The sequence below is a fragment of the Polypterus senegalus genome, chromosome 11 (genome assembly GCF_016835505.1).
Source record: "Polypterus senegalus isolate Bchr_013 chromosome 11, ASM1683550v1, whole genome shotgun sequence".
Lineage (NCBI taxonomy): Eukaryota > Metazoa > Chordata > Cladistia > Polypteriformes > Polypteridae > Polypterus > Polypterus senegalus.
Window position 1 is genome coordinate 157,916,960 of NC_053164.1, and position 66,004 is coordinate 157,982,963.

The 66,004-nt window shown below is 41.7% G+C and overlaps 1 protein-coding gene across 3 annotated transcripts; it reads left to right on the forward strand.

The window, feature by feature from the left end:
- The first annotated feature begins 31,177 nt into the window (after positions 1-31,177).
- Positions 31,178-44,895, forward strand: LOC120539649 (MANSC domain-containing protein 4-like). Of its 3 annotated transcripts, XM_039769967.1 has the most exons (4): positions 31,178-31,421; positions 31,535-31,720; positions 35,815-35,949; positions 43,261-44,895. In XM_039769967.1, exons 2-4 carry the CDS (start codon positions 31,555-31,557, stop codon positions 43,998-44,000), a joined length of 1,041 nt encoding a protein of 346 aa, XP_039625901.1. In that variant the 5' UTR covers positions 31,178-31,421; positions 31,535-31,554; the 3' UTR covers positions 44,001-44,895. The 3 variants fall into 3 exon arrangements, with proteins under 3 accessions (XP_039625901.1, XP_039625900.1, XP_039625902.1); XM_039769966.1 differs by lacking the exon at positions 31,178-31,421 and having other exon boundaries at positions 31,431-31,720; XM_039769968.1 differs by lacking the exons at positions 31,178-31,421; positions 35,815-35,949 and having other exon boundaries at positions 31,431-31,720.
- Positions 44,896-66,004: the final 21,109 nt, after the last annotated feature.

The following is a 66,004-nucleotide window of genomic DNA, read 5'->3' on the forward strand; positions in this document are numbered from 1 at the left end:
CTGTGTGGCAAGCAACTGGGGGTGATACCCAGCCTGGACTCCTAGAAGGATTGGAGGAGGGCTTATGTCTCCTCCAGACCACAAGGGGCCCCCACCCTGGTGGCTTTGGGGACCATGGGAACAGAGCTTAGGAGCTCAACCCTATTGGGGCCCGTGGACACCACCAGGGGGCGCCCAGATGCCTGAGGAGCCCTGGCCCTCAGCACTTCCATCACACCCGGAAGTGTTGGGGGGAAGAAGACCAGGGACACCCGGAGTGCTTCCGGGTGCATAGCTGGCACTTCCGTCACACCTGGGAGGGCCGGCAAAAGGTTATCGGGAGGCACCTGGATCTCGTCCGGGTGTGTATAAAAGGGGCCGCCTCCCTCCATTCGATTGCTGGAGTCGGGAGAAAGAAAGACAGAGCTCGGGAGGGGAGGAGTGGAGGCAAACCAGAGAGAAATGTGTATTGGGTGACTTACAATGATGTCTGCCTGTCTGTGTTCGGGCTGTTCCCCACAACTGTTACAGTGAATGGCCTTACACAAGGAGACAAACCCATGGGTCACCAGCCTTACAGGTTTTCACTCGTCCATCGTCTTAGTTCTCTTCATGCCAACACCGATGCTGTTTCTTGTGTTCACAACCTCCAGGTCAGGTATGCCCGACCTGATGGGTTTCGGCTGAGGGTGGGCCTTGTCGTACATGTGCGCATGGGAGGCAGCTAAAGGGTCTAAAGGAGAGTAATTCCACACCAGACCAGAGGGTGGCGGAGTGCACTGACCTTTTTTCTCACTTTCCTGCAGACCATTCACGGGAAATTCCACCTAGGCCCTAATGACGCCACTTCCGGGTTCCGGACCCTTGAATGACGTCACTTCCGGTGAAGAACCCATGACCGAAGAGACTTCCTGTTCTGGCCCTTTTGATGACATCATGTCTGGGTCGGAACCTATGGAAGAGGACCCTTCCACTTCCACCCTCAATGACCTCATTTCCTTTTCTGGCCTTTTTAGCCACCATATTTAACTAACCTAATCAGTTCTGGTTTGGACTCCATTCTGAGCACATCAGTGCTAGCAATTTACCCATTTGCAGCCAGGGAATATTATACAGGTGGCTGGCCCAAACCTTTTTATGAGTCTTGCATCCATTTTTGCGACAACATTTTCAAAAATTTCTAAAGTCTTGGTTTCACTTTATCATTCTGAGTGATTGCATTTTGCTTAATGAGGGGGAAAATTTTTATTTAAATGATTTTGGCATAATGCTACAACATAACAAAATGTGTTAAAAATGAAGGGATCTGAATCTTTCTGAAGGCACTGTATATTATTTGTATATAAATATGTATATATTCAGTAGGCAGCTATAAAGGGCTTGAAGGATGGTAATTCCATGCAGGACCAGGTGGTGGCAGTGTGTACTAACCCTTTCTCTCTCTTTCTCCTGCAAACCACCTGAGGGAAATCCCACCGGGGCCATTAGCATTCCTTCCAGTTCTGGCCCCAGTGACATCACTTCCGGTTCCAGTCCTAAGTGACTTAATTTCTTGCAACCAACAATAAAAACGCTATCTTTCTGCCATTAGGACAGTTCGGTTCTGGGCCCATGTCTGTAAACACAGTTTTTTTGCCTTAATTTTATCAGAATCTTCAAGTAAATGGGGTGGCTACCCCAAACCTTTTTCTGTGTTTGTGTTTTATTTACAGTGATGCAGTCGACATGATTTTTCTCCAAGATAAGCCAGGAACAGGACCTAAGAGCCAGTGTGACAGCCATGGCAATGGAGCTCCAGTCCATAAAGGTCCAGGTGGAAAAGCATGACGCCTAGAGCACTGAATATGAGGTGCATGTTGCTGTCCAAAAAGACAAGGCACAAGCTCCATTCCAGGTATTATCCTCTTGTAAAGATAATAATCATATCAAGTCTTAGTTCCTGGATTTTGAACAGATAGCCACTATGCACCATTGGAAGCATGTGAAATGGGCTAACATAACGGCACTGTTTCTAAGGGGTGGCGCTCAGAGAGATTTATTATGATGTCTCAGAGGAGAATGCTGCTAACTATGACCTCCTAAAGGCAGAGTTCCTATAGAGATATGGTAATTCCCCAGAACAGCGGGCGAAGATGTGTCAAGAGTGGAGGTTTCACTCAGGTGCTTGTTTTTCGGGGCAGTACAGGGCGCTGGCTAAAGCCTGATATAAACGATGCCTGACAGGTAGTAGAACAAGTTGCCTGTGCTTTCTTATTAACCCTAGAATCCCAGAAACCAACAAAAAATTTATAATCCAGGGCCATTTTAACACTAGAATTACCAAAGCCTATGAAAAAACATTGTAATCCTGGCCCACCTTAAATTCATTTGCACCTCTCCATCAGAGTCTTTGTGTTGTAAATGTGTCGACCAACATAAGCAGTCTGCTATTCCATCCCTCCACTGCCTCAGGAAGGGCAAAAAGCTCTCCCAGCTCAAGCCTTGTTTATCTGGGAGTGATGTACCTGGAGCTATATAGGGCAAATATATCATTGTGCGAAACACATGCATTTAATGTGTGTTCAGTGTCTACAAAAATCTAAGTAAGTGTAAGATGAGAGAAATGTTGAATACATACCTAAAAGGCAAACTTTTTTCATGTTTTAGTACTAACGACAAAATTTTGACATGAAGTGTATAATGTGTGAAGACTGAAGACAAAATATTCAATAAGCACTTTCCCAAAAGGTACAAATAACATAACAAGTGTGGTTTTATTCAAGACTATAACTGAAGAAAAATAAATTGGGTTATTGTACTTTGTTGTCACGATCACTTTGGTAGTACAGCGGTAAGAACCGCTGACTCATAATCAATAGGTTGCGGGTTTTAGCCCTGCTGTATCTCAAAATAAACATTTTGAGTAGTGATCTCCTCTTATTGTTACCAATAATACAATAAAAACATACATTATATTTGAGTCTAACAGCCGGTGTAAAGGTATGGTACTTATAAAGGTTAGTGTTTTTTTTCTTTTTTCTCTTAGTCGCGTTCACGCTCACCCTGGTCTGACACTGCTGTTTTCAAATAAAGACGTGCTATAACAGAGGTGAACTCAGATAAGGATGAGGGTTCTACATCAGAGAAAAAGAACAGAAGCCTTCCCTTCAAGAAATGTCGACTCACATATAAGAACAACGCAGCTGCACCAGGCATCGTTTGGATGCAGCAGCAGGTCGGGTGTCATCCTGCCAGTTAGTCTGCCCCGCACCTGTCCTTCAATGAAACAGCACGGCTTACAGAGCTTGTCAAGCTATCGTGCAAAGTCCAGTTTGTTATTATGTTTTGTGATGGTCTTTATACAAAAACATTTAAATGTTACTTATACTGAATAAAAGCCAGATCAAATGTTATGTTATTTACTTCTCTTCCTACAGCGTAAAGTTATAAATAGCCTGCAGAGCTTCCTCTGTTTGAGCGACACAGGCATGCTCACAAAGTACATGTGTACTGAAGTGATTTTAGCTGCAGGTGGAAGCTCCACTCAACTGTTAGGGTTCTGCCTTTGTCCAGAAACGGTTTCATAAGCTTTATGACCTCAGTCTCTGAAAGTCTTTCTTCCGTGGTGCGAAAGGGCTCTTTTCCTGAATGTGATCAAACACAGTTGCATAGGGTGCAACAGGAGCTTCCACATGTAGCTAAAGTCACTTCATTACACATGTACTTTTGGAGCATGTCCTTGTCGATCAAATCATATACAATGCCACTCCTTATTATGACTTTTTTCGTAAGCTTCAGGAATTGTTGCTTTCCGAGTTGTGTTGCCGTGACATTGGTTAAAAGGTAAGGCCAGTGTGAACCGTCTTCCATGAGAAACCTACTGGTTACAGGTACACCTCATTTTTCATCAGTTACAAAGGGTTGCTGAAAGAACTTATAGTAGTGGTCCTCCAAAATCCTCCATTTCCAGTGATACTGGGGTGATACTGGTCTAACAGTAAAAGCAATACAACCAAACCCACTCCTAAAAAATTCTAGGCCTAGTAATGAATGGAGAAAGTACATCCTCAGCTGCCTTGTACACAGCCGGCTGAAAGAGAACATGTGGCCACCCAGTGTGACGTGGCAATTCCTGGGATGATGAACCTCTCTCTCTTTTACATTTTAATTTTATACAAAATCCAGCGTCCTTTAAACAGGAGCAATAGAATAATGATTCCCTTAAGTTTGTAAAAAATGCAGTGGTTCTGGTTAATGGCAAGCACAATCATCATGGCCCACACTTTGTCTTGAATAATGACCTTCTGTATTGGATAGAAGAGCAGAGGGGGCAGTTCGGTCATTGTGTTGTTGGTCCCGTAGTCCTTCTGACAATAGGTCTGTGAACTGCCACAAATCCACCTTCTGGGTGTCTGGAAATCCTTTGAGCATATTAAGCTTGAGTTTTATTGGCTGGGGATTAATGAGGAGGTTAGTCGCTTTTGCACACTGTCCAGAGTGTCAACTGCATTAAATTCCTAGGAGGAACTGGGCTCCTCTGGTTCCCATTCCTCTTATTGTTATCCCGTATTGGGGTTGATTTAGTAAGACCCATAGAACCCTCGCTAGAAGGCATAAGTATATATTGGTCGTTGTCAATTATGCCAACCAATATCCCAAAGCTGTCCCCATGGGTATTGGTAGATGGTCTTTGAGTGTCTGCATCCCTAAAGAAGTCCTGACAGACCAGGGGACCCTTTACTTTGGAAAGTTTCAGGGAAATGGCCAAGTTACTCAAGGTAAAGCATTTAAGGACCTTGGTATATCATCCTGAAACTGATGTTCTAGTGGAATGGTTTAACCAGACCCCCAAACACATACTTCATAAGGTGATCAGCGTGGATGGGAGGAACTGGGACCAGCTCCTTTCACTCATTTTATTTGCCTTTTGGGAAGTCCTCCAAGCCTCTATGCATTTTTCACCATTTGAATTGTTATATGGACAACAACCCCACGGCATATTTAAAATTCTAAAAGAATGGGAGGAGGAGGCAATTTCTCCACAACAATACTAGAATATATTGTGCAGTTATGCGACAGATTTTCAAAAATTCAACCTATCCTAAAAACTCACATGCAAAGGCGCAAGCTGCACAGGCCTATTATTATGACCGTGGTACGGCTCTTTGGGAATTCCACCTGGGAGATTGCATCACGGCCCTCATTCCCACCTCTCACTTCAAATTACTAGCCCATTGGCAAGGCTCAAATGAAGTTAAGGAGTGGAAAATTATCGTCAATTATTTGGTGAAACAACTCAGGCATCAGCATAGTGAACAGGTATATCTTGTAAGCCTGCTGAAATGGTGGAAAGATAGAGATTCCGAGCCCTCCTCTGGAGAGCCCAGTTCACTCTTTGATCACAAAACACACTTTAACTTCAAGCACTTTATTGTCATTGTAACACAACGAAATTACTTTGGTCCCAATTTGACTGCACAACAGCGATGGGAGCTGGAAATGGTTATCCTGTCTGTCCTGGAGATGGTGAATGAGAAACTTAGATGGACCTCATTGATTGCACATGACATTGTGAGCCTGGGGTGATCATTGGTGAATGACCATACTGACTTCCTGAGGCAAAAAGAGCTTAGGTGGAACTGGAAATCAACTGCATGCAGGAACTAGGTGTTATAGAGGAAAGTCATAGTCCCTGGTCTAGTCCAATTGTTTTATTTCCTAAGCCTGACAGGATTTGGACGTTTTGCAGTGACTTCTAGCAGCTTAATTAAGTCTCCCAATTCAATGCCTATCTGATGCCATGAGTGGACAATCTCCTTGAGCAGCTAGGACAGGCACAATTCTTGACCACGCTTGACAAGACGAAAGGGTACTGGCAGGATCCTTTAATGGACTCTGCGAAGGCTAGGGCTGCGTTTAACACCCCTAGTGATCACTGGCAATATCACTTTCTTCCATTTGGATTACATGGGTTCTTCCAGGATCTGGTGGATAAAGTGCTACATCCTCATACTCTTATAGCGCTGTCTACCTGTATGACGTTGTCATCTTGGCACATGGCAGAAACACCTACGGAAGGTCTAATTGGTGCTATAATTACCAGGTAAAACTGGTCTTCGAATTAATCTAAAGAAGTGGTTCTTTGAATTGACCAAAGCCAAATATTTGGGCTACATGGTGGGTCAGGGTATTATGAAGCCACAGTGTTCCAAAGTAGATGCCATATGGAAATGGCCTCGTCCAATAACCAATAAGCAAGTCCCAGCCTTTCTTAGACTAGCAGGCTACTACCACTGGTTTGTGCCCAATTTTTCTGAGAGAGCAGCACCCTTAACAGATCTGACAAAGAAGAGGGCCGCAAATACAGTGGTATGGGATGATAAAGCAGAAGGTGCATTTAATGACCTAAAGCAGGCCCTGACGTCAGCACCAGTGTTGAAAGCTCTTAACTTCTCTTTGTCTTTCATTCTCCAGATGGATGCTTCAGACACAGGTCTAGGTGCCATGTTGAGCCAGAGTGTCAGTGGTGCTAAACACCCCATCATGTTCCTCAGCCAGAAACTGCTGGACCGGGAAACCAGGTATGTGGAGGTGGAGCAGGAAGCTTTATCGATCAAATGGGCAATTACACTGCTGAATGACGGACATGCTGAAATAAATAACATTTGATGTTTTGAAGAAATGATTTTATGACATGATTTACCTTTATTTATTTACTTACTTCCTAAAGCCTAAAGTCACAAGTAGTGTGCAGAGGCCATGCTCAAAAATGTGTGTAATGCCACGAAAAGTGCCTGCTGACACTTTAGTATGCAAGCAATGGTATGTGCATTCTTACTCCGATGTAGAAGGGAGCAGAGTTTACCTCTGTTACAGTGCGTCTATGTGAAAACAGCAGTGTCAGATGCGGGAGTGGGGTGTGTTTGGGCTCGTGAACGCGGCTAAGATAATAAAACTGACTAAAAAAAAAAAAGCTAACCTTTACAAGTATCATAAATTACACCGGCTGTTACAGACTGAAATCAAATGTATGTTTTTATTCTAAAATAGTAAGACTAAGAGCAGTTTACTTCTCAAAATGGAGGGGTGCAGGATCAAACTCACAACCTTTTGATTCCCAGTCGTCAGCTGATTCAATTACGCCACGGAGGCAGTCATGATAAATGGGTGTCAATCTCGCATGTTAAGGCGGCTTTTTGCTTCTGGAGTTAAATTTTTGAATAAAAGCGCAATTGTTGTGTAAGATTTGTACCTTTTGTGAAAGTATTTCTTTGATACTTCAGGCTTCATACATTATATACATTTTGTCATCTACTAGTAGAATATAAAAAATGTTTCTGTTTTAACAATGTGTTTACACAGATTACTGTAGAAACGGAACAGACATTAAATGCATGTGTTCCAAACAACAATCTATTATTTCCACTCTAAAACTCCACTTCACTCCCAGAAAATCAATCAAGGCATGAGCTGGAAGAAGTTTGTGCACGTTCTAAGTTGGTGGGGGGATGGAATAGCCGGCTGCTTGCAGACTGATTTTTATCAGCACTTTTAGATGACAAAAGACGCTGGTGGAGAGCTGTGAACGATTTTAAGAAGCGATTTAAGGTGGGACGGATTTACGAGTTTTTTTGTAGGCTCTGGTAATTCTAGTGTTAATTCTAGTGTTAATGTACTCACCAACTAAATCAGACACCCCAGAAATATTATTATCATTGGATGCAGAAAAAGCATTCAACATGATTGAATGGAAATACCTTTTTACTACATTGGAGAAGTTTGGGTTTGGCCCGAACATTTGTGCACGGATTAAATTACTGTATACTGGAGAGCTGTGAATGATTTTAAGAGGCGATTTAAGGTGGGAGGGATTTACGAGTTTTTTCGTAGGCTCTGGTAATTCTAGTGTTAAACAGGCATCGAAAATTTGAAGATAAGTGTCGGCCCCTAATAAATCCAGTTTGGTCTTGTGATATTACTGAGGGGAGCACTTTCTCCATCCTTCTAGCTATGATTTTAGAGAGTATTTTAACGTCGTTATTCAGAAGTGAAATTGGTCCGTATGATACACATTGTAATAAGTCCTTATTTTGTTTTGGAAAAACAGTGATTAGTGCTTGGCGAAAGGTTAGAGGAAGAGATTGGTTATCTCTGGCTTCTGTAAATGTTGCTAATAGGAGGGGAGCAAGCTGAGCGGAGAATTTCTTGTAAAATTCTGCAGGGTAGCCATCAGGGCCTACTGCTTTCCCGCCTTGGAGTGACTTTATAGCATCTAGTAATTCTGATAACGCCAGAGGTTTATCAAGTTCCTCCGCACTAAAATTGTCTATTTGTGGTATCTGTAATGTATCCAGAAATGCATTAGATTGTGTATTGTCTTCTTTAAGCTCAGTAGTATATAGGGATTTATAGTAGTCTCTGAAAGTGTGCATTATATTTTTGTGTTCGACGATTTTATCTCTGTTCGTGTTGGTGATTACCGAGATTGCGTTGCGCACTTCTTGCTTGTGAATTTGTTGAGCTAAAAGCTTATTAGCTTTCCCTCCATGTTCATAGTAATGATGTCTGGATTTATAGATTAGATGTTCCGTTCCTTTAGTTGTCAAGAGGTATAATTCTGAATGTAGAGCCTGCCTTCTCCTATGTAGAGTCTCGCTTGGTAGTCTGGCGTGTTCTTAATCTATTTTAGTAATTTTGCTTTTTATATCTGCTACTTTCTTGGCTTCAGATTTATTTCTGTGGGAAAGATATGAGATAATCTGTCCTCTTAAGAAGGCCTTGAGAGTTTCCCAGAGTATTCCTGCAGTTATCTCGGGGGATGTATTTGTCTCTAGAAAGAATTTGATTTGTTTGGATATAAATTCCGTACAATTCTCGTCAGCTAATAGAAGCGGTTTGAGGCGCCATCTGCGGGGTGAGTGTATGGGGCTTAGTAATTTTAGCTCCAAGATCAAAGGTGCATGGTCAGAAATAGCAATAGCATCGTATTTGCAAGATTTAATCATAGGCAAGAAGTTATTGTCTATAAAGAAGTAATCAGTCCTTGAGTAGCAATGATGTACTGGTGAGTAGAAAGAATATGTTCTTGAATTTGGGTTTAAAAACCTCCAGGGGTCTGATAAGTTGTGATCAGTTATAAACTTTGTAATTATCTTTGCAGTGTTAGATGCCGTTCCCCCTGTGGAAGAGTCCTATCTAAAAGTGGATTTAGAACACAATTAAAGTCCCCAGCCATTATAACTTTATGAGTGTTCAGATTGGGAATGGATGCAAATAAATTTTGTATAAATTCCTTATCATCAACATTAGGTGCATAAACATTTATCAAGATCATTTTACAGTTAGATAAGTCTCCCATGACCATTACATATCTCCCTTCAGGATCCAATACTACATCTGATGCTACAAATGGTACTGTTCTATGTATGAGAATTCCCACACCTCTAGTTTTCTTCGTAGAAACATTAATCATTTTAATTGGTATATGAAGATATTTACAAATAACATAAATCTATAGGGTGGTCCAGATCTAATTATGCAATTTTCATTACGCTGTAACGGAAAAATCCCAGACCATCGAAAAGTGTGCAAACTTACGACATGAAGAATCATCTTTGCGCTGAACTGGAATTGTCTCTGCATAAATCAAAGTCATCCTGATGATCTGGAGCTGCATAATTAGATCTGGACCACCCTGTATTTAAATGCCAACAGCTATCTTTGACTATGACTCAAAGCTCTGTGCTTTACATCACTGATAGATAGATAGATAGATAGATAGATAGATAGATAGATAGATAGATAGATAGATAGATAGATAGATAGATAGATAGATAGATAGATACTTTATTAATCCCAAGGGGAAATTCACAACGTTTGAACGTTGAATTGAATGTTCTCATTCAAAAAATTAGTAAGGAAATTGTTTTAAATTAAAAAAAAAATGTACTAAATAGGATTGAATGTTTTGCACAGTGTAATTTTATAGGGATGTTCCTTGAAAACCTTGTCATACATCTTACAAAATAACACTTGTCTTTCTATTGATGCCATTGTGTTGGAAAAGCTTTAATCCTGGCAGTTTCCCATACCTGCCAAGTTCATCCTTACACTTCCACCTAGTGTCACATGGACAGCAGTCCTCAGATTTTTGCCGGAGGATGTTGCAGTTTGATGCCTTCATTGCCGGTCTTTTCAAATACCACATGTATTGTCTATCTTGGCAATAACCCCTTAGAAGGTACATCGTGTTTTAAAAGCTTGTTGCTGCCATATACTGCTTTTTAATACCTTCTTAACTTTATCATTTGTTCTTTTTTATATTTGAGATATGTTAGCAAATTTCTTCAGGCCAAATTTAATTGTCTGTCTTTCAGTTAGGTCAGTACCAGCCACCTTCACTCTGCCTGAGTAGTTTAAAAAATATCCTCTTTTGTAGACAAAAGGTGCTATATAAATAAAATGTATTTTTATGTTTTTATTAATAATACAATACAGCATTTTCATCAGTGATGATCTAGCCACCTTCAATCCCTGTCATTTACTGCTGTCTTCCTCTTGGTCACCATTTCCACAGTTATCTCCTCGGGCTCTATCAACATTTCACGTGATTATTCATATGTTTCTGCTAATTGCAGCCATTTTCTTATTGACTCCATCAATTCTACAACCATCCAGCCAAACCAGTTCTCTTCTATGCTTCATCTATGTCTTACCTTCTAGCAACTGGCTCTTCTGTTCAATACTCACACTTTAGGACCAACTGAACCAGGCATTTACTCACCAGAAAATTATTTTTGGGCTGTGAGCATTGCTTCTAATTATCTCCCACTGTCTCTCCATTTCTTGCCTCTTCCTATATTGTTACTATCCTTCACTGTCTTGCTGTCCCCTTTTTCAAGTTTCTGGCTAACATCGCTCAGCAATCTAATCCAGTCTGAACCACAGATGGAATATATGTTATACTTATTCACTTTATGTTTCTTATGGCAAATATATGAATAACTGTTTTCACTGGGCTGGTTCTAGCTTTTGTGCTACACTAGGCAAAAGTGAAAATGTTGCGCCCACACCACAGAATCTTCAAGGCAATTGATATACTCATTATTGATATTACTGGATATCGCAGAGGCAGTTTCCCCTTTTCTGTTTCGCAAAAGTCAAGAAAAGCACACAGATTTTAGATCAAACAGTGACAGTTGGGGATGGGTGGCATTGGGATTGTCACCCAGTGAGATTTAAACAAGTCATACAAGGAGTAGGCAAGGTGGTGGTGGCAGAGAAAATCACGGGCTGAGCGCCAAAGATCACCTGCAGTCCCCTCAAATTTAGTTACCAAAATGCTGGGCCCCGAAAAGTTTGCTGCCCTAGGCGACCACCTAGATTGCCTAGTTTGTTTTCTTGTTCTTTGCGCTATCTGCCATTTTTCTTTTACTTCTATCGATTTACAGTACACATTATCAAAATCACTTCATCCAATTCAAAGCCCCAAGGAACCAGAAGATTATCATGGCATCATCATGTGCAAGTCAGCATCCAATCATGGATGAGACACAAGCCTACCGCAGAGCACATATACAGACAATTTTTCCAGTCCACCTAATCTGCATGTTTTTGGGAATGTGGGAGGGAAACCTGTATACCAGGAGAAAAATCCATACTGATAACGGGAGAATTTGAGGACTCCACATTGATGGCAATTAAGCACTAGATTCTGAAATCCAGAGATATGCTACCCTTTTTTCATTGCTTACTAACTTGAATTTGTTTTTTTTTTTCCTATGGTACCAGGATTCCTCATTCTTCTTAGCAATACAACAGATTAATTTATTCCCCAATTTTCCTGGTTATTGTACTTTTAAACCTATGGTACAATGAACATGGATGATTTCAGCCACACCAAATAAACAACTACCTACCACATCCCACAGCTCTTTCATTGTCTATTGCTGTTCCACCTTTAAGTCACAATGATTTGTTTTCTCTTTTATAGCTTTGCCATTCTGTTCTACAAACTGCAGAGATCAATTTGGCTATGTGACTCTCTTATTTCTCTTCAATCTGCCACAGTCCGGCACCAACACTTTTCGTCCACCTTTCTTTTTACTATTCTTGGATGGATTAAAGAAGCTCTCTATTAACAATTTTCTAATTTGGACCATCTCTTCACAACTAACTGTAAAAGAGAAGCTTTCTGATTAATATATTAAATTATCTTCAGAATACTCACACTGTTGTTAACACTGCTGCTTCAAACATTTAGGGTCAATAACTTTCTTGGTGATGTTCATATGTTTCACCCAGTGTCCAAATGGGTTTTCTCTGGGACTCTTCCCAGATCACAAAGACATGTGTTTTGAGTTAATCATCTATACTAATAAAAGGCAAAGCCCTCACTGACTGACTGACTGACTGACTGACTGACTCACTCACTCACTCACTCACTCACTGACTCATCACTAATTCTCCAACTTCCCGTGTAGGTAGAAGGCTGAAATTTGGCAGGCTCATTCCTAACAGCTTACTTACAAACTGGAACTGGAAGCTATTTTTCTACATATACTGTAATGAAGTTGAGCTCAAAAGCCGTGGGGGGCAGGGTTTCGTGTGACATCATCACGCCGCCAACGTAATCACGTGAACTTACTGTCAACGCAGTATGTAGAAAAGCAGGAAGATCACCAAAAAGCGCTGAAGAAAACATGCATTATATAATTCAGAAGGCAGTGAAACAATAAGAAGCGAGCGAGTGACATATACAACCATATTCATGAGTGCTGCTACTTCGGAAACAAAGCACGGTGTAAACCTAAAGTTTAAATTAAGTTCATATACAGGCTGCCGCTGGCGTTTGTCATGCCCACGGGTAATGCGGGATACAAGTTTAATGAGAGGACGCAGGATGTAAACGAGAGTTTTGATCACTTTGTAACTAAGTTAAAATTGCAGGTGAGGGGCTGTGCTTATGCAAATTCCGAGAGACTGTGTTTGTGGGGGATTGACAATTAAGGCGGGTGGGGGAGTCACGTCATCATCTCCCCTCCCATTCACCTCATTTCGCTCTGAGCTGCGCTCCGCAGCTAACGCAGTGTTACGACTTTGTGATGCTGCCACCAAATACTCACAGAAAAATCCACAAGTTAATACACACGCTGTGTCTAGAGTTTCTCCACACTGAATCCTCCAGGCACTACTTACAAAAGGTTAAATTGACAATCGTGTTATTTTTAAAATGTTTCCTTTTCTTAGCACAAGCACAGCTGAGAAGCTTCGATGCATGTGCTCCATAATGCGTTAAAAAATCACGCATTAAATCACAAGCAAAGGGGAACTTCTGTCAATGCATGATTTCCTGGTACACCGATTACATTGATCAGTGCTTCCCGATTCATTTTACCCTCGCACTTTTGGTTTGAGAAGAAGTATGAAAAATATGAGGTTAACACAGAAAAACAGATCACCAATTGAAGCTTTATGAATAATCGATTCGCCATCAATAATTGTTTTGGTAAAGCCATACTCAGTGTAATCCTCCTTCCATTTTATTATTTTTCCGCCACTAGCCATGATTAAATGAACAGTAAAAAAGTAAGAGCGAAGCGAGGGTGATTTATTCAGTCAGGCAGGCGACAGCTCAATAGCTCGAATTTGGATATAAGTAGCTTCTATTTAGTCGCCAGAAATATCTTTGGTAGGAATGAAAGTTGAATTTAGTCTTTAAATTTCTATGGTAAAGAAAAAGTTATGCAATGATGACTACATTTAACTATATAAAGTCAAAACTTGTATATATAAAGTCATTCGCGAATATATAAAGTCAAAATTTGAATATATAAAGTAAGCGCTGCAATATATAAAGTCAAAACTTCAATATATAAAGTCAGCGTCGGAATATACAAAGTCAGCGCTGGAATATCCATCCATTTCCCAACACGTTGAATCCGACCACAGGGTCACGGGGGTCTGCTGGAGACAATCCCAGCCAACACTGGGCGCAAGGCAGGAACCAATCCTGGGCAGGGCACATGCATCATTTTCAAAACATTAACCGAACAGTGTTTTTTTAATTTATTTTTCTGAATACGTTTCTGTTAACTTATATATTCCAGCGATGACTTTATATATTCAACTTTTGACTTTATATATTCCAGCGCTGACTTTATATATTCTGACGCTGACTTTATATATTCAAGTTTTGACTTTATATATTCCAGCGCTGACTTTATATATTCAAGTTTTGACTTTATATATTCAGAAAAAAGTTTTGACTTTATGTATACCGACGCTGACTTTATATATTCAAGTTTTGACTTTATATATTCCGACAGTAACTTTATATATTCACAAAATCAATTTATTTGCCTGTTTGGCACCCCATAGTATATGTGTGTGTGTATATATGTACACATGTATGTATGTGTATAGATAGATAGATAGATAGATAGATAGATAGATAGATAGATAGATAGATAGATAGATAGATAGATAGATAGATAGATAGATAGATACTTTATTAATCCCAAGGGGAAATTCACATAATCCAGCAGCAGTATACTGATACAAAGAAACAATATTAAATTAAATAGTAATAAAAATGAAAAAAAATAAAATAAAATTAATGTTAGCATTTACTCCCCCGGGTGGAATTGAAGAGTCACAGTGTGGGGGAGGAACGATCTCCTCAGTCTGTCAGTGGAGCAGGACAGTGACAAAAGTCTGTCACTGAAGCTACTCCTCTGTCTGGAGATGACACTGTTAAGTGCATGCAGTGGATTATTCATGATTGACAGGAGTTTGCTTAGTGCCCGTTGCTCTGCCACAGATGTTAAACTGTCCAACTTTAATCCTACAATAGAGCCTGCCTTCTTAACAAGTTTGTCCAGGCGTGAGGCGTCTTTCATCTTTATGCTGCCACCCCAGCACACCACGCGTAGAAGAGGGCACTCGCCACAACCGTCTGGTAGAACATCTGCAGCATCTTACTGCAGATGTTGAAGGATGCCAACCTTCTCAGAAAGTATAGTCTGCTCTGACCTTTCTTACATAGAGCATCAGTATTGGCAGTCCAGTCCAATTTGTCATCCAGCTGCAATCCCAGATATTTAAAGGTCTGCACCCTCTGCACACAGTCACCTCTGATGATCACAGGGTCCATGAGGGGCCTAGGCCTCCTAAAATCCACCACCAGCTCCTTTTTCTTGTTGGTGTTAAGGTGTAAGTGGTTTGAGTCACACCATTTAACAAAGTCTTTGATTAACTTTCTGTACTCCTCCTGCTCACTCCTGATCCAGCCCACAATAGCAGTGTCATCAGCGAACTTTTGCACGTGGCAGGACTCCGAGTCATATTGGAAGTCTGATGTATATAGATTGAACAGGACCGGAGAAAGTACAGTCCCCTGCTTGGCGCCCTGTATTGCTGAACACAATGTCAGACCTGAAGTTCCCAAGACGCACATATTGAGGTCTGTCTGTAAGATAGTCCACGATCCATGCAACCAGGTGTGAGTCTACTCCCATCTCAGTCAGCTTGTCTCTAAGGAGCAGAGGTTGGATGGTTGTGAAGGCGCTAGAGAAGTCCAAAAACATAATTCTTACAGCACCACTGCCTCTGTCCAGGTGGGAGAGGGATCGGTGTAGCATATAGATGATGGCATCCTCCGCTCCCACCTTCTCCTGGTATGCGAACTGCAGAGGGTCAAGGGTGTGACGGACCTGTGGCCTCAGGTGGTGAAGCAGCAGCCACTCCATGGTCTTCATCAGATGTGACGTCAGAGCAACAGGCCGGAAGTCATTCAGCTCACTAGGACGTGATACCTTTGGGACAGGGTGATACAAGATGTTTTCCAAAGCCTTGGGACTCTCCCTGTTCCAGGCTCAGGTTGAAGATGCGCTGTAGAGGACTCCCCAGTTCCAACGCACATGCCTTCAGCAGTCGTGGCGATACACCATCTGGACCCAATGCTTTGCTGGCACGAAGTCTTTTCAGCTCTCTGCTCACATGGGCTGCTGTAATTGTGGGTGGGGATGTCTCACCTATGCTGATATCAGCAGAAGGATGATTGGAGGATGCAGTACTCCAAGGTGAGAGTGGGTTACTGTGATCAAACCTATTAAAGAAGTTGTTCATTTGGTTTGCTCTCTCCACGTCTGTCTCGATGGCGGCACCCGCTTCGAGCTGCAGCCAGTGATAATCTTCATCCCATCCCACACTTCCTTCATGCTGTTGTTCTGCAACTTCTGCTCCAGCTTTCTCCTGTACTGCTCTTTTCGCCGCCCTGAGCTGGACTCGGAGTTCCTTCTGCACGCACTTGAGCTCATGCTGATCACCACCTTTAAAAGCCCTTTTCTTCAGGTTCAAAAGGCCCTTGATGTTACTTGTAACCCATGGCTTGCTGTTAGCATAGCAGCATACTGCTCTTACTGGAACTACAATGTCCATACAGAAGTTGATGTAATCAGTTGTGCATTCAACAGCCTCTTCAATGTTCTCATTATGTGACCCAAGCAATATATCCCAGTCTGTAGTTTCAGAGCAGTCTCTCAGAGCCTGCTCTGCCTTAGGGGACCACTTCCTGAATGGGCGTGTAGTTGTAGGTAGCACCCTCACTCTTGGTTTGTATTGAGTCTGAAGCAGAACCAGGTTATGATCTGCTTTCCCAAGCGCAGGCAGCGGGGTGGCGCTGTATGCATCTTTAACGTTTGCATACATATATATATATATATATATATATATATATATATATATATATATATCTATACTAATAAAGGCAAAGCCCTCACTCACTCACTGACTCACTCACTGACTCATCACTAATTCTCCAACTTCCGTGTGGGTGGAAGGCTGAAATTTGGCAGGTTCATTCCTTACAGCTTCCTTACAAAAGTTGGGCAGGTTTTATATCGAAATTCTACGCGTAATGGTCATAACTTGAAGCAGTTTTCTCCATTTACTGTAATGGAGATGAGCTTCAACGCCGTGGGGCGGTGTTTAGTGTGACATCATCACGCCTCCCGTAATCCGCAGCACATAGAAAATCAGGAAGACCTCAAAAAGCGCTGAAGAAAACATGCATTATATAATTGAGAAGGCAGCGAAACAATAAGAAGCGAGCGAGTGACATATACAACCATATTCATGAGTTCTGCTACTTGAAACAAAGCACGATGTAAACCTACACTTTAAATTAAGTTCATAGACAGGCTGCGCTGGCGTTTGTAATTTAGTGCCTGCCCATATAAGGCCGTCCGTCAGCGGCAATCCAATAGCAAACTGCCACGGGTAAATATTCACGGGTGAAGGACTGTGCTTATGGAGAGGAAGATGAGATGGTCAGGGTGGTGTTTGACACAAACTCAGCGAAACTGCGAGAGAAAGTTTTAAGTGCCAGGACTAAGGTAACATTAAATAAAGCTATGGACATAGCACGAGATAGCACCAGCACAGCTGGGAACCTTTCGATGCAAGTACACCGAGTGGCTCCGTGAACTGGCGCAGTGCACGGATAAAAGCAACAGTTCCAAAGGCTGAACAAAACCGAATTACACAATTGAAAAGGCAGCAAAAATATGAAGGCGTCTGATAAGCATATTCATAAATGCAGCTACTGTGGAAACAAAGCACACGGTGGAAAAAGTCAATGTCCGCTAAAGGAAGACAGTGTAAAAAACCGTGCATGCAGTGTGTCAGGTCTCAGATAAAGAAGAAGGCGAGCTGTTTATTGATGCAGTAAGAAGCGAATCGATGAATGAAACCTGTCATCTTTACAACGATTGACAAACCGCGGAATGTAACTTGAACACAACACATCCTACAAATACGAACCTGATTGAAAGAAATAATGATAATCAAATCCTTGATGACAGCAACACTCAGTAACACTCACAAAACAAATACTGTATATTGACAGTCATGTTACGTTATTTTTAAAATGTTCCCTTTTCTTTTTCTACCTTTTTTAACACACTACTTCTCCTGCGATACGCTGGCGGGTATATATATATATATATCCGCTCTACATACTCGAATAATGGATACTTTATTCGCCATCAATGATTGTTTTGGTAAAGCCATACTCAGTGTATTCATTAGATGAATGGTAAAAAAGTAAGAGCGAGGAGAGGATGACTCATTGAGGCATGCAGGCTGTAGTCTTGGCGTCAACTCTATCTGAATTGCGCGATCACATTTGAAAAAATATATCTTTTCAAGTTCTATTTAGTCCATATGTGTCAAACTCAAGGGCCGCGGGCCACATCCGGCCGGAGTGTAATTATATCCGGCCAGCGAGATCATTTTATATACTGTATTATTGTTATTAAAGCCCGGGTATATGAAGCGCTGGTAACACAATAAACTACAGATCCCATAATGCAGCGCTTCAGCTGCCTTGCGGTACTTACCGCTTACTAGAGTTATTGCGCACTGAGTTTGCACGGCGCTTTGGTGACTTTGAAGAACAAAAAAAGTCCATCTACATGCGTCTCGAACCTTGTGCATGTTTGGTAGCACATATCTGTGTGAGAAGCTCTTCTCAGTGATAAAGAATAACAAAACAGCACACAGGAGTCGCCTCACTGATGAGCACCTGCAATCCATCCTGAGAATCTCCACAACACAGAACCTCACACCAAACAGAAACGCGAACTTGTGGCCAAAAAGATGCCAGGCGTCCAGCTCTAAAATGACATATGAGCAAAGACAACTGAATGATTTGATTTTTTATTGCGTAAGAGCGAGTCAACCGTTTTAACAAACAGCGTATTGCACTGATCTGAAATAGCTGTGTGTGTATATATGTAGATATGTATGTGTATGTATATATATGTTTATATATGTGTGTGTGTATGTATGTATATGTGTGTATATATGTGTGTGTATATATGTAGATATATATGTATGTATATATGTGTATATGTATAGATATGTATATATATATATGTTTATGTGTGTGTGTGTAAATATATATATATATATTGTCACACACGTGTGCATGGGAAGCAGCTGAAGGGCTTAGACAATACTGTTTATACATCTGCCCAGGGGGGGTACGCTGACGCTCTTTCTGAGTTCTCTGCAGGTCTTACCGGAAATCCCACCAGGAGCCGCCATTTCCAGGAAGGACACACCACCTCGGTTCCGGCCCCAAGAATGAGGTCACTTCCGGTTCCGGCCCCAAGGGTGATGTCACTTCCAGTTCCGGCCCAGAGGACGACATCATTTCCGCCCTCTGAGCTATAAAGCTCACTGCCTTTGCTTAGGCAGGCAGTTCTGTTTTGGACTCTGTTGTGTAACAACTGTTTAAATATGCCTCAAAGACTTTTGCAGCCGGGAAACCGATTAAGCGGGTGGCTGCCCCAAACCTTTCACGCCTCTGGTCTCCTTTCTTACAGTGGCGTAGTCGGCAGGATGGTGTCCCGATGAACCGGGACACGAACTTCATGGAACCAGGTGGGTGAGTACGGGGCCGAGTTTCAGGGCAGGGAGTGCGCGGAGGGTCAGGAAGGACGGTGCAGGCTCTGCTCCATGAGCATAACCGGGGTACCACCCATCTCGTGGAGAAGGTAGAGGGGACCCACAGGCGTGGGCTGGCTTCTGGGGAACACACGAGTGGCTCAGTATGCTCTCCTGGCAGGAAAGCCGAGCTGCCCATCGGGACCAAGGTCCCTGTTAGCGATGGGTTGTCCCCAGGCTGGCAGGTGAAAGAAATAATAAACTGGGAGTTTAACCCAACAAAGGGCTGTCAGAGCAGGCTATGGCTCTCTGGCAACAGGTGGGTGAGTGGCTACGGCCATTGAGTTGACCCCTTACAAATAGTGCAGCAAGTGGCCTGTTTTTGCTGCTAAAAGCTACCCCAGGAATTTGCCCAGCCGGCCTGGGGAATTCCATTCTATGGACGAGCTGCTACACCTTGCAAACCCAGAGGCCGGCTGTGAAACCTGGGAGGCAGAACAGCCGCTCTGTGGACTACCGGGAGTTATGTCCTACTAAAGCAGTCCCTTCCACGCAATCCAGAGCCTGTTCGAAGTCGCCGGGCCGTCTGGCTTGCGACCTGTCGTGGAACAAGGCGGACCGTAGGGGACAATGGCGGGGTTGTTTGTGTGCCCTTAGCAATCCCTGGCGGATAAACATACGGGGAGCTTCTTATTAATGGACATATAACAGCGCTGTTTGATTCCGGCAGTAACGTGTCTGTCGTTGCTCGCCGCTTTATTCTACCGCAACAATGGATTAAAAAAGACCAGTCTAAAATGTATACACGGAGATATCCGCTCGCATACAATACCGCCCGGTGTTACGTATGTCTCGGAGGAACCCTTGGCGCTTACCGTGCGGTACACCCGGATCCTCCGTTTCCGTAATCCTCGGGCGGACTGGTCTGACAGTAACCGCGGTAGTTTAGAAAGCATTCCCCGAAAAGCTTTTGGCCTCGTTATAGATGATAAAGACTCATCTCAAGCTGCTTCCACACCGTGTAATCAGCCGACAGGGAGTGGGGCGGTAGGCCAAGAGAGTGACGAAGATACTCCCGGACCGTCGCGGGCTACTACGTCATCCACTAGCGCCCGGCAGCGAGGAGGATTCTCCGCCCCTGAGGTCAGACCGGACCCGCTCTCTGAGTTGCACTTTCAGTTTAGAGCGACTCGGCTTCTTTCAAGAGAGAACAGTGGAATGGCGACTCTCTGAAGCACATAAAGAATGCAGTGGTTCTCGTTAACGCCAACGCACGCATTTGCCCATGCCACAGGGACCTCACTTTGTCATGGATAATGAATTATTGTATCGGGTTGCTGAACATGAGGGGAAGGTCCGGAAGTTGTTGCTAGTCCAGCGGACCTACGGCGGCAGGTTTGCGAGTTAGCCCACTCTCACCTTCTTGGAGGCCATCTCGGCTCCGATAAAACATTAGAGCGCATTAAGCTCCGCTTTTTGGCGGGGATTAATGAGGAGGTTCGCGCTTTTGCATTTCCTGCCGGAGTGTCAACTGCGGCAAATTCCTAGGAAGGACCGTGCTCCTCTGATTCCCCTTCCCCTTATTGACGTTCCTTTGACAGGATTGGGGTGGATATAGTAGGACCCCTGGAGCCCTCAGCCCGAGGATATAAATATATACTCGTCCTCGTGGATTATGCAACCCGATTCCCTGAAGCCGTTCCATTGCGCTCGGCTACCACTAAAAATATTGCACGGGAACTAGTAGGAGTCTTTTCACGCGTGGGCATTCCTAGAGAAGTCCTGACGGACCAAGGAACGCCTTTCACCTCGGAAACGTTCAAGGAGACTGCCAAGTTACTGAAAATAAAGCATTTAAAACCTCGTGTATCATCCTCAAACCGATGGGCTAGTGGAGAGATTCAATCAAACTCTCAAGCAAATGCTACGTAAGGTAGTCAGCAAGGATGGGAGGAATTGGGACCAACTCCTCCCCCTTGTCCTCTTTGCCTACCGGAAGTCCTCAAGCCTCTACGGGTTCTCTCCCTTTGAATTACTATACGGAAGACAGCCCGGGGCTTATTAGATATTTTAAAAGAGGGCTGGGAAGGGAGGCACAGCCCTCCACTAACATTTTGGAGTATATCGCCCAGTTGCGATAGATTTGATGTAATAAGACCTATACTAAAAAGTCATATCGAGGAGGCACAATCAGCACAGGCCCGCCTGTATGACCGTGGCACGACTCTCCGGGAGTTCCAACCGGGGATTGCGTCATGGTATTGGTTCCTACTTCACACTCTAAACTGCTCGCACATTGGCTAGGCCCCTACGAAATTAAGGAGAGGAAGGGATTGGTCGACTATTTGGTGAAACAGCCCAATCGCCGACCAGCTGAGCGAATATATCATGTAAACCTGCTGAAACCGTGGAAGGAGAGGGATCCCGATCCCTCCTCCGGACAGCCCTGCTCTCTCTCGCGGAAGTAAGTGCCCTTAATTTCGGCGAACAGCTATCTCCCAGACAGAGACAGGAGCTCGAAGCAGCTATCCGCTCGGTCCCAGAGGTGGTAAGTGAACAACCAGGTCGGACCTCTCTGATTGCGCATACATAGTGACTGACCGGGGTGATCGTCCGTGGCGACCCTACAGACTCCCGGAGGCAAAGAAAGTAGAAGTGGAACTGGAAATCAAGCGAATGCTGGCACTAGGAGTGATCGAGGAAAGTAGTAGTCCCTGGTCCAGCCCCATCGTCTTGATTGCTAAGCCTGACGGCAGTTGGAGGTTTTGCAATGACTTCCGTCGGCTCAACCAAGTTTCCGATTTGATGCTTATCCCATGCCTCGCGGGCGACCTCCTCGAGACTGGGACCAGCCAAATTCTTGACTACACTTGACATGACAAAGGGGTACTGGCAGGTTCCTTTAACGGAGTCCGAAGGAAAAACGCGTTTAGCACTCCTAGCGGACACTGGCAGTATCGTTTCTTTCCATTCGGGTTACACGGGGCCCCTGCGACTTTTCAGCGTCTGGTGGACAAAGTGCTCCGGCCCCATAACTCGTTCTGTGCTGCCTATCTGGATGACGTTGTCATCTATTCCAGCACCTGGAAGGAGCACATACAGCAGGTCACAGCAGTATTACGGACATTGGGAGAGGCCGGGCTCCGCATCAACCCCAAGAAATGTTACTTCGGGTTGAGAGAAGCCAAATATTTGGGCTACCTAGTGGGCCGGGGTACTGTGAGGCCACAGTGTTCCAAGTTGCAAGCCATAATGGCCTGGCCCGTCCAAACCAAGCGGCAAGTCCAATCCTTTCTCGGTTTGGCGGGTACTACCGCCGGTTTGTGCCTCGCTTCTCCGAGAGCGCGCCTTGACCGACTTGACAAAGAAAAGAGCTCCTAATACGGTGGTATGGTCTGATAAAGCGGGGGCTGCATTCAGTGACTTAAAAAGGGCTCTGACTTCAGCACCTATCTTAATCTCCCCTAACTTCTCTCTCCCTTTTGTCCTCCAGACGGACGCCGGACACAGGCTTGGGAGCCGTGTTGAGCCAAAGCGTCGGCGGTGTTGAACACCCGTTATGTACCTGAGCGGAAACTGTTGGACGGAGACCAGGTGGGCGGTGGAGAAGGAGGCTTTGGCGATCAAATGGGCGGTGACGCAGCTGCGGTACTACCTCTTGGGTGCGTGTTCACTCTGGTGACGGATCATGCGCCTTTAAAGTGGATGGCCCTTCACAGGGAGTCGAATCCGCGGGTCACGAGGTGGTTTCTTGACCTGCAGCAGTACAAATATACGCTCGTTCATCGACAGGGGTCCCTTCATGCCAACGCCGATGCCCTCTCCGGGCCCGACCTCTCGGTGCAGGTCGCCCGACCCGGCGGGTCTGGGCTGAGGGGAGTCTTGTCACACACGTGTGCATGGGAAGCAGCTGAAGGGCTTAGACAATACTGTTTATACATCTGCCCAGGGGCGGTACGCTGGCGCTCTTTCTGAGTTCTCTGCAGGTCTTACCGGAAATCCCACCAGGAGCCGCCATTTCCAGGAAGGACACACCACCTCCGGTTCCGGCCCCAAGAATGAGGTCACTTCGGTTCCGGCCCCAAGGGTGATGTCACTTCCAGTCCGGCCCAGAGGACGACATCATTTCCGCCCTCTGAGCTATAAAGCTCACTGCCTTTGCTTAGGCAGGCAGTTCTGTTTTGGACTCTGTTGTGTAACAACTGTTTAAATATGCCTCAAAGACTTTTGCAGCCGGAAACCGATTAAACGGGTGGCTGCCCCAAACCTTTCTACGCCTCTGGTCTCCTCTTCTTACAATATATATATATATATATATATATATATATATATATATATATATATATATATATATACAACAACACTCATCACTCACAACAGTGACAAAACAATTACATTGACAATCAGGTTACGTTATTTTCAAAATGTTTCCTTTTCTTTTCATTGCTTCTTTAACACACTACTTCTCGCTAAGCCTTGGTATTTTGCTAGTATATATATATATATATATATATATATATATATATATATATATATATATATATATATATATATACCAGCAACACTCATGACAATGACAAAACAATTACATTGTCAATCATGTTACGTTATTATTAAAATGTTTCCTTTTCTTTTTACTTCTCCACTGCCAAGCACGGGTATTTTGATATATATATATATATATATATATATATATATATATATATATATATAGATATATAGATATAGATATATATATATATATATAGATATATAGATATGACAACAACACTCATATCAAAGACAAAACAATTACATTAACAATCATGTTACGTTATTTTTAAAATTTTTCCTTTTCTTTTTCATAACTTCTTTAACACACTATTTCTCCGCTGCGAAGCGCGGGTATTCTGCTAGTGAATCTATAATGGCCATATCTGATTGTGTCTGTGAGTGTGCCCTAGATTCTTGGATTCCTGCCTTGTGCACAGTGTATAATTCATGGCAGGTTTTCATAGTATACTGTCATCCAGAAAAAAATACTTCTAAACACTCACTCCACTCACTGCCATGCAATATTTTGTGGCATATCAGGAATGGATATGCATCAAATGAAGGACATACAATGTTTTGTGAAAAAGACAAAATGCATACATAACTCAGGTTAGAAGCATCAGGTAACTGCAAATGTCTCACTGATGATATCATGAAGTTGAATCCATAAATGTGCAAAAGGTTCATTTGGCAAAAACAAAATGTGCAAAATGTTTCTTAGCGTAGTTAACTTCTTATGATTCCTAGTCATAAGTTTGTATTTCGGCATTGGCTTCATTTTGCTTTTGATTACTGATTAACATCTTTTTGGTTCTGATTGCCTGATTCTATTTTTGACTTCCCTATTTTTACCTGTTATCTTGCTTTGACTATGTCTCCAGTACCTTTTTACAAGGTCATTGCTCTGAGGGTGCTGTGGAGTGATGTGAGTCTTGTAGATAAGGAGTTAACAAACCTTGTTCATTAATTTGAATAAAAAGTTCTAAAACTAGTCATCATACAGATCTTCAGTTGCACCAAACCATGTGGACATAGAAAATTCCAGCATCTGTCTTTGGTATGGGGCAGAGAATGTCCTCAGCCTCCTGCGCCATAGTGGCTCCTGCCTGAACGGACTGAAAAGGGGAAAGTGATTGAAGGGAAGCACCCAAAGTGGATGAAGAACTCCATTCACTGGCTGCAATTTGCCCAATAGATACACTGTCTCAGCTGCTGTAGCATTTTAGAAATCCCAATGTGCCCCTCCCCCAGCATTTCATGCACTCTCTGAAGGACTTGTTGGCAGAGACACACAGGCAGCAGTAGTTATACAATTGGCCTTTCTGGAAGCAGGATTTCCCAACTCTGGTAAAGCAGTATTTCCTCTGCATATGGAACTGCTTTGTCAGAAAATCCCATCAAGCTGATAGCAAGACACTAAACTCAAGAAACTGTGGCGCCCCTTTACATTACTATGCTGTTGCCAGTAATATGTGGTGGCAAGCCTTTCAAAGTTAACATATATTCCTATTGTGCTAATCAGAAGCCCCAAAAACTTGGTTTCTCTAGCCAGCAGTTCAACAATTCCAATGGCTACAGACAGTTCCTGAAAGCATGCTCCTTCCAGATTGATGGTGTGGACCAAGCAGATCATACAGGTAGACCACACAGCTGTTGGGTAGAATTCCATCCAGCACTCAATCCATGAGTTGTTTGAAGCTGGCCAGGGTGTTGTACAGACATAAGATCATTACTGTGAATAGCCATAATCTGTACCCAATGCAAAGGACAGCATTTCCTGGTGCCTCTGGGAATAAACAGACTTGCCAGTAACTTTTGTGTAAGTCTAGGTTACCAAATCACCTTGAACCATATGATCCAGGGTGACATTAGTTCTAGGATAAAGCTATTAGTCTGGCTTTGTGACAGTGTTTGGCCATCTGTAGTAAACATAAATGCCAAATACAATCTTATTTCTTGACCAGGACAGCTGGAAGATGATTCAATCAAACCTGAAACTGCCTGGATCTTTTTCTCTGTAGCAGATAGCGTGTGTACAAACAGATTGGAGCAGCACTGTCAATGTTGATGTGGTGCTAGACTAGAGCCAATTGTTGCAGTCCTCATCACACGTAGCTAAGATGCCCAAGTGCTGTTGGCATTAACATTCTACCAAGTCAAATGAGTGTCCAGGTGTCAGTGTCTGTTCATGAGTGGTGCTGTTCTCAGACCTTTCCATACAGGATGGCACTTGATTCTTATAAAGATAGGAATGTGAATGCTGTTTACATAAAAGCTGTAAACAAGGCTTGATACCAGCAACAGGCACTTTCAATGCAGACATACCCTTCCCTTTTCAAAATCCATGACCACTCCTGGTGCTACTGAGAAATTCATTCCCAAGATACAAAGACCTTGCACAGATGACAACCAGAACTCATGTTTAACCTGGAGGGTGTCCAGTGGTGATGTGCAGATATTTCTTCCCCCACATACTCATTTTCTTCTCTATGACTGTTTACAGGGTAGGTCATGTGCTCTATGCTTGTTCCCTGGCAATGTTATGATCTAGTCTTTTTCTATGTTTTGTCTTTTGTTTAGTAAAGGCATCGTTCAAGCAGCAAGCAGCCTGCTGTCCCATCCCCCACCCTGATGGAGCTCAGCTTGCAGGCAAAAAGTTCTCCCACCTCAAGCCAAGGCTCTTTATCTGCATGTGATGTTACTGGAGTTATATAGGGTAAATAATATAGTATATCATTATTCAGGATACACGCATTTCATGCGAGTTCCATGTCTACAAAGATCTAGATAAGTGTAGGATGAAAGGAAATGCAAGAAATGCTGAACACATACCTAAAGCAGAAACATTTTCCATGTTACGCTAATAATGATGAGAACTGTATAATGTGTGAAGACTTTAGTCCAAATATCAAATAAACACGTGCACTTTTATTCAAGAATATAACCAAAGAAAATTAAAACATTTGAGTTACATGTGGCTGTCAATGAGTTAAAAACTCAACCTCATTTGTCAATTAGCATACAGTTTACACATATTCTTGAATGGTGCAGAGGTAAGAACTGTAGCCTTATAACCTGATGGTTATAACCCGGGTTAGAGACTGGGCTCTCCATGTTTTGAATGGTTGGCTGCTATTATTATTATTTCTACAATGTAATAAATACATACATTTGATTCGAGTCTGTAACACTCAGTGTTAATTTTGGCTACTTGTAAAAGTTAGCTCTTCTTTTTTTATTATTCAGTTTTATTCTCTCAGTGATGTTTACGTGATACAACGAACTTGCCTCTCCTTCTCTGAGTTGATGGCATTTATCTCCATTCTTTTCACAAGAGGAGCACTGTGGTGGATGCCTGCTCAGAACTATTGTACTGGCAATCAAAGATACAATGTCCCATGACCACTATCAGACTGGACAAAGGCAGGACAGTAGCAACAGACGGCTTCTTTACAGCGCTTTCGCCGGCTAATAGACTGCTCTGCACCACAACACAACTCTGTTTGGCACCATAAGTAAAATGGGACTTCCACCTGCAGCTAAAGTCACTTCAGTACCTGAGCAATTCATCACACTAGTGTTTAGATTTTACAGCGCTGTACTGATGGTGTATACGCCCAAAAAGAATAAGCCTTTGATTTCATTCTGTAACAGCTTGTGTAAAGTTTTGCAACCAGTAAAAGATATTGCTGAAGGGATAGAACCAGACACACAAATGCAGGTGAATCATGTCTTCTTAGTATCTTCTTGTCACTTGGATTTTTTGTTATTCAGCTTTATTCTTGAAGAAAACCACCCTTGTTTTGTTATACTTTTGAGTGTTGCTGAATAGCTATCCTTCTGACAGATTCTCCCATCTCAACAGAGGACTTTTAAAGCTCTATTAGAGTTCACATGCAATTCTTGGTCACCTCCCTGAACCAGGCCAATCTTGCCCAGTTACTCAGTTTGGCCAGATGGCCAACTATAGGAAGAGTCCTGGGGCCTCATGTATAATGCCGTGCGTAGAACTCGCACTATAACATGGCGTAAGCACAAAAGCCGAAATGTGTTTACGCACAGAAAAATCCAGATGCAGGAATCTGTGCGTCCTCCAACTTCCACATTCTTCCGCTCCATAAATCCCGATCAGCGTGAAAACTACCGCTCGTGCACGCGCATTATTTAACGCCCCAAATCCTCCCAGAATTACGCCTATTTGAATATGCAAATCAATATAAATCGCCCTTAAGCGCAGCCTTCTGTGAAAAGACAATGGGAAAAGCACGGGGAAAATATAAGAATTTCAGCGAATACCAAGTGGAGGCAAAGGAAAAACATACTATTTGTTCAAATAAACCGTGGTATAATCAACAAAATAAAGTTGATCGAGTGACTTAGCGTGTTGCAGAAACTTGAAAGCTCACATTCACTAAATCGCACAGTGCCAGAAATAAAAAAGAAGTCACATATCAAAGTTGCCGTGAAAAGAAGAGTTGTAAGACCACTGTCTGAGTGTCATATGAAAGTTTATTAGGGTACAGAGAAAAAGGCACACGGTGGGGAAAAGCACGAAATGTCAACTTCAATCTCGACATTTCCACTTTAATCACGTAGTTTATTTTGTCATTTAGTAGAACATTATAAACTTCATCTTAAAATCATTTAATTAACCAGTTTCTCAAATCACATCGTAATTAAAGTAGCACGTTAAATGCTTTGTTTTGTATTTGATCTTCTATGTGCTCTGTGTGTGTGAATCACTACTTGCTTCTTAAACTGGCTCTCTTCCTCCAACTGGACACAGAGTCCATTACATTCGTGATATTACAGCTCTCTGAATAACTAAAATACTGAGATGTATACGTGATGTCATTTTCATGATGATAGGAGCTAAATCACATTATTAAACATGTGTTTCATGAGCCTCGTGCTCATGACAAGCATTTACCTTTTGTCGAAATTTGTCGCTGCGTTTTAGCTGTGTTGTTATTTTCTCTTTCTGTTTTATATTCAATATATATTGGCGTGTCCGCCCAAGAGTCCTTGCTTTTCTTTCCCCAAGTAACCGATCGCCATACAATCAGCTCTGTAATAGACGTTAAGCCATCTGTAAGCTTAGCGCCAATTCTTCAAAACGTTTAAAGAACATTGAAATATCTTCGTAGTACATGTTTAATTATTCTATCCTTCACAACACTCCCAGTGAAGAATATAGATTATTTAAATGAAGTTAAAGTTTTATGTGTATAATTTAACAAACATATTTTGCTGCATTTCACCTTAAAAATGACATTGTCATCATATGTAAATATGCGCTTTATAAAGTGACCCAGGTTGTGAGATATTATAACTGTAGTGCAAGTTTACAGTGGGGTGATTGTACTTATAAGTACAAACAGTTCTACAAGGAGCAATTGATTGAGTGCATTTAAAGTTCTTGGGATTAAACTGTTTCTGAACCGCGAGGTCTGTACAGGAAAGGCTTTAAAACGTTTTGCAGTGGCTGAGACAGCGTGTCCTTAAAGCTGTATACCCATAATTCTCTTTCCGATCAGCTGCTGCTGTGATTCACACTCAGATACAGTGATATAAATACTCCGAGTCGTGCAGTGAGAGTAATATGGAAAAAGATGATCCGCTGTGGCAACTCCTAACGGCAGGAGCTGAAAGAAGAAGAAGAAGAAGAAGAAGGAGAAGTGAGAGTAACAACGCTAAAGCAGTTATGGTATTTGGAATACTATGGCTGTTCCCTGGACCATTATATTGTTACGAGTTAATTACAATGATGCATTACACTAATAAACAATATGCGGTTAGTTTCAGTGTATTTATAAAGCCGCGTCAGGAAAATAAGGAGTAACCACACAGGAACAGTACCATTGCTTTGACGCTGGGTGCCGCCAGTCTGCAAAACCGAGCGGAGAACTTGCGTACGACAAGGCATGAGGTACCGTGGAAAAGTGCGTGGCTTTACGCCAAGTGTAGGTTTTACACATCGCGATTTGAACGTGGAAAAGTTCTTACGCAACATTTCTGAGCGTACACACCATTTATACATGAGGCCCCTGGTGGTTCCTGTTCACCTGAGATCAATCAGAGCTTTAGAAATGGTTTGAAAGCCTTGCCCTGATCTGTGCCTCACCTCAATTTTATTGTGAAGGTCTGCATAGAGTTCATTGCTTGGTTTTTATCCTGACATATAGTGTTAATTGTGGGACCTTGTGTGCCTTACAAAACTGTGTTCAATTATTCCAGTTTGTCACAGGTGGACTCCAATCAAGTTCTAGACACATTATGGATGATTAAAGTAAATGGGATGCACCAAACTACAATTTGGGGTGCCACAGGAAGGGTCTGAATACTTATATATCTATGCAAAAGGACGAAGGTCCAAGTCTTTTGAGTCCTGGTGCTTCCTGTCTTGCTATATTGTTGAGAGACATGGACGCCTGCCAGTGACCTGAGACAAAGACTGGACTCCTTTGATACTGTGTCTCTTCATGGAGTGCCAAATGAGGCACATTACCTGCATTGTGGGGGAATGTCAGTTATGGCACTATGGCCATGTGGTGCGATTCCCAGAGGGTGATCCAGCTCACAGGATCCTCATTGCTGAGGATCCAAGTGGCTGGAACGGGCCAAGGGGATGCCCATGTAACACCAGGGTGTGGCAGATAGATGGTCATTTCCAGAGGGTGGGCATGTCTGCTAGGGGGTTGCCAACCTGGATCCTGAGCTATTTCAGTGAGTTTTGGGAATTTGCTGTACCAGTGTATGCTCCCCAACTTGACCTGAACTTATCCAGGGCAGAGTCTATGTTAGTTATAATTGATAACTTATGATATAATATTGAATACCATGATATCCACGAGATCAATGAAATTCAAATATGAACCTTAAGACAATGGTCCACTTGATTCATATTGTTGATTGAATTAACCTGATGTGCACATCAGTGGGAAGAAAACGGCAGCAGTGGGAGTCCATCATAGGAAGACTGAAAATGCTGAGTTAGGTCGGTGAGGCAGCTGCGTTAACTACTGCACCCCCAAGGTGGGAACATGCTAAATTAATTAATTTTTAAAATGCATGTAAAAAGAACATTCCCTTTGTACTGTAAAATGTGTGTAAACATAATAAATTAGTTCAAGCCAAATAAAAATACACAACCCGGTGATAACACTGCGCCTCGGATTACCTAAAAGCAGTTTAAAAGCTTTCCATGAGGTACCAGAGACAAAAAGGAGACCGACAGCCGCCATGCAGCTTCAGGCAAATGAGACCTGGTGAATGACTTCAAAACGCAAAAAACGTCAGAAAAAAATGCGCACGCTTTCCGAAACAAATGTGAGCAGATTACTACCTGTGTGAAAGTGGCGCGCATCGGGTGTGTAAGTGCCATAAGGCGTAACAAAATGCGAGGCATCTGTTTGAAGCTGACGTACTGACATCAAACTTGTTTCCTGCTGCCCAGGCATCGCCCACCGCTAGCAAAGGTGAGTCGCTGAATTCGAAGTGAGAAAATAAAAGACCGAGTGAGGGAGTGGCGCCACTTTACACGCTGTTCTACCGATCATGACTTTACTCTGGCGACTTTTCCTGACCTTAGGATTCTTTTCCCGCACGGAAATGCGATGCTCACCAATGACGTTTTATAAAAGTTGCTGGATACGTCGCTATCCAGGCATATTTGTTGATGTAACAGAGTCATTGGAGAAGGGAGCACAAATCTTGAGGATTTACTACGAAGACACGGCGCAGAAGTGCAGCAGAGCCTGCTGCCTATCGTGGAATGGTAAGACGAGTTATCTCTTTCACTCCGTACGAAATATTGATATTATTACTTCCCGCGAACCTAATCGGGAAAAGTGGAGACATTATGGTGATAGTTTTATTACTATAACAATGGTGTCCTCCTGGCATTAAATGTTGATTAATAGCTTTATAAGATAATTAATAGCAGCAGTAATTATAATGATGGGTGTCACGGTGCAAAGTAACCAACGCTTCTCCATCAGGGTCTCCGTGGCCCCAGCACGCTAAGCTCTAGTTTTGGTCTGGTCATTTTCTGCTACTTTTTCTTTTGAGTCCTCCCAAGTTTTAGTGGTTCGGGTTAGGTTATTTTAAAATATTTGGCGGTTAAATCATGCCTGAATTTGCACTGATACTCCTTTGCGATGCTTCCCTGATTTGCTTTGGCGGTCATAAATCGGATAAAAAAAAGTCAGAAAGTGGATGGATACTTACTCTAGAGTAATGAACACACTCCTTTCAAAAGTTTTGAGGACTTGAAATATATCTAAATTTAGCATCAGAAAATTAATCAATAACATGTATACAATTCGGTTATTAAATTAAACATTTATCGTTGCCCCTTTTTGTCCTGTAAATTGTTATATTAATGAAATTAGATTTTTTTCACGCACATTGTGAAACATTACCAGGTATTAGGTTATTTGGGCTCCAATTTACACTTTATTTAGAAAACGATAATTCCTTTAAATTACTTACTTTTTCATATAATTGTCCAATCCATCCATTTTGTATTCAGTGTAGATATTCATTTCGCATTCCTGCTGAAATAGCCGTGGACAAGGCGTCAGTTCAGGCACTGTAATTGCTTTCTCTTAAATAATAAAAACATACTTTTATTTTAACTATTGTGTTACTTTTCTAAAGAACTGTGACATTTAAATATTTGGTGAGTCACTATTTAGCTTAACCTACAAATCTTTCAACATGTGGTAATGAAACATGAAAGTTCATCAGATCTGACAAAACAGATGTTTACTTTCTTCAGTGTTCCACGTGCATCAATCCCAAAGCCCCACACTTGGTGGAGAGGAAGACAGCTCTTGATAGCTCCAACATCTGAAACAAATAATGTGTAGTCTTATACTGTATTTTCACTTCAGCCATATAATATGAAGTACATTGTGTTAAGCAAATTAATGCTCACAAAAATATTTACAAGCTAGACTGGCTTAAAAAACATACATGACAATAAAAGAAAGTATATGTTTATTAGTTATTGACTGAAATTTTGTGCTATCTTTTAAATTAGGGAACAACTGAACACACTGTGTCACATCTTTTGAAAAGCTGTAGTATACTACTCTATTGACATTTTATTTGGAAGCATTGATAATGTATGTTTATCAGACCAATTTAACCCACATACTGTATATTGTTAGAGCTTATAACACATTCTCAATGAAGCTTCAAAGAAAAACATAAGATGCTTTGAAGTTTGCTTTTTTGTTTTGCTTTTTACTTCGTGTTAACATACCTTTGGCTAATAGTCATTTTCAAGTAGAGCTGTCACAACATTAATTCATGTTTTCATAATTAACGTGCACCTGATGGGAGGGGCCCTGTCAATACGTCAAAAGCCATAATCATTCATAAGTTGTCTCCTTCCTAAACAGTGTAAATTATGATCTTAAAATTGAACTAATAAATTGCTAATTAAAAATGAACATTCTAAATTGATATTATGTGTATGTTGATGTGTACAGGCTGTCCACTGTCTACAGCTGTTTCCTGCCTTGTGACCAGTGTTGCTCAGATAAACTCCATCCACCAGTGACTATGAAACAGATTAAACAGGTTTAGTAATGTTATGTTATATACTGGGGGTCATTTTGAAAGTGAATGCAGACTAGAGGACCTTTATAAAATAAAAAATAATAATCTCATCCATTCCAAAAAAAAAATTAGTAAAACCTATGCATTTCAAAATAGTTTACTATCTAAAGCAATACTAACAATTGTTTATTGGTATGCTTTTATTTGTAATTGAGAGTCTGTAGGTCAAGAAAAATGCAATGGTCAAGAAAAATGCAATAGCATATGCAATTGGGTGTTTAAGTGTTCTTACCAAGGAAAGGATAGTATAGATTGTTTTATTGTAATGATTTAATCAATTGCAATATTTACTGCACACAATAGTTTTTAAGTTTAGAAATGCATGAATGACCCCTGCACTGGGGATTTTGTTTATAAAATTTTCTGTGAATTTGAATGTGAAAAATATGCATCAGGCAAAAAATAAGAAACTCTGATTTATAATATACACATTTATATGCAACTTAATTTTTTAAATCACAATCATTATGTAAACTTGCATGTGTGAAAGTGTCTTAAACCTCACCTGGATTGTCATTTTTAAACAAACATTTGTAGAGCATGCTAATCAACCTCATGCAATCAAGATGGTGTCGACCTTCACTGGCTGGTAGAGCAGCCTCTCACCTGATGTACCACCTGCATTTGAGTTTTGTGGTGTGCTCTGTGTAGTATGGAAGTGCAGTGGGACTAGATGTTATGGCAGTGCAAAATAAGTCATATTGTGTTAAACCATAGAATACAATAAAGAGCATGGTATTTTGAGCTTCTATATTTTGTTGGTTTTGGATTTCTAATTCTGACAAGTGACAACACATAGCAAATATATGTTTTCAGTGCAACTATACAGGATACTGCCTCTTTAAAGGGAACTAAGACATAGTCTACACATTACACCAATCACTTTTTGCTTTAATATGTTGTGTCAATGCACATTATAATAATTTAAGGCTGCATTTCCTAACTTGTTTAAGGTTGTGTTGTCATGTCCCAGTTTTTCTGTGTACTGATGGGTCACAGATACCATAAATATAAGCAAGTTCTCCATCCAGTCTTCTTTTATAAAACCTGATTTTTGTATTGGAAATTTTGTGTACTTTCGAGTCTTTTTTTTTTTTATGTGTATGCAAGTTTTATAAATCTGACGTGAGGGCTGTTTCTTGCCTTATGCTCATGCTGCTAGTATAGACTACAGACTCCTCAGTTTGAATAAGCAGGTTAGAGAATGTTATTCCAGATACTATAGCCTCCTTGTGTGCTTTCATTCCTGATGTCAGCTCTTCCTGTTCTGGTAGTATCACATACTGTATACAGCACCTGCCTAATCATGAATGCAGTAATATAGGTCTAAACCAAGATTCCAAGTAAAATAAGTTGTCTTCTGGTGATTTGACATTAGTAGTTAGCTTCCAGCTCTATAATACAAAAAATATGAAAGCTCTACTTATTCTGTCAGGTAACTCCTGTTGGATTTTATATTAGTGTGACTGGCTGTCAGGAAGGATAGTGTAGAAGTGGCATTAAGAAGCAACCATCAAACAACTGAGTCAGGATAGGTAGCGTTTTTTTTTTTTTAAATTTGTCTTGTGTTTTGTTTAAAAAGTCTAAAAAATCATCCACATTTACTCAGTAAGTACTCTGTTTGGTTACAAAGTGGTAAATAAGATATCATTATTCAGTTCCTTATTCTGTTCTCATATAGCATGTGTAAAAACACAGCAAGTCATCATTAAGTAAAAATTACATACATTATACAGGATTTGCGTGTTTATTACCATAAACTCCCGCATGCCACATAAAAATACTGTTACTTTGTGCCTTTTTAGTATTAGACAACTACCTTTATGTAAATATTTACAATGAATTCAGAAAGTACTCAGACTCCTTCAATTTCAGCATGCTTTATTTTTGTAGATTTAATTTTAATTAGATAAATTTGCCATTTTTGCTAATCGGTGTACACCTGATTTACCCATAATGAAAATGTGAAAACCTAAAACATAAAGGTTTACAAATTTACTAAAAATCAAAAACTGAAATTTTCCTCATTCCAATACATATAATTATATTGGAGTATATTTGTCAGCAAATCCTTTTAAAATACAATTCAAATAGACATACATTTTAACTGTTTACTGAAGTCTTAAGCTCAGTAGCAAATCTCTTAGTGAGGTCATCGTCATATATACATCTATTAGTATATACCTTTTTACTACTAATATACACAATCTAATCTTTGAAATTCATATTTTTTCTTTATAGTTTCCTGTAATGCTGCATTTTATGATTTTGAATCAATTCAAGGCAGAGAAAATTGCTTCCATCTAAATTGTCCTACATTAGAGAGCTGTCTTTTGAGAGGAAAGAACAATGTCATCTTATACAACATCAACAAAGGTAATGATAGTACCTTTTATTATAGAAATAATATAGAAAAATGATGAATGTAACTTAAAATACAAATAAAAATATAAATTAACAGCATTTAGTGATATTGATTTTTGGAGACATTACATTTTCCTATTTTGTGTGTATTGATCTACATATTAAAGTATTTAAATCATAAAGTGAAAAATTAGGGAAAATAGTATTTTCATTTGCCTAATTGCACATAATTGCATTAACAGTAATTGTCAAGATTGCACAAATGCTGCATTATACTGCTTTGCTTTAATTTGTGTTTTTAACATTATTCACTGCCATTTTATTTGGTTTTTGTGGACACTGCATTTTTGGGATGTTGCGGCCCTATGACACTCCATCTTGCTAAGTATGTACAGTATGTGCTGTGTAATATATGCCGCCTTCATGGCCATCCTAAAAGGTGTTAATGGCATTTAAGCTTTGTGTAATACAAATGGAAAACTCTGAAAAAGGTTTGACCTTATTTTGTTTTGACTTGTAGTTTACTGTACTGCTGTCCTGCAAACCTTGGTTACTAATCTTGGTACTCAGTGTATTGACCTCTGCCTCATCTAACAGTGTCTTTAATATGCTTATAAAGGAACATCAAAATAATATCCTTCCATTCCATAATAATATATGTTTTCTTAAAAAATACTGGGTGCAAGTTTCTGGTGCACAGTAAGCAAAGGAAACATACCTGGCCTGACCTGGTTGATTGTATTCTGTATTCTAATAGGGATGCAGTAACCAAGCCACAGGGGATGCACAAACCAGTGTGTTTCTTCATGCCGATCCCAAACCCGGATAAATGCGGAGGGTCACGTCAGTAAGGGCATCCGGTGTAAAATTTTGCCAAATCATTATGCGGACAACAATACAAATTTCCATACCGGATTGGTCCACCCCCGGGTTAACAACGACTGCCACCAGTACTGTTAGCCAACAGGGTGCTGGCGGAAATTGGGCTACTGTTGGCTGAAGGAGAAGAAGAGGGGGGAGATGTGTCCGGAGGCAGGAGGAGAGGAGGAAAGTAAAGAGAGTGGAACTGAGGGTAGGAACTTTGAATGTTGGCAGTATGACAGGTAAGGGGAGAGAGTTAGCAGATATGATGGAGAGAAGGAAGGTTGATATATTGTCCATGCAAGAGACTAAATGGAAGGGGAGTAAGGCCAGGTGTGGATTGGAGGTGGATTCAAATTGTTCTATTATGGTGTGGAAGGGAGGAGAAATGGGGTAGGAGTTATTCTGAAGGAACAGTATGTCAAGAATGTTTTGGAGGTGAAAGTGTCAGGCAGAGTAATGATTATGAAGCTGAAAAATTGGAGGTGTGATGATGAATGTGGTTAGTGCATATACAAAGAAGATTTTTGGAGTGAGGTGGATGAAGTGATGAACAGTGTACCCAAGGGACAGAAAGTGGTGATTGGAGCGGATTTCAATGGGCATGTTGGTGAAGTGAACAGTGGAGGCAAGGAGGTGATGGGTAGGTATGGTGTTAAGGAGCGGAATGAAGTAGGTTAGAGGATAGTGGATTTTGCCAAAAGGATGGATATGGCTGTGGTGAATACGTATTTTAAGAAGAGGGAAGAACATAGGGTTACGTACAAGAGTGGAGGAAGATGCACACAGGTAGATTACATCCTATGCATTAAGAGTTGATCTGAAGGAGGTTGAAGACTGCAAAGTGGTAGGAGGGGAAAGTGTAGTTAAGCAGCATAGGAAGGTAGTCTGTAGGATGACGTTGGAGATGAAGAAAATGAAGAGAGTGATGATCAAATGGTGGAAGTTGAAAAAGGAAGACTGCAAGGTTGAGTTTAGGGAGGAGGTGAGACAGTCACTGGGTGGCAGTGAAGAGTTACCAGACAGCTACCAGCAGATGTAGTAAGGGTGACAGCAAGAAGGGTGCTTGGCATGACATCTGGAAAGAGGAAGGAGGAAAAGCAAACTTGGTGGTGGAATTATGAAATACAGGAGAGTATACAGAGGAAGAGAATGGCAAAAAAGTGGGTTAGTCGGAGAGATGCAGAAAGTAGATGAGTACAAAGAGATAAGGCACAAGGTGAAGAAAGAGGTGGTGAAGGCTAAAGAAAAGGCATATGATAAGTTGTATGAGAGGTTGGACACTAAGGAGGGAGAAAAGAACCTGTACAGATTGGCTTAGACAGAGGGACCAAGCAGGGAAAGATGTGCAGCAGGTTAGGGTGATAAATTATAAAGATGGAAACGTACTCACAAGCGAGGAGAGTGTGTTGAGCAGATGGAAAGAGCACTTTGAGAGGCTGATGAATGAAGAGAACGAGAGAGAGAAGAGGTTGAATGATGTGGAGATAGTGAATCAGGAAGTGCAATGGATTGGCAAGGAGGAAGTAAGGACAGCTATGAAGAGGTTGAAAAATGGAAAGGCCGTTGGTCCAGATGACATACCTGTGGAAGCATGGAGGTTTTTAGGAGAGATGGCAGTCTAAAATGGGTAGTCCAGGTACATTTCTAGCACAGCCTTCTATCCAAAAAAAAAAAACACAAGCATTGACTTTATAGAGCAACATATGTTTTTAAAAGAACTGTAAATGATTGCCTTGTACTCCATCTTCTGCCACAATATAAGCACAATTAGCATCTTGAAAGAGAATATTTTAATAACAAATGATTACTATTGGGGCAGCACGGTGGTGCAGTGATAGCACTGCTGCATCGCAGTAAGGAGACCTGAGTTCGCTTCCCGGGTCCTCCCTGCGTGGAGTTTGTTCTCCCCGTGTCTGCGTGGGTTTCCTCCAGGTACTCCAGTTTCCTCCCACAGTCCAAAGACATGCAGGTTAGGTGCATTGGCTATCTTAAATTGTCCCAAGTGTGTGCTTGGTGTTTGGGTGTGTGTGCGTGCCCTGCAGGGAGCTAGCGCCTTGCCCAGGGTTTGTTCCTGCCTTGCGCCCTGTGGTGGCTGGGATTGGCTCCAGCAGACCCCCATGACCCTGGGTTAGGATAAAGCGGGTTGGATAATGGATAGATGATTACTATAGGATTATACAATGTTGATATGAGGTCTTTGTTCCCATATATACAAAAAAAATTATCAAAATGAAATCAAAATTCCATTAGTATTTTTTAAATTTGTATTTAGACCTCATTTAGATCCAAAAAAGAAGCTACTGTCTGTGTCAAAAACCATCACTTTGACATTCAGTGATATTTTGAAATTCAGTATGACTTTTGCAGTGCTGTGAACCTTTAGTTGAGAACATCCAGTGATCTATGTATGCATCTTCATTAAAATCTGTAAAGCTTAGAACATTGCACTAAATTTTTAAAAGGATGTCCTTATTTTCCTTTGTTAAGTCGTTTCTCATGTTAGTAACAATTAGGTTTAGGCCTGAAAAACCATGTTCACACTCTGCTGTACTTGGGCTAATTGGACAGAGAGCTCTCAAAAGCTCCAGTATAACAAAAAGGAGGCATTATTTTCTTTTAGGAGCCCGTAATACAGTACATATCTGTTAACTATAAGATTCCCTAATCTTTTATAATTCATGGGCTTCCACTCATGAAAATACCCTTTCTGAAACTACATCACACAGGATTTGTTGGTAATAGCAGTAAAGCTCTCTGATTTCCTCTTTGCCATCCTGCCTAGGCAAATCTGTCTCAAATGCCTTTCAAATTACTGGTCCATTGTCAAGGCCTTTACAAAGTAAAGGAGAGAAAGGGACTCGACTTTTATCCTCAATTTTTGCGCGCTCCATGTGTACATCAGGCATGTAAGTGTAGGGAATGAGAACATCAAAGTGCCCATTCGTAACATCTCCCGAAAACCTAAGTTTTTTTTTATCCCCTCAAAAGCCTGTCCAAAGTCGTACAATGTCAGCCCAAATCTGTACCGCTAAAGACGGAGTTTCATGCACTAAAGAAGCTGTAGATGAGAATTAGCAAGCACCATCTCCCATGATATTTACTTATTTATTACGCGGTGAGGCGTTTGTACTCCATCAACATTAAATAATTTCCAGAGACATAATTTTGTCTATTTTTTCAGCGCATTGCGCACAAAAGCAAGGAAACGATAAGAGCTCCAGAACTCTGCTCACATTGCGTCGCTTCGTACCTCAAGCCTCAAGTAGTAAGTACCGCTACGCTTTGCACTCACGGGACGGAAGGACAATCCCGAACGCTTCTATATAGTAGATTATTGTACTGTACATTTATTTGCACACAAACACACACAGTTCTTACACACAACCACTAACCTATGAAGGCACAACCTCTATAGGAGAGTCTTCAGAGGTGGTGCAGTATCTTCAGCAGGTGCGATGTTGTCTTCTTCCGCTGAAGGAGTACTAGGAGTAGGCAGTGGGTGTCTGGGTGCACGGCTGAAGAACATCTTGATAGGCAGTTGCTGGCGCTGTCTTTTCCTATGCGTGAGGAGGCTTTTGTAGGGTATTGCCATCGTTAATCATATCCAAGAGTTTCACCTTCTCCTGGATAGTAAGCATCTTCCTCCGGCGCTTAGTTTTATTGTCAGAAGGCTTAGAAAAAGCAGCACGTTTAGGAGCCATCGTAGGGCTTAGATAAAAGTTCTCAGAAAGCGCATGAGTAGTGACGTAAGCGTGTATGAGAATAAAATCGCGATAGAGTGAAGCCGCGAAAGTCAAAGCGTGATATATAGCAAGGGATCACTGTACAGCCATACAAGTTTTCCGGTGTTCATTGCCGATGCTCTTTCTTGGGTTCACAACCTCTCTGTCAGGAACTCTGGGAGAGTTTCCGTGTGATGCACATGCACATGGGAGGCAGCTAAAGGGCTCAAAAGAGGGTAATTCGGTGCTGGACCAGGGGATGGCAGAGTGCACTGATCCTTTCTTTTTCCTCTGCAGACCAACCACAGGAAATTCCTCATGTGTCTAATGACATTGTTTCTGGTCCGGTGGCCAATGACACAACTTCCAGCTCCGGGCCCTGATGATATTACTTCCAGTTCTGGACTCGATGACATCACTTTCCAGTCCCTGTCCAAATGACGTTGTTTGCCCTGTTTGTTACCTCAGTTCTGTTTTGTACTCAAGTCTTTAAAGACCTATTTTTCACATTTTGCCTTTTTTTTCCAAACCAATTTTCAAGTATACGGAGTGGCTGCCCCAAAACTTTTTGTGGTGTCTTTTGCATCCTTTCACACTCCATATCATGCAATTTCACTCAGAGATTACACAGTTAATTAAAGTTTTGTCTCTTTTTTGCAGAGTAATAATATACCTTGAACATGTTTTACGTCTTTTCTCAAACCCAGTAAAGTAGATACATTGATTTTTGCATCCAGAAATCAAGTTTATAATTTACACAGTGAACTGACGTGACATTATTGTTTGAAAATTTAAGAACTATCCCTGTTCTACCACTAGTTATCACTGCAGCACCATCAGTATTAAACATAGCTAATTGATGTATCTGGATTGTATCTGACAAATTTTCCAAACAAAGGGCAGTACACCCCAGTTTGGAGTTTATGGTTTCCAGAATTCCAGTTGTATCATCATTTATTAGATCTTGGTGGCTGACTATCTTAGCAGCAGGTTGATTGTGTCCCTTGACATACCTTAAGGAAATTGTTTTCTCTTCAATTATCAGTAGAGGAATCACCGTGAAACTGTGTTAGGATATAGTGGGTTGGATAATGGATGGATGGATGGAATCGGCTAAAATGTAAATAAACCTAGCATGTCTTACTTATTCTGCCAAATTAATTTTCATTTTTCAAGAAATACATTTAACAATTATGTAAAAGCCTTTCTTGACAAAAAGATTTTTTTAGTCAAGTCCATTTTTCCTCCGCATGGCAGTCAACGTCATAGATGGCAAGACGTTTAGCCTTCTTTGCAACTGCTGATGCCTTGTTGAGAAAGGATCTCATTTTCAAATGCTGATTTTCTAGCATCAGAAGGATATTTCTGCCTGTTGGTATTTCTTTCGTCACTGTTATGCTTTTTAGTATCTTACACTCATTGTGTAGTCAATCTGCTGTTATGCTTTCTAATCATTTCAGTCCTAAAATGAATTGTGCCTGAAAATGAAGAGCTGCTTTTATCTGTTGTTTTTGAGTGCTTTCTGCACACAAAACAAAACATTCTATAACTTGGTCCTAATGCTGTTAGCTCCCTGCTGTAGTTATATTCACAATTCCTATCACTTAGAATTGATGCTGAAGCTATTCTGGAACTATTCATCAGGCCATCTAATTTTTTATTTATTTTTTTTTAAACCATATTGAAATAATTTTATTTATTCTTGTGTTATGTATGTTGTGGTAAGGCACAGAACAATTAACTTTCAGAATTTTGCATTTGCACTTTCTAAAATCATTTGTTTTAATGAATGTACTATTATTTCCTGCTTTGTGAATCTACTGATGCAGTCTGAAATGGTAAACGTCTACCTTTAAAAGTGACAGTCAATTAAACTTGAGCAAGATGAATTGAGTTTTTAAAGGGCCTCCCATTTTTATGAAAGTGTTTTTGATGAAGAGAAGCTTTGAAGGTCCAAAAAGCGAAAGCCATGTTCTCCCCGTGTCAGTGTGGGTTTCCTCCAGGTACTCCGGTTTCCTCCCACAGTCCAAAGACATGCAGGTTAGGTGCATTGGCGATTATAAATTGTCCCTAGTGTGTGCTTAGTGGATGTGTGTGTGAGTGTGCGCGCGTGCCATGCAGTGGGCTGGCACCCTGCCCGGGGTTTGTTTCCTGCATTGCGCCCTGCGTTGGCTGGGATTGGCTCCAGCAGACCCCCGTGACCCTGTAGTTAGGATTTAGTGGGTTGGATAATGGATGGATGGATATATCAACAACCATAATTTATTGATGAATTTAATTGAGAAAATGTACTTTGTGCAGTTCTTATAATTTCCATACTAACAATTGGATACAAGCTGATTACCCTGACCTTGCTCTTATGTGATTGGAGAACCCAGGAAAATAAAAACAGCCATAGCTTTCATCAGGTCTATTATCTCTCAAAAAACTTTTTGTAAGCAATGTGATGTGCCTTTTTAGTTTAGAGATTGACTTCTAGCCTGTCTTCCTTTTTCAGTGTTGTGCCTGTACTAGTTTTTGTGCAGTTTGAGTTTAATTACTATTTATGAATTGTAGTCTTTAATAAAAAATATATGCCAGCCTATTTTTAAATGTGTAATCTTTATATTGAGGACATTTGAAGTTAATAATTTCATGGCATTTTTTTTACTGTCACTCAAAAAACAGGAATAGGATTGTTACTTAGTTATCAGGTTGACCAAATCGTTATGTAATGCTTCTGTCTTGAATCCTACAGGAATTGACCCAGACCTGCTTGTATTTGGAAAACATAGTACTTCAAGTCTTCGCATGTGGACTAATTTGTCATCTTCAAAGCACAATGATTCGGACTCATTATCTTCTGAAAAGAGACAGTTTCATCGCCCACCTTTTAGTACCCTTATGAGGTCAACTTTTACTACTGCTTTACATAAATATGACAAAAGCATTCATAACACACTCGAAAGTACTACTTCTTCTCCTTCATTTTTAAAATCTAACATCACCATCTGGTCTACATTCTATTCAGTTGAAAGTCACAGGAAGAATTTGGATCAAAATACAGAAGCTTTTTTCAGTGGTGTCAACATTTCTACTCAACGTTCTACATCAGTTCCCATTACTGCAGCCTCAAAGTTCACCCCAAAGACCTGGCCACAGCTAACCACTGCCTTGATGACCACTCGGCCTTATTCTAATCTTGCTTTTCCAGCTTACTTGGATAACAGCAAGCATTACCCAAATGAAACCAAAGGCTACATTAATAGGAATTACACTTCTGAAGACAAACCAAAATTGTCATTCTGGGGGATTGCAAATTACCTCATGTTGGTTCCTTTGGTCATCTTCTCAACAGTGTTTATTTTGTGCTTTTGTATTGTAATGTTCATAGTCAGTCATTGCATTAGAAAGAGGGGTCATTACAAACCAGTGTGGAAGCCTGAAAGGAGCACAATGTACTTGGTAAAATATGTGATTGTAAATGAAAGTCTGTGAACAAATATCATAACAAAAAGAAACTCACAAAAATATATCCCATTGTTCACTTAAGTTTTTCAAGGCAGCAGTACCATACACTGTAAAATATATGTCCTCACAAAATGTTATTTAGAAAATCAAAGCAGTATGCTTTGGCTTCTATTCATTTCAAAAGCTTTAGTTAAATGATAAAATGGTAAGAAGTGCTTTGAATCTTGATTCTGTGATGTTAATTATCAGCTAATATATTTATTATTAAATTATGTAGAAAGAGCTCTATTTTAACACAAAACCACATTAACCAAGCTTTTAACTGTGAAAATGTTACTTGAAGCTTCAACACAGTGTCACAAACCTCCCAAAATGATATTCCACCTGTCATTTTAAACATTATTCATATTATACTGTATCATGATTTAATTAATAAAACATATTTTAATCCAAAAAAATCTGGGAGTGCTACTGAACCTAAGCTGCACATCTGTAAGATGTGAGAGAATTTTATTTGTGCATGAAAAAAGATAGTAATTTTACCCTCTCTCACCTCTGTGGATTTAAATATCAGGAAAGAACTGAAACAAGTTTTAACAAGGTGGAGTAAAGTTATTGTGGTGTGATGTAAGAAACTGATAACTTATACAGAAAATAATTAAGTTATTCCTGCTACAGGTTATCCTACAACTTTCTTAAAGATGGAAAATTCTTACTGTTTTATACATTTACTGTATGATGGATGTTATGTTTTTAAAAATAACGTAAAAATGTATTTTCCTTGTCACTGGATGTTAGATGTATCTTATATTAGGACTTACTGAGGAATAGTTGATGATTATTGGTTAAATCTTGATATGTAGACCCATAAAATGGAAAGAATGTGCACATGACTGTATAGTGATAAAAAACTTGGAAGTAAGATGAAGAAAAAGTTCTCTGTTTAATTGGAGGAGATGAAAGCAAAACCTTTTTGCTGAAATGTTTTCAATGCTTATTGCTGCTGCAGAAACAAGATGAGAAAATATATTTGGCTTCTTGAGTCATATGTTCTCTCTCTCTCCCTGTTCTATGTTGACATTGTAGCCTACCAGGCTGACAGACTCCTAATTGCAGGTGACAGACAACTGGGTAATGGAAATCGTAATGAAACCTCTTAAAACTGGGCTCTAATTTGTTGGTTTATAACTATTTAGGATGCTTCTTTCAATAGCTATTTAATTCATTTTACAAAATGTTGCTGAACAGTAATATGTGTTGTTTTTACTGCACATTGTTAATGTTATATTTTTGACAGAAAGTGTTTTAGTAGTGTAAAAACGAAGAGACTCGACACACGCAAAAATGTTTGGGGCAGCCACCCGTATAATGTTCCTAGCTACAAAGGTTTACTTTTTCATTCAACAGAGTAGTTGATCATACAGAGTCCAAGACAGAACTGGTGAAGGTTGGAAAAGATGGCAGTTTTAAGTGGTCAGAGAGGAAGTAATGTATGTCAACCAGAAGAGATGTAGGGTGACCAGAAGTGATGTTTGTCTGACATCAGCCTGGGCGTCGGAACTGGAAGTGACATTCTTCTGGGCGCCAGGACCGGAAGTGACGTTCTTCTGGGTGCCAGGACCGGAAGTGACGTTCTTCTGGGCGCCAGAACCGGAAGTGACGTTCTTGATTCAGATATGTTTTCCTGCAGCTGGTCTGTAGAGATAGCAGGAGAAGGTTTAATGCACCCCGCTATCCCCTGGCCCGGCGTGAAATTACCTTTACTTGGTCCACACAATGTCCCCCTATTCGCACGTGTGTGACAGTAGGATTCACCTGAGCATCTCTAGTGCAAGTGAAATTAGTTCCCTTTGTGGGCATGTAGTCCCCCTAGGGCAGGAGGATCACTCTTTCTGACAAAGTTTGTCAGGTTTGATAGAGATTCAGATTATTGCATTATTAAAACTGCAAATTCAAAGTCCAACTCTACCATGAGATTATTTGAGTTGAACTTATGTACAGAGTTAATTCGAATATGATGTAAAAAAACTCTTAGTTAATTCATTTATGTTTTACATATTGAAATAGATGAAGCCTTTAAGAACGGCAAAGGTGCTTAAAGTAAACGTTTTGAATTTTTAATGTCATGTAAGTTATTATTATTTCACAGTCAAGGCATGCATTCAGTTGCCCCATAAATGTGTGTTGTTAAGTGAAGCATCATCTAAAAAGTAATAAAAACCTTCCTCCGGCATCTTACAATGGTACCCAATGATACACTGGAGCAAACATGAAATAAAAGCCTTAAAACATATCCATCCTATTGAAGCCAAGAATGCTACCAAGTAATAATTCCCATCTGGAAGTGTCATACATTTAGGAAAAAGTGAATATCCACATCATTTTCACAATTTCTTTGAGACAATCCTTGTCAAATTTAAAGGAGTTCACCTTTCCCATCCATTTATTTTTTTCTCTCAAAAACTTTTCACCTTGAGAGGTATGATTTCATGAATAGTGTAGTTGCAGTCATATTTTGATAACAATTTAAGTGCTCAGGCTGAACTGGTTTCCAGTGAAATTTTCAATTTGTCAAGGATTAACAGAAAAAAGCTCTCATTTAATATCATTGATATGTCCACATTTGAAAATGAAGAATTATCATTGCTGAACTCTTTATACGAGTCTGAACATGGTGATGAAACAGTTCAGGAAAGCTCAGAACAAATGGCAATACACTTGTGGAAAATTTCAAATAATGTCTACAAATGACAAGTGCCAATGTTGCAGAGAGTGGGATTTATTGAAACTGCTACTGAAGACATAGACATGTTGTTGGAAAAATCTGTTTTATTCTTCAAGGCTTCCATTTCAGCCATCAATTACTGTAACTGGAGTAATTGTAGGACTGAAGCAAGAAGATCACATGGGCAGCTTTTGTTAGAGTAAGTTTGTTTATTGCTCTTGTTAGCTTCATTGACATATTGCTTTGCGCTGATTCCTCCTAGCGCTATGTGACAGTGTGCAGTTTGTATATGCTCCTTGGGTCTTTGGTTACCTCATATACTCCAAACATGTGCATGTTACAGTGGGGCCAAGCAGATTTCACATATTCTGATAAATTATACTGCGCAGCAGTACTGTTCATTATTTAAACGCAGCCTGTAGTAAAAGGTGATTATGAACATTTTTCATTCCTTCCTTGCCTGGATGTAGTTGTTCTTGGACATTAGTCATTAGTTGAATGTTTAAAAAACTGCTCAAAAAATTTAAAGGAACACTTTGAAAACACATCAGATCTCAATGGGAAAAAGAAATCCTCCTGGATATCTATACTGATATAGACTGGGTAATGTGTTAGGAACGAAAGGATGCCACATCGTTTGATGGAAATGAAAATGATCAACCTAAAGAGCCCTGAATTCAAAGACGCCCCAAAAATCAGAGTGAAAAAATTATGTGGCAGGCTAGTCCATTTTGCCAAAATTTAATTGCAGCAACTCAAAATTGTACGCAGCACTTTGTATGGCCCCTGTGTTCTTGTATACATGCCTGACAGCATTGGTGCATGCTTCTAATGAGATGACAGATGGTGTTGTGGGGGATCTCCTCCCAGATCTGGACCAGGGCATCACTGAGCTTCTGGACAGTCTGAGGTGCAACCTGTTGACATTGGATGGACCAAAACATAATGTCCCAGAGGTGTTCTATTGGATTTAGGTCAGGAAAGTGTGGTGGCCAGTCAATGGTATCAATTCCTTCATCCTCCAGGAACTGCCTGCATACTCTCACCACATGAGGCCAGGAATTGTCGTGCACCAGGAGCCACTGTACCAGCATAGGGTCTGACAATGGGTCCAAGGATTTCATCCTAATACCTAATGGCAGCCAAGGTGCCTTTGTCAAGCCTGTAGCGGTCTGTGTGACCCTTTATGGATATGCCTCCCCAGACAATCATTAACCCACCACCAAACTGCTCATGCTGAATGATGTTACAGGCAGCATAATGTTCTCCATGGCTTCTCCAGATCCTTTCACTTCTGTCACGTGCTCAGGGTGAACCTGCTCTCATCTGTAAAAAGCACAGGGCACCAGTGGTGCATCTGCCAATTCTGGTATTCTATGGCGAATGCCATTCGAGCTGCATGCTGCTGGGCAGTGAGCTCAGGGCCCATTAGAGGACATGGGGCCCTTGGGTCACCCTCATGAAGTCTTTCTGGGTGTTTGGTCAGAGACATTCACACCAGTGGCCTGCTGGAGGTCATTTTGTAGGGCTCTGGCAGTGCTCATCCTGTTCCTCCTTGCCCAAAGGAGCAGATACTGGTCCTGCTGATGGGTTATGGACCTTCTATGGCCCTCTCCAGCTCTCCTAGAGTAACTGCTTGTCTCCTAGAATCTCCTCCATGCCCTTGAGACTGTGCAGGGCGACACAGCAAACCTTCTGGCAATGACACGTATTGATGTGCCATCCTGGAGAAGTTGGACTACCTGTGCAACCTCTGTAGGGTCCAGGTATCGCCTCATGCTACCAGTAGTGACACTGACTGTAGCCAAATGCAATACTAGTGAAGAAACAGTCAGAAAAGATGAGGAGGGAAAAATGTCAGTGGCCTCCACCTGTTAAACCATTCCTGTTTTGGGGCTCATCTCATTGTTGCCCCTCTAGTGCATCTGTTGTTAATTTCATTAACACCACTGCAGCTGAAACTGATTAACAACCCTCTCTGCTACTTAACTGACCAGATTAATATCCCATAAGTTTCATTGACTTTATGCTATTCTCTGATTAAAAAGTGTTCCTTTAATTCTTTTGAGCAGTATATTTAACCAAAGCACCACAGTAAGGGATTCATTTGAACTATGAATGCAAAAGTTTTTCATTTTATTTTCATAACCAGGTATGTGAATTTTGCAAACCATTTTAGTTAAAATGGAATATCACATTAAACAGTTACTTCATCATATTCTACTCCAGTGCTTCCAGTTAGCACTATGGCCTCAAGTATGGTTGTTTTCCCGAAGACTCCTCCCATTCAAGCCGCTATGATCAAAGAAGCAGACATACATATCCTTCCTTCTTGAAATATTGTGCCAGAAATCTATGATAAAGATTAGTTAGTTGTAACTTAATTTTGCTATGATAAATAAAGAAAATTGAAACCTCATTTTCTTTTAAGTGAGTGTATGTGATTCAGGTTTGCTTTAGTGCCCCATAGACCACCAGTTGCTGTTTTTTTTATTTATAAATAATCATGGTGGCGGCACGGTGATGCAATGGTAGCACTGCTGCCTCACACTTAGGAGACCTGGGTTCGCTTCCCAGGTCCTCCCTGTGTGGAGTTTGGATGTTCTCCCCGTGTCTGAGTGGGTGCTCCAATTTCCTCCCACAGTCTAAAGACATGCAGGTTAGGTGCATTGGCGATTCTAAATTGTCCCTAGTGTGTGCTTGGTGTGTGGGTGTGTGTGTGCTCTGCAGGGCTTGTTCCTGCCTTGCACCCTATGTTAGCTGGGATTGGCTGCAGCAGACCCCTGTGACCCTGTAGTTAGGATATAGCTGGTTGAATAATGGATGGATGGAATAATCATTCATTTAGAAATTGTACCCAAGAACTAGTGTGCAAAATTAAAGTCTTGTATGTTCATTACTTTCTGAGATTTGGACTCCCTTTCTTGAAGAAGATTGATATATTATTTGCAGTTCTCATGACACTGGGACTGGATAAAAGCCTTTGTGATAGCATGTGTTTGTATTAATTGAGGCAGGATGTGCCACAGCATATGTCATCCGGACATAAAGAATTTCTTTACTTGATTTCCCATAGGTATACTGATACAAAGTCTGAATAAATTATGTGTTAGAAATCCTTGTAGTAAAGTATTTATCATCTATCTATCTATTTGACTAAGTTCACTGCAAACTGATTTCAGTGCCAAAGTGAACACAGAATTCTTGACTTCTAAAAAGTAGTTCCAGTATTTCAACAAAACACCCTATCCAGTATTGGTTGGAGGACAGTTTCATTGTTCTCCTGTAACTCTGGCAGAATGTCTGTGGAATGCAGTGTAAGAGAAGACAGATGTCAGCTCTGAGAGGATACAATCTTCATTGACCGCACTATGCCTGAGGTTGTCTGTCCAAGCTTAATGAAGTGGCAACATATTTCAGTGCTTTTATCAGAAACATCTTCAGTGACATAAGGAAATCTTAACTAGCAAACTAGCAAAATATAATCTTTTACCTGGAAAAACGAAACTACATATCCCATCGTGCATTGTAAAATGGACGGGGCGTGTGTGAAACTACATGCCTGCGTAGCACTCACGGGACGGAAGGACACCTGACCGCTTTTATATAGAAGGATATATATATATATATATATACACATTTTATATATATATATATATATATGTATATATATATATATATATAGTGAAATGAAGCCACTCGACACACGTATAAAAGGTTTGGGGCAGCCACCCATATAATATTCCTAGCTGCAAAGGAGTCTTTTAAGTTTAAGCACTGATGTTGTCAGTACGGAGTCCAAAACAGAACTGCTCAAGGTTTGAAAAGATGGCGGTTTTAAATGGTCAAACAGGAAGTGACATGTTAACAGGAAGTGATGTAGGTTGACCGGAAGTGATGTCTCTCTGACATCAGTCTGGGAGCCGGGACCGGAAGTGACAATCTTCTGGGCGCCGGAACTGGAAGTGATGTTTTCCTGGACGCCGGAACTGGAAGTGACGTTTTCCTGGGTGCCGGAACTGGAAGTGACGTTCTTCTGGGCGCCGGAACTGGAAGTGATGTTCCTGATTCAGATAGGCTTTCCTGCGGCTGGTCTGCAGAGATAGCAAGAGAAGGTTTATTGCACCCCGCCCTCCCCTGGCCTGGCGTGGAATTACCATTACTTGGTCCACACAAGTTCTCCTATTCACATGGCCCCTGACATGGCCCCCTCAGTACCGGTCCGAGAAGTCGTGGCATCTGGAAAGGGCATCGGCATTGGCTTGCAGAACACCACGGCGATAAACGGCCGAATACTTATACGGCTGTAGATCTAAAAACCACCTCGTGACCCGCGGATTGGACTCCCTGTGCAAGGCCATCCACTGTAAGGGTGCATGGTCCGTCACAAGAGTGAATTCACGTCCCAAGAGGTAGTATCTCAGCTGAGTAATCGCCCATTTAATAGCCAAAGCCTCCCGCTCCACTGCCGCATACCTAGTTTCCCGATCCAACAGTTTCCGGCTCAGGTACATAATGGGGTGTTCAACTCCATCGACGCTCTGGCTCAGCACGGCTCCAAGACCTGTGTCCGAAGCGTCCGTCTGGAGAATAAAAGGTAAAGAAAAATCTGGTGCCTTTAATATAGGAGCTGACGTAAGGGCCAGTTTCAAGTCACTGAATGCAGCCTCTGATATCTCATCCCATACCACATGATTAGGTCGACCCTTCTTTGTGAGGTTTGTCAAGGGCGTAGCTCTCTCAGAAAACCGGGGTACAAACCGGCGATAGTAACCCGCTAAACCGAGAAATGCTTGAATTTGCCTCTTGGTTATCGGACGGGCCAATTTGCAATGGCATCTATTTTAGAACACTGTGGTCTCACCATACCCCGGCCCACTAGATAGCCTAAATATTTGGCTTCGACCAACCCAAAATAACATTTTTTTTGGGTTGATACGAAGTCCAGCTTCTGCTAGTGTCCGCAATACAGCTTCAACCTGCAGTATGTGTTCCTCCCAGGTGTTGGAATAGATGACAACGTCATCCAAGTAGGCAGCACTATATGAATTATGAGGACGGAGCACTTTATCCACCAGACGTTGGAAGGTCGCAGGTGCCCCATGTAATCCAAATGGGAGGACACGATATTGCCAGTGACCACTAGGGGTGCTGAACGCTGTCTTTTCCTTAGCGGAGTCCATTAAGGGAACCTGCCAGTACCCTTTAGTCATATCTAAAGTAGTCAAAAATTTGTCATGTCATAGCCACTCGAGGAGGTCATCCACTCGCGGCATCGGATAGGCGTCAAATTGGGAGACTTGGTTAAGCCGACGGAAGTCATTGCAAATCCTCCAACTTCCATCGGGCTTACCGACCATAACGATAGGACTGGACCAGGGACTATAACTTTCCTCAATCACACCTAGCTCCAGCATTCGTCTGATCTCCAACTCCACTTCAGCCTTTTTTGCCTGGGGAATTCTGTATGGGCATTCTCGGACTATAACCCCAGGTTTCGTCACAATGTCATGCGCAATCAGGGAGGTCCGACCTGGTTTTTCACTAACTACCTCAGGGACAGACAGGATAACTGCTTCGAGCTCCTGACGTTGTTGGCGAGTCAAATTATTTCCGAAATTAAGGTGTAATTGATGAGCAAAGAGAGAGAGGAGCTGTCCGGAGGAGGGTTCAGAATCCCTGTCCTTTCACGGATTCAGCAGATTGACATGATAAATCCGCTCACTGGGTCGACGATTTGGTTGTTTCACCAAATAGTCAACCAGCCCCTTCCTCTCCTTAATTTCATAGGGGCCTTGCCAATGAGCCAGTAATTTGGAATGAGAGGTAGGAACCAAAACCATGACACGGTCTCCCGGGTGGAACTCCCGCAGAGACGTACCCCGGTTATAGCATCGGGCCTGAGCTGCTTGCGCCTTTTCCATATGTGTTTTTAATATGGGTCTAATTTTTTCAAATCTATCACGTAACTGTGTGATATACTCTAATATATTTGTTGATGGGAGGGCCTCTTCCTCCCATCCTTCTTTTAAAACGTCTAATATGCCCCGGGGCTGTCGTCCATATAGCAATTCAAATGGTGAGAACCCCGTGGAGGCTTGTGGAACTTCCCGATATGCAAAAAGGACAAGGGGGAGGAGCTGATCCCAGTTCCTTCCATCCTCATTGACTACTTTACGCAACATCTGTTTGAGAGTCTGATTAAACCTCTCTACAAGACCATCGGTTTGAGGATGATATACCGGTCTTTAAGTGTTTTATTTGAAGTAGCTTGGCAGTCTCCCTGAACGTCTGCGAGGTAAAAGGAGTCCCTTGATCCGTCAGGATTTCTTTAGGGATCCCAACACGCAAATACCCCCACTAATTCCCGTGCGATAGCTTTTGAAGTAGCTGAGCGCAGCGGAACAGCCTCTGGAAACCGGGTAGCATAATCTACCAGGACCATTATATATTTATGACCTCTGGCTGAGGGTTCTAGGGGTCCCACCAGGTCGACCCCAATCCGTTCAAAAGGGATGTCTATTAAGGGTAAGGGAATTAGAGGAGCACGGTCCCTCCTAGGAATTTGCCTCAATTGACACTCTGGACAGGATGTACAAAAGCGGTGAACCTCCTCGTTAATTCCGGGCCAAAAAAATCGGAGTTTAATTCTCTCTAGTGTTTTTTCGGGACCCAAATGGGCTCCCAGCAGATGGGTATGTGCTAGTTCACAGACCTCTCGGTAAGTCCAGCGGTACTAACAACAGTGACCTCATCTGCCCCTCATGTTCTGCTACCCGGTATAACAGATCATTATTAAGCACAAAGTGAGGACCCTGTGGCATTGGATGCGAGGTGCGTTGGCCGTCTATCAGAACGACTGCATTCTTTGCAAATTTAAGGGAGTCATCATTCCATTGCTCCCTTTTAAATGAAGCCGGCGTCTGCCTGAATTGAAACTGCAGAAGTGAGAGAGGATCGGATTCGACCTCAAGGGGCGTGTTTCATCCCGAGCCGTCGTGGCGCTTACTGATGACGCCTCGGGTTGCGACGTCCCTGGTGTTTCGTCGTCATCACCAGAGGCCGAAGTCCGCTCCTCTGCCGGCTGTAAACACGGCGTGGAGGAAGTTGAGGGCGCAGAATCAGCATCCGTGACTAGACCTAGTGATCGGGGAGAAGCGCCTGAATTACCGCTATTTATTTTGACCCAATCTCTCCCTAGTATCACGGGAAAAGGAGGATTATCCATCACAGCCACCATTAACTTCTTTAATATGCCGTCCCGACAGATGAAGCAGTTGGCGGATCGATAATACCGAACACCCCGTGGATACAGGTAATGCAGGTCTTATTTTTACACCATTGTCGCGGTAATATCAAATGGCGAGCAACAATGGAAATGTTACTGCCGGTATCGAATAAGCGATTACTTTAATTCCATTCACTAGTACTTCTCCGTATGCGAACAAGCCAGTGGATTAGCGAGCGCACCGTGCCTCCTCCCACATTACTCCGCAGACCCCTTTGTTGCTTCGCAGGGCCTGCCGGCGCGTATCAGATTCCACTCGAATATGCTTCGGATTACAGCCGCGGGACTCTGTGTTAGGGACACAAGCACGCCCGGGTTCACCCGAGTTCCATTCTGACCTTCCTAAGGCGGTTTCTGCCTTTATGAGGTCTATCATCTCAATTAATGAGATAATATTAGTATATTCCCAGGCCGGCTGGGCGATTTTTCCGGGTAGGCTTCGGAGCAACAAAGCGCAGGCCACCTGCTCCGCTATTTGGTGGCTGGACTTTTTATGGGGTTTTAGCCACCCAACCACCTTAGCCCATAAAGCCACGGCCTGTTTCCTGGTTGCCTTAGCTGGGTTATAGGTCCAGGCCATTATGTTTTTCACCTGCCAGCCTGGGTTTTCCCCACCTTTAAAGGGCTTGCCCTTTGTGGGATATGATGAGGCAGTCCCCACACCCAGGTGGCCAAAATAAGAACCCAAGGCATCCCCTGACGCACTTGGCTCTAGTCTGTGGTTCCCGGGGCTATTTTTCCCCAGACCTTTAAAAGGATGATGGGTCGAAGCATACTCAAGCTTTCTCCAACACGCCCCAACTGACGCCCACTCGGCAACTCGGGAGCGGTACTTACCCATCTGACAGGTTGTTGGTATAAGAGCGTGTGTCGAGCTTAGGTTGAGGTTTATCCTCCTTTCTCTCCTGGAGGTTATCATCCTGCCGGCTACGCCACTGTGAAATGAAGCCACTCGACACACGTATAAAAGGTTTGGGGCAGCCACCCATATAATATTCCTAGCTGCAAAGGAGTCTTTTAAGTTTAAGCACTGATGTTGTCAGTACGGAGTCCAAAACAGAACTGCTCAAGGTTTGAAAAGATGGCGGTTTTAAATGGTCAAACAGGAAGTGACATGTTAACAGGAAGTGATGTAGGTTGACCGGAAGTGATGTCTCTGACATCAGTCTGGGAGCGGACGGAAGTGACAATCTTCTGGGCGGAACTGGAAGTGATGTTTTCCTGGACGCCGGAACTGGAAGTGACGTTTTCCTGGGCGCCGGAACTGGAAGTGATGTTCCTGATTCAGATAGGCTTTCCTGCGGCTGGTGTGCAGAGATAGCAAGAGAAGGTTTATTGCACCCGCCTCCCCCTGGCCTGGCGTGGAATTACCATTACTTGGTCCACACAACGTCCTCCTATTCACACGTGTGTGACAATATATATATATATAAACTGCTCAAAAGAATTAAAGGAAAACTTTTTAATCAGAGTATAGCATAAAGTCAATGAAACTTATGGGATATTAATCTGGTCAGTTAAGTAGCAGAGGGGGTTGTTAATCAGTTTCAGCTGCTGTGGTGTTAATGAAATTAACAACAGATGCACTAGAGGGGCAACAATGAGATGACCCCCAAAACAGGAATGGTTTAACAGGTGGAGGCCACTAACATTTTTTCCTCCTCATCTTTTCTGACTGTTTCTTCACTAGTTTTGCATTTGGCTACAGTAAGTGTCACTACTGGTAGCATGAGGCGATACCTGGACCCTACAGAGGTTGCACAGGTAGTCCAACTTCTCCAGGATGGCACATCAATACGTGTCATTGCCAGAAGGTTTGCTGTGTGTCCCTGCACAGTCTCAAGGGCATGGAGGAAATTCTAGGAGACAAGAAGTTACTCTAGGAGAGCTGGAGAGGGCCATAGAAGGTCCATAACCCATCAGCAGGACCAGTATCTGCTCCTTTGGGCAAGGAGAAAAAGGATGAGCACTGCCAGAGCCCTACAAAATGACCTCCAGCAGGCCACTGGTGTGAATGTCTCTGACCAAACAACCAGAAAGACTTCATGAGGGTGACCCAAGGGCCCCATGTCGTCTAATGGGCCCTGAGCTCACTGCCCAGCAGCATGCAGCTCGATTGTCATTCGCCATAGAATACCAGAATTGGCAGATGCACCATTGGTGCCCTGTGCTTTTTACAGATGAGAGCAGGCTCACCCTGAGCACATGACAGAAGTGAAAGGGTCTGGAGAAGCCATGGAGAACATTATGCTGCCTGTAACATCATTCAGCATTAGCAGTTTGGTGGTGGGTTAATGATTGTCTGGGGAGGCATATCCATGGAGGGTCACACAGACCGCTACAGGCTTGACAAAGGCACCTTGGCTGCCATTAGGTATCAGGATGAAATCCTTGGACCCATTGTCAGACCCTGTGCTGGTACAGTGGCTCCTGGTGCACGACAATTCCTGGCCTCATGTGATGAGAGTATGCAGGCAGTTCCTGGAGGATGAAGGAATTGATACCACTGACTGGCCACCACACTTTCCTGACCTAAATCCAATAGAATGCCTCTCGGACATTATGTTTTGGTCCATCCAATGCCACCAGGTTGCAACTCAGACTGTCCAGGAGCTCAGTGATGCCCTGGTCCAGATCTGGGAGGAGATCCCCCACAACACCATCTGTCATCTCATTAGAAGCATGCACCGATGTTGTCAGGCATGTATACAAGAACACAGGGCCCATAAAAAGTGCTGCGTACAATTTTGAGTTGCTGCAATTTAATTTTGGCAAAATGGACTAGCCTGCCACTCTGATTTTTGGGGCGTCTTTGAATTCAGGGCTCTGTAGGTTGATCATTTTCATTTCCATCAAATGATGTGGCATCCTTTCGTTCCTAACACATTACCTAGTCTATATCAGTATAGATATCCAGGAGGATTTCTTTTTCCCATTGAGATCTGATGTGTTTTCAAAGTGTTCCTTTAATTTTTTTGAGCAGTTTATATATATATATATGTATATATATATATATATATATATATATATATATATACACAAAGTATATACATATATATATATATATATTGTTGCAGTAGGGGGCAGTAGTGCTCCCTTGAACCCTCAGGTACCACGCCAAACACCTGGTAAAATTGCCACTATAATTATATTTATTATAATAATGTGCACCAAGCTCCCTCCACTCCACTATATTCATAAAGCACAATAACAATAATAAACCAATAATCAACAATCCTCCACTCCCAGACGCGTTGCCCTCCTACCACCCAGCTCAGCTCGTTTTCTGGGAGTTCCCAGAGTCCTTTTATTCCTCCTGACCCGGAAGTCTTTCTGCCCAACAGTTCCACAAGTCCTTATTCCTTCCGGGTCAGGGTAAACAGTACTTTTCTTCACCCCGGAAGCCCATCGCTCCTCCTGTGACGAACTTCCGGGTCATGGTGCCCAAATGAGTCCATTGGCCTCCCGATAGCGACTCCCAGTGGCCCCAAGGTATCCCAGGGGCTGTGTATAAAAACTACATAGTCCATGAGGCCCTGCTGGAATTCGGGGCCCGTATATGCTCTCGGGAGAACTCCTGCTAGCAGCCAGGGGGTTAGGGCCGGAGTAAAATGCCGGCAATCCACCACAGTTCCCCTTAGCGACGACAAATGGGGCAGAGCGTCAATCCCCGCGAGGGACGTCCTCCTCCAGGAGGACTCGTCATCCGGACCTTCGCTGTGTTGTTTAAATCTCCCAGCAAACCTTGGGGAACAATCTCGCCACGCGTGTCCTGGTTGCCGACAGTTGTAGCACCGCCGATGTCCTCCTGGTTGTCTCTCTTCCCGAGACCTGAAACATCTCGGGAATTCTGTCAGCTCCACCCTTTCCCCCGCTAAGGAGGGTTTTACAGCTGCCTCGCAGCTCTCAACTCGTTTTCCCATTTTGTCAGGAGACCCATGCTTTATTTTGGGGATCTCCTGTTTACTCTGGGGCTTGGATACAGCTGGGGACTCTCTACCAGAAAGAGAGAGCCCCTTTGCTGTCTGTACGCCCGTTGATTTGTGTTTTTTTGGAGGCGGTGTCATCAGCGCCGCATCGCTCCGGGTAACAGCACTGTTCAGCTGTACCAGTACGATCGGTGCTTCCCACGCCCCATCTGTCATCACGCCCCACTCTCTTGTCGGGCATACTGTGCTTTGACACCCGCTACTTAGTGACCGCGGTGCCGGTTCGCACTGTGTCCCTTTATACTGTACGATACGGGCCGGACTATATATATATACGCACACACACATATATATACATACATATGTATATATATATATATATACACATACAGTATATACATACATATTTATATATATATATATATATATATACACACACACACATATATACATACATATCTACATATATACATACACACATATATATATACATATAAATCTATATCTCTATCTATCTATATTACATATATATCTATCTATCTATATATATATACTCAGCAAACAAAGAAAAGTCCATTTTTCAGGACTGTGTATTTCAACAATAATGTTTTAAAAATCCAAATAACTTTACAGATCTTCATTGTAAAGGGTTTAAACAATGTTTTCCATTCATGTTCAATTAACCATAATCAATTAATTAACATGCACCTGTGGAATGGTCGTTAAGACCTTAACAGCTTACAGAAAGTAGGCATTTAAGGTCACAGTTCTAAAAACACAGGACACTAAAGAGACTTGTCTACCGACTTTGAAAACACCCAAAGAAAGATGCCCAGGGTCCCTGCTCATCTGCGTGAATGTGCATTAGGCATGCTGCAGGGAGGCATGAGGACTGCTGATGTGGCTAGGGCAATAAATTGCCATGTCCGCACTGAGAGACACCTAAGACAGCACTACAGGGAGACAGGAAGGACAGCTGATCATCCTCGCAGTGGAAGACCACATGTAACAACACCTGCACAGGATCGGTACATCCGAAAATCACACCTGCGTGACAGGTGCAGGATGGCCACAACAACTGCCCGAGTCACACCAGGAACACACAATCCCTCCATCAGTGCTCAGACTGTCCGCAATAGGCTGAGAGAGGCTGGACTGAGGGCTTGTAGGCTTGTTCTAAGGCAGGTCCTTACCAGACATCACCAGCAACAACGCCACCTATGGGCACAAACCCACCTTCGCTGGACCAGACAGGAGTGGCAAAAAGTGCTCTTCACTGATGAGTCACGGTTTTGTCTCACCAGGGGTGATGGACGGATTTGTGTTTATCGTCGAAGGAATTGAGCACGTCTGGGACCTGTTGGATCGCAGGGTGAGGGCTAGGGCCATTTCCCCCAGAAATGTCCAGGAACTTGCAGGTGCCTTGGTGGAAGAGTGGGGTAACATCTCACAGCAAGAACTGACAAATCTGGTCCAGTCCATGAGGAGGAGATGCACTGCAGTATTTCAAGCAGCTGGTGGCCACACCAGATACTGACTGGTACTTTTGATTTTGAGCCTCCCTTCATTCAGGAACACATTGTGAAACATTTTTAGTTTATGTCTTATGGTGTTGACTCTTTTACTGTTCATACAAATATTTACACATTAAGTTTACTGAAAGTTAAAACAGTTGAAAGTCAGAGGACGTTTCTTTTTTTGCTGAGTATATATATATCTATATCTCTGTATATCTATATCTATATATCTATCTATATCTATATAATCTATATATCTATATCTCTAAATATATCTCCTTTGGGGTGCGAGCAGCTGTTGCTGGGGGTGCCAGAATCCATCGAGGAAGAAAAATTAAAAACATTATTTGTACAAAATCTTAATTTATCTATCCATTTCTAAATAATTAAATAGGCAGGCTATTTCGTATCAGTGCAATATGCTGCTTGTTAAAACGGATGACTCCTGCTCTTACGTGCACTTAGTGCTGCGTGGGTATTATGAACTATCGTATCTGTTCAAGTTCTATTTAAATTTTACAAGTAAAATTTTTAAAGTAATTTTTATTTAGTCGACAGAAATATGTTTAGTAGGAATGTAAGGTGAATTTACTCTTTACATTTGTATGGTGAAGAAAAATTTATGCAATGATGCCTACATTAAACTTCCATTCCTACCAAAGATATTTCTGTCGATTAAATAAAAATTCCTTCTATTTAAAATTTAAATAGAACTTGAACAGATATGATAGTTCATAATATCCATGCAGACTTGCACGTAAGTGCGGGAGTCATCCGTTTTAACAAACAGCGTATTGCACTGATACGAAATAGCCTGCCCCTTTAATTATTTAGGAATGGATAAATAAAGATTTTGTACAAATAATGTTTTAATTTTCTTCCTTGATGACTCTGCCACCCCAGCAACAGTTGTTCACACAAAAATATATATATATATATATATATATACTAGCAAAATACCCACGCTTTGCAGCGGTGAAGTAGTGTGTTAAAGAAGTAATGAAAAAGAAAAGGAAACATTATAAAAATAATGTAACATGATTGTCAATGTAATTGTTTTGTCACTGTTATGAGTGTTTCTGTCATATATATATATATATATATATATACTAGCAAAATACCCGCGCTTCGCAGGGGAGAAGTAATGTGTTAAAGAAGCAAACGAAAAGAAAAGGAAACATTTTGAAAATAACGTAACATGATTGTCAATGTAATGTTTTGTCACTGTTGTGAGTGATGAGTGTTGCTGTCATATATATATATATATATATATATATATATATATATAAATATTTATATATATATTTACACACACACACACATAAACATATATATATACATATCTATACATATACACATATATACACATATATATATATCTACATATATACATATACATATACATACACACATACATACATACACACACATATATATATATATATATATATATACATACACACACAGCTATTTCGTATCAGTGCAATACGCTGCTTGTTAAAACGGATAACTCCCGCTCTTACGTGCAAGTCTGCGTGGATATTATGAACTATCGTATTTGTTCAAGTTCTATTTAAATTTTAAATAGAAGGAATTTTTATTTAGTCGACAGAAATATCTTTGGTAGGAATGGTAAAAACAGACAGGAATATTATTCGTGAATAAATCAACTCAAACCTTAAATAACTTAAAAGAACAAACATTCAAATTTCTTTACTCTTATGTAAATTTATATAAAAAATAAACTTAGATTTTAAATATCCCAAAAGATTTTGCTCTCCATAAAAATATATCCTTTCAAAATTATACAAATTCAAATATGAACATGCTGCATAACAAAACCTGGAAATATAAATAAAATGTGTTCCTTTCAGCAATAACAAATCAAATCATTAAGTTGTCTTTGCTCATATGTCATTTTAGAGCTGGACGCCTGGCATCTATTTTTGGCAACAGGTTCGTTTATGTTTGGTGTGAGGTTCTGTGTTGTGGAGATTCTCAGGATGGATTGCAGGTGCTCATCAGTGAGGCGACTCCTGTGTGCTGTTTTGTTATTCTTTATCACTGAGAAGAGCTTCTCACACAGATATGTGCTACCAAACATGCACAAGGTTCGAGCCGCATGTAGACGGACTTTTTGTTCTTCAAAGTCACCAAAGCGCCGTGCAAACTCAGTGCGCTCGGTTTATCAGCAAAGTGCGTATTTGGGAACACCGTAGTGACGACTTGGTTCAACATTACTTGGCAACAGGGAAAGTTGCACTGGTGCATTTGTGTCTCCCATAAAAGCAACTTCACTTGAAATCACTTTGTGATTGTGCACGGTAAAACGTCCGCTGAAGTGTCAGATTCTTATTTAATTCTTCTGCTTTCTGTATCTTCTGCATTGCATTCAGGTCTTTCAGCCTCACTGATGAGCACCTGCAATCCATTCTGAGAATCTCCACAACACAGAACTCCCTGATGTTTTGTCTCATAGTGCCGTCTTAGATTAAATTCTGTAATTACAGCCACATTAGCTCCACAAATGAGACACACGGGTTCAGTAAACATATACTCAGCCTCCCATCGGTTTTTAAAGGCTCTATTTTCAGAATCAACTTTTCTCTTCAGCATCGTGTGAGCTAGCTTCACAATAACTTGCAGCATCATAAGCTAGACTTGATTAATGCGATAAGTGTTTGGCAAGGCAGCTGAAGCGCTGCATTATGGGATCTGTAGTTTATTGTGTTACCAGCGCTTCATATACCCGGGCTTTAATAACAATAATACAGTATATAAAATGATCTCGCGGGCCGGATATAATTACACGCCGGGCGGATGTGGCCCGCCCCTTGAGTTTGACACATATGGACTAAATAGAACTTGAAAAGATATATTTTTTCAAATGTGATCGCGCAATTCAGATAGAGTTGACGCGCACTACAGCCTGCATGCCTCAATAAGTCATCCTCCCCTCGCTCTTACTTTTTTACCTTTCATCTAATGATTACACCGAGTATGGCTTTACCAAAACAATCATTGATGGCGAATAAAGTATCCATTATTCGAGTATGTAGATCGGCATATATATATATATATATACATATATATATATACCCGCGTTGCAGCGAGAAGTAGTGTGTTAAAAAGCTATGAAAAGAAAAGGGAACATTTTAAAAATAACGTAACATGACTGTCAATATACAGTATTTGTTTTGTGAGTGTTACTGAGTGTTGCTGTCATCAAGGATTTGATTATCATTATTTCTTTCAATCAGGTTCGTATTTGTAGGATGTGTTGTGTTCAAGTTACATTCCGTGTTTGTCAATCGCTGTAAAGATGACAGGTTTCATTCATCGATTCGTTTCTTACTGCATCAATAAACAGCTCGTCTTCTTCTTTATCTGAGACCTGACACACTGCATGCACGTGTTTTTTACACTGTCTTCCTTTAGCGGGACATTGACTTTTTCCAACGTGTGCTTTGTTTCCGCAGTAGCTGGATTTATGAATATGCTTGTATGTATCAGACGCTTCATATTTTTTGCTGCCTTTTCAATTGTGTAATTCGGTTTTTGTTCAGCGCTCTTTGGAACTGTTGCTTTTATCTGTGCACTGCGTCAGTTCACGTGAGCCTTCGGTGTACATGCATCAAGGTTCCCAGCTGTGCTGGTGCCATCTCGCTATGTCCATGGCTGTATTTAATGTTACCTTAGTCCTGGCACTTAAAACTTTCTCTCGCAGTTTCGCTGAGTTTGTGTCAAACACCACCCTGACCATCTCATCTTCCTCTCCATAAGCACAGTCCTTCACCCGTGAATATTTACCCGTGGCAGTTTGCTATTGGATTGCCGCTGACGGACGGCCTTATATGGGTTGGCACTAAATTACAAATGCCAGCGGCAGCCTGTCTATGAACTTAAGTTAAAGTGTAGGTTTACATCGTGCTTTGTTTCAAGTAGCAGAACTCATGAATATGGTTGTATATGTCACTCGCCGCTTCTTATTGTTTCGCTGCCTTCTCAATTATATAATGCATGTTTTCTTAAGCGCTTTTTGAGGTCTTCCTGGTTTTCTATGTACTGCGTGATTACGTGGGAGGCGTGATGATGTCACACTAAACTCCGCCCCACGGCGTTGAAGCTCATCTCCATTACAGTAAATGGAGAAAAACTGCTTCCAGTTATGACCATTATGCGTAGAATTTCGATATAAAACCTGCCCAACTTTTGTAAGGAAGCTGTAAGGAATGAACCTGCCAAATTTCAGCCTTCCACCCACACGGGAAGTTGGAGAATTAGTGATGAGTCAGTGAGTGAGTGAGTGAGTCAGTGAGTGAGTGAGTGAGGGCTTTGCCTTTTATTAGTATAGATATATATATATATATATATATACACACACACACACACACACACACTCACATATAAACATATATATATACATATTCATACATATATACATATAAACATATACACATATATATATATACACACATATATATACATATATATATATATATACATATCTACATATACACACATACACACACATATATACACACAAATGCATATATATATATACATACACACATATATATGTAAACATACATATCTACATATATACATATACACACACACACACACTTATAAACATATATATATACATACATATTGTGGTGTTTATTCTTCCCCAAAGAAGACAGCACAAACAAAAACAAAGTTTTGGGGACCGTCCCCATATATTGTCGTCCAGACAATAAAGAATGTAAATGATTCAGAGTTTCAAAAAGTAAAACAGTGAACAACTTTCTTTGACAAAATGGCGGCTTTATACAGAACAGGATTATGGTACAGGAAATGGTTGGCAGGAAGTGACGTTGGAAACAGGAACCGGAAACAACGTCATCATGATTGGACGGAAGTGAGGTGGATTGATGGAGCCGGAAGTGACGTCATCATGGTTGGCCGGAAGTGACGTCGTCGCGGCCATTTTGGAACCTGGAAGTGGAGGAACTATTTTTCTTCAGGTGTTCTGTTGACCAAAAGAGATTTGGGTAAGTACCACGTGATAACCCTCTATCTCGCGATGTTTCACTCACCTTTAGGCTCTTTGACTGCCTCCTAATCGCACATGTGTGACATGACCCCCCCCTCAGCCCAGACCCATCGGGTCGGGCGACCTGCACCGAGAGGTCGTGGACACGAGAGAGAGCATCTGCGTTGGCCTGCAAGGAACCCTTACGATAAATGACACTGAAACGATAAGGTTGAAGATCCAAAAACCACCTAGTGATGCGAGGGTTAGACTCCCGATGAAGGGACATCCACTGTAAAGCAGCATGATCCGTCACCAGAGTAAACTCACACCCCAATAGGTAGTACCTCAAAGACGTGACAGCCCACTTAATTGCCAAGGCTTCTCGCTCCACCGCAGCATACTTGGTCTCCGGTCCAGCAGTTTCCGCTCAGGTACATAACAGGGTGTTCAGCACCATCAACGCATTGGCTCAGCACGGCACCCAAACCTGTGGCCGATCGCCGGTCTGGAGGATGAAAGGAACAGAAAAATCAGGAGAACTTAAAACAGGTGCTGAAGTAAGGGCCAATTTTAAGTCACTGAATGCTTTATCAACCGAAATGTCCCATACCACTTTTAAAAGTGCGCGTTTCCTTGTTAAATCAGATAAGGGCACAGCAATTTCTGAGAAATGCGTACAAAACGCGATAGTAACCTGCCAATCCCAAAATGCTTGAACTTGCCGCTTATTCATCGGACGGGCCAATTCAAAATGGCATCAATTTTAGAACATTGTGGTTTAACAACACCCCCTCCTACTAGGTAGCCTAAATATTTGGCTTCTCTTAACCCAAAAAAACATTTCTTCGGATTAATTCGAAGACCAGCAGACGCTAGCGTGGAGAGTATTGTTTGAACCTGCCATACATGATCCTTCCACGTGCTGGAATAAATGACAACATCATCTAGGTAGGCAGCACTATATGAATTGTGGGGCCGTAGCAGTGTGTCTACCAGACGTTGGAAGGTAGCTGGTGCCCCGTGCAAGCCAAAAGGAAGGACCCTGTATTGCCAATGTCCACATGGAGTACTAAAAGCGTTTTTTCTTTGGCGGAGTCCTAAGGAATTTGCCAATACCCTTTGGTCATGTCAAGAGTAGTTAGGAATTGAGCGTTCCCTAACCGATCAAGTAAATCATCTACTCGCGCATGGGATACGATCAAATTTAGAGACCTGATTAAGTCGAGAAAAGTCATTACAGACCCTCCATGACCCATCAGGTTTAGAAACTAAGACAATTGGACTAGACCAAGGGCTATAGCTCCTCAATAACCCCCAATTCCAGCATTCGTCTAATTTCCAACTCTACTTCCGCTTTCTTTGCCTCCGGGAGCCTATAAGGTCTCACTCTGACAATCACTCCAGGGTCAGTAATAATGTTCTGAACAATCAGCGCAGTACGTCCAGGTATCTCGTCCACAACTTTAGGGACAGACAAGATAGCCGTCTCAAGATCTTGTCGTTGTTTAAATGTCAAATCGGGGCCAAAATGAAGGTGGGCACATGACATAAA

Excerpts from the sequence above, each read along its gene's own strand:
- LOC120539649 (XM_039769966.1), top strand. The coding sequence starts at position 31,501 with ATGACTTTACTCTGGCGACTTTTCCTGACCTTAGGATTCTTTTCCCGC. Across the intron at positions 31,721-35,814 it reads CTGCTGCCTATCGTGGAATG|TTTCCTGTAATGCTGCATTT; the intron begins GTAAGACGAGTT and ends TTTTCTTTATAG. Across the intron at positions 35,950-43,260 it reads CTTATACAACATCAACAAAG|GAATTGACCCAGACCTGCTT; the intron begins GTAATGATAGTA and ends TGAATCCTACAG.